This window comes from Amblyomma maculatum, chromosome 2 (genome assembly GCF_055883805.1).
Source record: "Amblyomma maculatum isolate TAMU_Amacu chromosome 2, ASM5588380v1, whole genome shotgun sequence".
Taxonomy (NCBI): Eukaryota; Metazoa; Arthropoda; class Arachnida; order Ixodida; family Ixodidae; genus Amblyomma; species Amblyomma maculatum.
The window spans coordinates 172,987,604-173,059,692 of NC_139345.1; the positions used below are offsets into that span (position 1 = coordinate 172,987,604).

At 45.1% G+C, this 72,089-nt stretch overlaps 1 long non-coding RNA gene across 1 annotated transcript; it reads right to left on the reverse strand.

Annotated features, from left to right (window-relative positions):
- Nucleotides 1-32,249: 32,249 nt before the first annotated feature.
- LOC146200450 (uncharacterized) lies at nucleotides 32,250-57,626 on the reverse strand. Its single transcript, XR_014704827.1, has 4 exons — nucleotides 57,511-57,626; nucleotides 45,350-45,450; nucleotides 39,738-39,798; nucleotides 32,250-32,440 (listed from the first exon to the last, which is right to left on the reverse strand). It is a non-coding gene; the product is annotated as an uncharacterized LOC146200450 (long non-coding RNA).
- Between the last annotated feature and the right edge of the window lie 14,463 nt (nucleotides 57,627-72,089).

A 72,089-nucleotide genomic window follows, 5' to 3' on the forward strand; every position in this document is an offset into this window, starting at 1 on the left:
CAAAATAATATGCAGAAACACACACAAATCTAGAGCTTCAAATTTTTTCATAAATAAAGAATGGAACCTAGATAATGTAGAGAAATAGTTTCCGTGCCAAGATATTATTGGATCTTGCAAGAATGAAGGCTGAATTTGGCCATTATCAGCACAAGCACTCGGTTTAATATTTAGTGTTATATTTTTAAACAGTATAACGCAACACTTTTCAGTCCGCGATATTTTTGAGGTACTGAAGATTTTTGAGAGGGATTTGAATGAAAATCGAAGATGATCTTTTTTTAATTGCAGCAAATTTGCCCTTTACTGCTGTTTTCGAATTCTGAGCAATTTTGATCCGTTGTGGAGAACACACCTAGTGGTCTGGAGCTCCAGATACTGCCTGGAATTAAGAACATGCGTCAGGAAGTGAAAGCATATTTAGTGCAACCAACCTAATGCATCATATGCCAGTACATAAGGTTAAAAATGAATAATATTTTTGCAGCATAACGCTCCTGAAGCAAAGTTTGCGATTTTTTAATAAGTCAACTGCAAAAACAAAACAGGTTTCTAATAGTGTTTGTAAATGCAAAACCTGCATATATTTAGTGAGTAAAACATAGTAGATGACAAAATCATGGTATCCAAACTTGCAACATTTTGAAATGGAAAAAACAGCGTTTTCTACCTCTAGAGATATACCACACAATTTTTTTTCGAGGGAACTGCGCGTATCCTGAAAAACTAAAGTTAATTCTTTTGTGTCTAGATATTCGCCCACCACGTATAAAAATTTCATTGGAAACGAAAGATGGCCATGGGACCTGGATTATGTTTCTAAACTAAGGCACCCATAATACGCTGTGAGAAAGCCAATATCATGGGCTTTTTTTAATATTCCATATTTCGAACGGTTGTGTCATCTAAGAAAATTTGAAAGCTAGGCACACCTTAGCTGTCGCCGGCCCTCACTTTCTGTTACAGCTGCAATTGCTAAGCTTAATTAATACGTTGAGTACTTTATTTTAGCCACAAATATAGCGCTATTACGTGTCAAAGAAAGGCCGCAGTGACGCGATTCCCGTAGAATTTGTAAGTGAAATCTGTAGACCTTACAAATCTACCCATATATATAATCTCTTGCAGGTTTTCTTCAAGCTACATCACACCTGCTGCACCCCATATCTTGAGCCAAGGGTTATAAATAAACCATTAGAAACAGACGATGGAAACCGGTGGCGCATTGCTGGCAGCCACTTAGGACAGCGCAGAAAATTTTTATTGTGTACGTAGCGAAGTGAGGTTATTCGCTTCAAGTACTAAATATTCACTTTAGACAATAAGTAGGACTTAGAGTCGGTGAGCACGTTCGGAAACCCCTGTTTCAATATTTGCGGTTAGAAACCTCATGTGTACCTTTTTTTCCAGCTGCAGATAAATTCCGGGTTGTGTAGATATCGTTACCAGCCCATTCACGCACCTCGATTGTGCTGCTCACAACATGATTTTGAGCGGACAAAACAACCTGCCGCTATGATGGCTAGCCCCATGCATGAGTAAGGGTGATATGCTGGCGATGGTTGCTTCGCGTCGACCCTTTGGCGCACATGAAGGCTCGAGTTACAATGAGCGCGCCGAACTTTGCAATGCGGATTTATGACTACAAAGCGGTAAGGATACAAATGAGTGGAACAGTATTTTTTAGCTGTAAAATACGAATACAGTCTTGCTGGACGAATGTGCTGGCGCGGACGAAGAAACCATAGGCAACTTGTAGGTCTAACGCTACACAGGGCTGTCGAGCCAAGCCAAGTCCTCAATTGTATTGTCCAGGAATCTGATTTTTGTATTTTCGTGGTTTCCTACTGTATCTGGCGTTCAAAATGCAGACGTGAGGGTTCTTTATCGCAAATAATCAAACGTGGTTTGTGCCGGTACTCTTCAAAGTAGCAACACCATTTATTGTGTAAGTCAATAATCAGTAATTTAGGTAAATAATGTCAATTAAGGATTCCAAACAAAACCTTTTCTGTGGTGCTCAAGGTAGCTTCCAGCAATATGTATCTGGTTTCCTTTGCCTGCCTCCGAAATGTTTTTTTTTATCCCTTGGATCAAATTTGCTTGGACAAGCAGTATATGTGTAAAAATGATGCACCTGTGAGCTACCCGTTTAAGTGAGCTCCCGTTTAAGTGAACTACCCACAAAACCAGTCAAAAGCGTATATCAGCTAACCAGCGGCCAGTGCAGCAGTCGTGGGCTCAGATCGCTTGTGTATATTACATCTAGCCATTTAAAAAAAATGCAAATGGTCGCCGAACATTCTCTTGGTAACGATATTTAGTATAAACTGTTTGCACATCGCCGAAAGCGTAGGAGCGGCAAAAAACTAGCGCGCCAGTCATATGCGGAGACAGCCGACAATCAAGTACTAATTCCTAGTGTGGGATGAAACACTGGCTGTCTCAGCCGTATTGCTGTGGAGGCGATCAAAATGCAACAGGGCACATGCTATGCAATGTATGTGCGTCTTTCATCCTAATAAACCCAAGGCAGCTGAAACTAATCTGGAAATCATCAGTACAGTGTTTCTCATTGACCATGAATTTCGGTACATGAATCCTGGAATTTTCTACATCTTCCTAAAATAATGCGCGCGATTTTATATGCCTCGTAATAGTGTTGTAAATTTTGTTTCCTCATTGTTTTTGTGCAGGTGCCTTTTGCGAAAAAGTTGGGGTGGACGATTTGGAGGCACACGCATTTATTCGCAGGTGGCTGCCTGGTTCCTGTGACAGGGGGGGGGTGGAAGAAAAAGGCGTTTTGCTGAAACCTCCCCTGGCGAACCAGGCATGCCACCTGTGATGCAATTGCAGGGTCAGCCCCCTCACTACGCCTATGAGTGTGCCCTCCAGCTCCCTGGCCCCTTCCACTTCCCGAGAGCCCGCCCTGCCCTGACCGACCCTGCCACTGCCCTGCTAACTGCGGCTGTGTGTGCCCTCAGCGCTGGCTAGTAACAACTGCCGTCTATAGTAACAATTGCAATAAATATTATCTCTTTGTGAACCATGCCCTTGTTTTGTGAATATCTACTGGTTGCTCAAGAGCGACAATTTGAATTATTGTGGCCATTCCTATTTGAAAGGCCATTATTGTCCCAGCAAGTTCGATGTGCTGTCACGAATATGGCTAGAATGAAAAAGGCTGCATTTTATGGCCTGCACAGGCAGTGCCACAAAATGTGTAATCTTGACATCATCAATGGTACATGAATGGAGTAGCCGGTGTACCCATAAACCATTCGATTAATATTGGTATCGACAATATGCGGCATGAATGGAGTAGCCAGTGCACCTGCAATGGCTAACCATTGGTATGATATTGGCATTGACAATGGGCCATCAATGGAATAGCTGGTATTAAACAAATATTGGTAATACAATGATGGTATAATGCTGGACAGTATTGGCAAGAATCATGGTGCATGAATGGAAAGTCTAATATTGTGCCTACATTGGTGGCTCCAGCTTGGTTGAACACTGGACCAATCTTGGAACGAAAGATGGGCCAAGAATGGAGAATGTAGTAAAATGCCCAAATGCCAATATCAGTCCAATATTGATGCCATTCTTTTCCAGTGATGAACCATTGTTGGACCAATGCTGGTGTGCTGCTTGGGTCTTCAGTTAGATGACCCCGAACCACTTGAACCGTACGAGCTAGCCACAAAGCAGAGGAAAAATAAAAATGACCCCAGCTAGCACCGTTGCTACCGCACACCTGTACCTGCCGACACCTTGACTAAAATAGGCTTTTAAACCGCTCCCCCCCCACTTCCTACCCCTTTAAACCAACTTCCCCTTTCCTGCATTCGTCCCTCCTTGCCTCTTCTCAACAAGCCCTTCGTCACCGGTGCAGAAGTCGACCCGTCTCCCAAACATCGCGTTTCTGGGAATTAAAAAAATAAATAAATAAACCACTACCACCACCAGAAGTTTCAAGTTTAGAGAGCATCGGATGCGAGCGAGGGGAGAGCGGTGGGGAGGGCTTTAACATTTAAGCAGCTGCAGCATGGGTACCAACCTCGAACGAAAAAAATAAATAGGCAAAACGAAGGAAGCAGCGTGGTATGCAGGGGATGAAGGCGATGGGAGAGGGACAAGCTGGCGGTCATGACAACACGAAAAAATTTGGGAGGGGGGAGAGGGGAGGCTGATCTTTCTGTTTTCTGCTTTTAATGATTACGTGTCGTTGTGGAAGCCGAATATTTATCTTGATCTAAGAAAGGAATTGGATTATTGAAATTTTGTTATGTATATGTTTGTGATAATGGCACATAAAGTGCAATGACATACTTTATTACATCAAATAAGCAGCTTCCTTCAAGTCATTTAATTGTTCCATGCACATAAGCAGAATGTAACTACTTTTGGCCATTGTCAAGCATCCAAAAGCACCCTCTATTCAAGAATGCATTTTAGTATTGTACGATTAAGCAATCACGCCTGTAACTATATACTTCATTATTAATTGCTTCACTTTTTCTTTATGTAGCAGCGCCCTGGTGGGGAGTGATAAATTGTACCATCACTGTGTAGTATATATGTTCGAAGAAGAAGAATGCATCACAGAAAACGTATGGTTACAATAAGAAGTAAAGAAAAGATTCCGAAAAAATGCGAAGGAATTCAGAAAGAAAAACTTAAAAGAAAATAAAACGAAAATAAGGACAAATTGCATCTAACTTCTTGTCACATTGTCCGAACGGAGCCGTATCAACTCCTTGCTGTCGAGCGAACTTTTTAAATTTACAAAATGTTTTTGTTGTGTGTTGAATTTTGTGGCACATAAGCTAAAGCCATCAAAAGGGGTGAAATTTTATTTGCTTACCTTGAAATGTATCCGGTTGGCATAAACTCCTCGCGAGGAACACATCTCATCAATGCTTTCCTGTAAGCTTCCGTTCTTGGGAAAACCAAACACTAATTTGATAAGTTTGAGTGATTTCGACACCTTGGCATAGTTAAAGGTACTGTGTTGTTTACATATGGATGCCCAGGTGATGTACATTTTCAACATAATACGAAAAATGAGCCATTGACAATCCAAGTTTGGTTGATATATGGGCACCCATATGAACTCTGCACCCATATGCCCAGTGCCCATATGATCTATATGTCCTGCAATGCATATGGATATGGGCACAATATGGGGCACATATGGCCTCATATCACTTGCCCATATAAACTGCGCCTAGTCCTATATGCCCCATATGGTGTGAATTTGACCCCATATGAATCGATATGTGGCCTATATGAATTCATATGTGGCCTATAAGAATTCATATGTGGCCTATATAAAAATCATATGGGTCTTTTTCAGTAGGGTGTGTCTGTATATATATTTCATATGCCTTCTCCCATATCGTCACTCATCATGACCTTCTTTCTTCTCTCCTTCCCCTTCCCCAGTGCAGAGTAGCAGGCCAGATTTGAATTATTCGGGCCAACCTCTCTGCCTTTTCCTTTCAATAAATCCATCTAATCTAATCTAGATCTAAAGAAGAATTGTCCACAGCGACATGCGTATTCAGCAGAAGCTTTATAGTGTCTTGAAACGTCTCTGTATAGGTACCGTCTGGGTATCTCAGCATAGGAATTATTGAGGGGGTCCTGAGCTTTCCAAAAGCATACTTGTATGGCTTGCCAAAAAGGAATTTCCTTGTAGCATTTGAGCAAAGTTCCTTTACATAATTGTCATGTGTGCGCCTTATGTTCGCTCTATAGACAGCAAGAGCTCTATAATAAATTGAGCGGTTGTAAATTCTCTGTGTAGGGTCGGAAATATGTTGAAAATGACGTCGAAGGGCCCGAACACTTGAGCGCTCCATGCGCAAATCAACCGATCACCAAACAGATCCCTCAGGAAATGTAGATTTAACAGAACGTAGGTTTTCGTTGTAGAGTTTGATAAAGATCTGATTAGATTTTGAAAGGACGCTATCAAGGGCAGGCGCTGATTAGATCTGATGATTGTAAAAATGCTGAAACAAATTCAGAAACTCTAACTGGGAAATTAAGCGACATGAACTGGTTCTAGTAAGCCTCTTAGACTGTGAGGAAGGTTGAGAAATGACAGAAAAAGAAATAAATATGTGCTCTGAAAGGGATGAATCTGGCATAACTAACCAAAAATAAGCCTCCTTAATTAAGTTTGGGGAAGCCAATGTGATGTCAATCCAACTTTAAGCTTACGGAGTTTCATATGTTGGCAAGGAATTTGGATTATTAATTGTCAGACACGCATCGTAAGGGCGATGGTAAAGGGAATGCGCCATTTTATTTCGATGAAGTGCAATATATACAGAAGCACTAGTCACATGACTTTTGTGATAAGTGCTGGATGTCTGAGCTAAAGAAGTGTGCTCGTTTTTTATATGCAGGCTGACGTCACAGCTTTCCCTTTTTGCAAGCTAAGTACATTCACAATAACTCAACAACACATTTCATAGTTAATTATTAACTTCAAATCGTTTTGGCGTCTTGATCATGCGACCGCAGCGGGTGGTTCTACAATGTCCGGTGGCTTCGCTCGCTTGTTGACCACCCGACGGCTGCTGCACACCGGCATACTTCCCTGGCGTCGTAGGCGGCGATTTGGCGGGCGACTCGGAAACTTTCGGCTTCGGTGTTGCGTCGATCCCTTCTTGATGCTGATCTCGTTGAACCGCCGATGGAGCACTATCGTCGTCTCCCGTCTCTGGCGTCTTTTCCGGCGAACGGCGCCGTTGTCGGTCCCAACCCAGTAGGACCGTGGTGTTTGGGACGGCCGCAGCACACTTCCGGGAGCACCCTTGTCTTTCAACCAAACTCGATTTCCTGCAAAACGTCTGGGCAGAAACCTGGCAGCATGACGTTTGTCAAAGTATCTTTTCTGCCTATATGTGCATTCCTCATCCATTTTCTGCATCGAAGGACTAACGACACAGGGTTTTGACAGAGATTGAACACAAGGTACTCTTGAGCGTAATCGACGGTTCATCAAAAGTTGTGCTGGACTGTAACCTGTAGGACCCGGCGAGTTCCGGTAGTTCAGCAAAAAAATGTAGGGGTCCTCTGCTTTCTGAGTCATGAGTCTTTTGTTTGAGCACGAAATAGAATCGGCTAGATACGCCGATCTCCAGTCACAGTCTGCGCACGAGGTGGCTGGATTGTTTGGGAGGGGGAGGGGGAATACGTCAAGTATAATCGCACACATCACACCATTAAATGGTACCTGCTGCGATTTTCATTATGTGTAAGGAACAAAGCATTGCAATTTTTGTTTCAAGTTTCGCTGATTTTTTTGTAATAACTATCACCGATACTAACCCTATCCTTCTTTGAAGTCAATTCTTCTTTGCTCTTAAGATAGAGCGCGTGGGTTTAGACTAAGACATAAGGTATGGCGACTCTCCCGCGCGCTCTCACCATTGTAGGGCACCAAAAATTTCCACCCAGCCTTTATTACACCAACAATTGTGGACACTGAACTATTTACAGTCCTAGCAGTGTAACCATTTCAGATCTGTCCTTCGCATCGGATCTCGATGTTATTCGCTTCAAAGAATGAACAAAATATACTTCAACCCTTCAATTGCTAGTCGTTCGCTGTTGATAACATGCAAGTGTCGAAACGCTACTGTAGGCCTTTGTTTCTCTATAGATCCGTTCAACAGCATCACCTTAAATAACGGGGCATTATATTTCACGACACAGGGGCACTTTGGTCGACAAATGTTTCTCATCATGAAGCTGTTGAATTATTACTGTTCCTCAAAAGGGCAGTAGGTAAGTACTGCACGCGTTCTATGCGCTTAACGCGCGCATAATCCAAAATCCCAAAGAATGTTAATATAGCAGGGAAGTCGTTCATTTTGCTGTCATATATTTACCCTCCACTAGCGATGTTTCAACGCAGGTGAATCTTATTTGCTAGACGGCTCACATACTTCGCGTATTTTTGTACGCACTCGGGTTGATGTCTATTTGCTAGAAAGTGCGCACGTAATTCATGGTGCATCGACACGCCCCATAGCAAGAAAAAAGAAAGAAAGACTGAACTCACAAGAGCTGTTTCAAAACCTGAACATAGCGACGTTATAGTTTCGATAATGCTGTGGTGGCCTCGCACATTGCTAAGTTGGCAGGCAGCTGAGGAGGTCAGGTTGTGCCTTGAAGTCAATCAAAAAGAAAATGTCTTCAGAACATTAAACGTGCGATAAAAGGATTATGCACAAAATAGAAAGCTCTCAATCCGCCTAAGGGCGCAGCCATGGCTTGACAAGCGGCGTACTCCGTCCTACTATACACTTGCGTATTTTGAAACTAGGCGGCGCTGAGTCTGATTTTAAGCACGCCCCCTGGACAGCGCAGTTCCCCATAGCAACGAATTAGTACTGAATGGCCAAATTGCCGGCAGCTTTTCGATTACGGGGGAAGTGCATCAGGGATGCCCACTCCAGCCGGTACTCTTCATACTTTCACTCGGCCCGCTGCTGCGTAATGTCCCCGCGGACAGGCGTATTCGAGGTTTTCCATCAAGAGTCAGTTGCATCTGCATACACGGACGACATTTCATTCTTTGTGTGTGAAATTGACACTTTTATTGTTTTTTTTAACATCTTTTCAGAATACGATGCTGCATCTGGAGCGCAGCTTTACACGACGAAAAGCAACGCACTCCGCTTCGGTCAGTTCAAGGGTCCTTTAGCTGCCCCCGTACCGTTCATGAACGCCATTCGTGTACTAGGCGTGCTGTTTGAGCCAAGGGGGATCTCTCTTGGCACCTGGGACGTAGTTCTCTTGCGAGCAACGCACGCTCTTTCTGACGCAGCGCGTTTTAGCCGCACGCTCAATGCTTAAGTCAGTGCCGTCAAGAAACAAGCGAGTGCTTTCACCATTTTTGTGGCGCGCATCGCCACAGCCCCATGCTGTGTGGTGAACCGATTCGTGTCCCTTATAGGGACGTTCGTTTAGGAGGGCAGGACAGCGCTAGTCGCCCGCCATATCATACACCTTTCAACGAGCAGGGGAGGCCATCACCTGCCGTGCATCGCGACAGTGGTTCGAGTACTCGCGTTAAAGCTGGTGGAAAGGCTATTAACTGAAGAGTCTTACCCTGGTCGCTCTCTTAAGGCCCCAATATAGTCCGATGTTTTCGACGCGACTGGCAGAGGCGGCGACGTCGGCCACGGTACGTCAACTACGACGGGCGCGTCAAAGAAGCTGCCGCTTCTACAGTCCGGCGCGGCTGGCGAGCAGGGCACCGCGGCGCGCATGCGCACAAGACGCCCTCGAGGTCTGGTACGTTTTTGGTGTGCATTTTCGAGCAGACGACAGGCACCTGCAGGGAGGAACTGGCTACCTATCGAGGCACTAATCACTGTTGTGATCATGGCAGTGATGCGATATGTTTACTGCGAGTGTTCAAATGGCACAATACATTTACAGCCAGCCGTGGAGACGTCCAGCCCAGCAACGGCCTGCCCGCGTCGACGGCGGCTAGGGACGTAACGATGATTTTGTACGTGCGTGTTTCACTGAAAACTAATCATAAATTAAGTACATGTACAATTACACAAGAGTTAGAGATTAAGCAGTAATGAGGATCCCTTTCTCGGTCGGTCGCAGTTCCTGTAGAATTCCATCCAATTCGCGAAATCCCTGTTTGTTGAGCCCCTGACGTTTGGTGTGGCCAAATTGAGTACTGCCTTCGATTCCGGCGTGTACCGGTCACAACTCTATGCGAAGCGACTTCTGCAGTTTCTGGTATTCTTCCACTGAATGTACTGCAGCTAAGTGAAACACCACCATCGTTACACCTTCTAGAGCACTGCATTAAAACGGTGTATGGCACACGCACTGTGGCGAAGAACTCACAGCTGTGCCCGACCATATTGCTGACAGATTGCATCCCAGACATCGTTGTTCCCTCTGAACGTCTCTATAGTCACTCCGCTTGGTATCATAGACGCAGGGCTTCCCTCGAATGCCTCATAGCAGCTTTTCCGCAACAGTGTCTGAAACGCGCGCGGAATCGCTGCCTACATAGCAAGCCGCCATCTTCACTGCGCATGAGGAACGCTGGGATGCGTGGCCGGCGCGGCTGGCGCGGTCGGCGAGAAATAGACGAGATTCTATTTACCCGTCGGCGACGTTGGGCCGCGTCAGCTCGCGTTCGCTACGTCCATCACGCCGTGGCGTTTGACTATATACTTCGGTTTTTCGCCGACGTACCATCGCGGAGGCCGGCGTGCGCGCGCGCGTGCGTTACGTCGGACTATATAGGGGCCTTTATCCGGTACTGGATGAGCACAGCGCGTCGTGCGTTCACACCCGGACGTTACCTCGGTTCACAGGCGGACAGACGTCTGCCTTTTTACTACGAGGTGGCCGAGATAAACTCTACTCTCGATGTCAACCTGTCAGATGCTTATGTATACGTGACCTACCTGCCATACGCATCAGCGAACTAGTTGCCATTTGCAGGATTTTAGCTGCTGATCAATGAAAGACCGCTTTCCCCAAATGGCGAGCGCGAGAAGCTTGTCGGCTGCCAATTGAAGTGCGAGATTTTGACTTGCTTAGGCGCTGGGGCGTCTTTCCCACGAGACAGCGCCTTGCGAGATGGGTTATCACACCCAGTGACCAGTGTGGCTACTGCGGTGCTCGCGAGAGACTCTCGCATGTTTTTTTTTTGAGTGTGTAATTGCGAGGACAATGTGGCGGCTCGCATATAGTATATTTAACGTCTGTATGAACCCCGGCGTCAAGCGCCGGCGCAATACTTTCGAACATCTTGTGTTCACTGTAGTTCTATTTGAGTTGTGGCGTCGCAGGTGGCTCGCTGAGGGGCGCCGCACTCGCGCCCGCAAAATGTACCCAGCCTTGCAACGCGTGCGCCTTGTCATTCGGAAATATCTGTGAGATAACTTTTGAGCTTGGGTTCGGCATTAGATAAAAGGGAAGAGACAACTACGATTTTGAGGAAAACAATACAGATGACTATATTACACACGAATACATGGCACATCCGAAAGGACGGGGTACAAAAAGCTTCTGGCTTGTGTCTTCGACTTGAAACGCTTGGCCGCCGTCTTCCTCCTTTCCCTGTTACTGCCGGCGCTCGCCTCTTCAGCTCCGACAGCCCTGCGCCCTCGCCGCGGCCTTACAATTTATGAGCGCGGCTGTTTACTAAGCGGCGTTGGTGAGTAGCCTTTGTGTAAAGCACTCCCGTTGCTCCCTACGAACGCGAATGCCCTTTTCGTGTTCGAGGCTCCCTGTCGGCATCGCTTCTTCTGACAAGGTCGCTGCTGGCTGGAAAGACGGAGGCCTGCAGCCGTTACATGTGTCTGTTTCGCAACACACTCACCCCCGAAATGAGTATACTCATTTTAAATTCGTCTCCAGAGAGTAAAGGACTTGCACAGGTAGCCGTAGCTGCTTTCCCGATGGCATCTTTATGGCGCAAGAACGCACGTCGCCATCTCGACCTTTGAAAAGTTCCACGACGCGAATGGTGTGCCATATGTGCTTTGGTGCATTATCGTCGTGGACAATGACGATGTCATCTACTTGTAGGGTGTTGGCCGGACTTGCTGCTGCCGTGTGAGCCGACCGTAGTTGCAAGAGGTACTCATTTCGCCATCGCTTCCAAAATGAGTTGACGATAGATTGTCGGTACATGAAGCGACGAGTAATGTCCGAAGCAGTGGCCGACGGAACACAGGCTAAGCGTGTTTCAGGGAGGGAAGTCAGCCTCCTGCCAGTCAACAAATGGGACGGCGTCAGAATATATGGCTCACCCGGATCATTTGTCGTGCATTTAAGCGGTCGTGGGTTTATGGTGGCTTCTACATCGGTCAGTACGGAAGCAAGCTTTTCAAAGGAGAGGCTCTGACGACCGAGGATTTTCCGTAGGGCGATTTTTACGGATTTAACCATCCGTTCCCACCAGCCTCCCCACCAGTTTGCTTTTTCAATTATGAACTTCCAGCTGATTTGACGTGAACTGCAGTAGTCCTGCATTTCTCTACTGCGAGCAATGTTCCACAGTGTATTGACGTCGTTTGATGCCTTCTTAAATGTGAATGCGTTGTCGCTATAAGTGACCAATGGCATTCCTCTCCGAGCACCAAACCGTCTCAAGTCTAGCAGAAAACACCCTGCAGTTAAATTGGAGACAAGCTCTAAATGAATGGTCCTCGTTGTAGCGCAGGTAAAATGGGCATTGTATCTTTTATAGCTAACTTTCTTGGTCATTGTGTATAACGGTCCTGCAAATTCAATGCCAATGACATCGAAAGCTTGGCCACCACTCACTCTATCACTTGGGAGAGGCGCTATTGGAGCGGTCGCCTGCTTTATTCGGTCTCGGAGGCAAACAGGACACCTGACAATCATCATCTATGCTACTTGTCAGCAGCTTTGGATACAAAACTTCTCGCGAAGTTCTGTAGCCCACTGTGGAGGGTCCGCACGTGAGCTCCTTGTATGACAAGTTATGTGATCGCATGGTTTCTTGGAAGGAGCACTGGATGTTTGATATATTCAGGAAATGGTGAAAACTGAAGTCTGTCAGTTACACGTATCAAACCGTCTGCGTCAAAGAAGGGCTTGAATTTTATTATCCGCGATGATGTCGGTAGGTTCTCCAGAAGAGACAGAGCATTCATCTCTAACTTGAAACACTCCAGCTGAGCCAGCCTTATCCAGTATTTTTCAGCGTCACGTATCTCCGCTGTTGTGAGGTATGCATGAGGGGTTTTGTTTTCAGTACGGCAGTTTTTCACAAATCTCATGACCCATGCACTGACTCTCAGCAAGCGAGTGTAATTGCTGAAAGTGTCTGCCTGTAACAAAGGTGGCAGATGCGATGCCTCAATCAGGAGCTGGCTCGACTGCTTCTTTCTCTCGTCATTTGAGTACGTTGTCGCACTCGAGCAATATCTACTTGTCAAGAGTGTCTCTGCTTTCATTCCTCGAGTGAGGCAGTCGGCTGGATTGTCCGCACCCGGGCAGTGGATCCATTGCTCTGGGTGGCTGGCACTTTGTATTTCTTCAACTTGATTCCGCACGAAAGGCTTCCAGTTTTTGGCTGAGCTCTTGATCCAACGCAGACAAATTGTTGAATCAGACCAAAAATACGCTTCCACTTTCTGAGGGACTATATCTTGTAAATATGTTGCCATTCTTGTTCCAATCAGGGCTGCCATTATTATGAGTCGAGGTAAAGACAGAGCTTTCAGAGGTGCCACTTTTGACTTTCGAAAAAGAAGGCTGACGCTCACTTTCCCATTGTCGTCCTGAATCCTCAAGTAGACGCAGGTGCAGTAAGCCTGTCGGCTTGCATCGCAGAAAGTGTGCAACTGCCAAGAAATTCCATTATTGGGCACGTTGCAGCGTGGGAAATGTAGTTGCTTGAGCTTCACGAGATTTGAACACCGATGTGCCCACTCAGCTTCCAAATCAAGGGGCGAAGGCTCGTCCCAACTTAACTCCTTTTCTGACAACCTCTGAAATAACATCTTTGTCCGGACGACAAATGGAGACACAAGAGCCAATGGGTCAAACATTCTTGATGACGCCTGCAATACCGCACGTTTAGTTTTGTTGCCTGTGCTCACGTTAGTTAGCACGCTTGTGAGCGATATTGTCATGTTGTCATTCGCGGGCACTCAGTGAAGGCCAACTACCTTTTGTGTCTCGTCAGAGGCAGTGCAGTCCTCACTGCTCAGGGCACTTCGTACTGCGGCCGAATTTGAGGTCCACTTTCGCAGGCGCATTCCGGCATTCTTCCTTATGTCTGCTGCTTCCGTTGCTATCTTTAGCGCCTCGCCGTCTGATTTCGTTCCCGTTACCGAGTCATCTACATAGAATGATTCCTTCAGTATGATTGCTGTTTCTTTCAGAGCACCCGTTTCCTTCTCGAAGTGATGGAGAGGTGTGGCTGTGAGAAGGTAGGGGCTTGCTGTAGTGCCAAACGTCACTCTATACATTCTCCATTCTTCTACCTTGGGCAATGGTTATCCGGCAATAGGTAGGCTGCTGTACCAAAGGCATCTCAAGGCATCTCGGTGTTCAGGTGGGACACTGATTTGCAGAAATGCCTTCTCTATATCGGCAACAAGTGCTACCTAATGCAGGCGGAATCGCACTAATATGCGCACTAAGTCACTGATCAGCTTCGGCCCCTTTTTCTAGAGGGTCGTTCAGTGACTCTTTGCCGGGAACGTGCGATCAGGCATCAAATACTACGAGCAGTTTGGTAGTGGTCGATTCATTTCTGAAAACTGATTGGTGTGGCATATAATACACATGGCCGGTCTTCTTTCCCTGAGGAACCCTCTCCGCGTGTCCTGCTTCCACGTAGCTTCTAATTGCTGAGCTATACTTTTCCATCATTTCCTTGCTGCGACTAATGTGCTTTGTCAAACTGCTTAGTCGATGCACCGCCATAGTTTTGTTACCCGCCAGCTCGGCACAGTCTTCTTTCCATGGCAGCGCAACCTCGTGGCGGTCGCTTGTGCGTGAAATATCTAGAACTGAAGGTTCACACGTTTGATTCTCGGGCTTGTCACTAATGCCGATTGCATCCAACTCCCAAAATTTCTTTAGTGTAATTTGGTCTGCGGACTCGATTCCAATTTTCAGCACGCACACTTTGGTTACCAAAGTGAATGCGTTGGTGACGTTTTAAGGACCTTGGAAACTACACCCTAAGGTGGTGTTCACGGCAGTTAATCCTTCGTCCTCTTTGAAACGGCGAAGGTCTCCTGTTACGAATCTCCACAGGTGGTCTGACCCGATTAGTATTCCAATGCCAGGTACTGCTGAGATGCTGGTGCATAGAAATTTATCGGCTATCAATGCCTCATTCTTCTCCATCTCTCATACAAAGTTGTGCTCCCCTGGGACCTGCATAACATCGCTGCATATAAATGGTACCTCGACAGCGTCCACCGTCGTTTCTTTTTGGTCGTATTGTCCCCGTAGGCGAAGCTCGACACCTCTGCATTTTCGGACATCTGTGTTAGCACCGCCGAATGTGTTTAGTTGGAAGTCCTTCTCTCCCAAGACTCTCAGTTTCAGCGTTTGTGAGACGTTTTCTCGGATAAAGGGGCGCTGACTTCCTCCATCCAACACTCCGCGTATGTATCCATGCATACTGTCCCCAACAGCCCATGCGCGGAACGTCTGCAGAGCCACTTCTTTATTTCTTTTTTATAATAGCAGCGTGTGCGCTGGCTGTGATATGAGCAGGTGCTATATTTGTCTCTCCTGCTTTCGTTATGCTGCTCCCCGATATCCAATTGGGATTGCAAACTAACGACGCGTGCCGCTTTTTGCCGTGCATGCAACTAATCTGCCTTCTGCCGTCTTTCGCTTGGTGGCCCCACTTTGTGCAGCGAAAGCATCGTCTTGCCTTGGCTAGTTTGTTCCTTTTTTCACCGATGGAGAGGGCTGATGGGCAGCCTTCTATATTGTGCTGTTGAGATGCACAAAATAAACAGTTTTCGACCATGGAATAATTAGCATGCAGCACCGTGGCACTTGCAGTCGGGAAGAAATTTCGTACGCAGGTTTGGCGGTCTTCTTGGGCACTGCGCTTGAGTTTGTGACTTTCTTGCACAACATTGGCATTTCCCATGCATCTCTCTCTGCTTTCTGTTTCCAATACGAGAAATTCTAACCCTTCTTTAAGTCTTCCTCGCTTTTTTCGCTTGTCGTAGCTGAGGAATCAGTAGCCAATTCGAGCTCAACATTTTTCCTTGTCGCTCGGCTAGCCTGCCGATGAAATTCGACACTAGTTCTCTCAGCAGAACCGACAAAATGATTTCAGTCAACATTGCCTGGTATGTTTACAGGCTGACTCCTTGTCCTTTGAGTCCGCTAACGTGAGCTTGCACGTGATCATGCAGACGGCGGAGCCCCGTACATCGCTTGACGACAAAACCGCTGGCAATGCTCTGCCAAGGCGGGTGTGGAGAGCAACGTTCTCAAATAATGCATTTTCTCAGCTTTGGAGAGGCCCTCATTGTCATGCACAGCGCTCCTGTAGCATTCCCAAAATGGTTGCACAGCTCACCGTTAAATGTATGTAGGTGCAGCTTTGGAAGCTTGATCCCGGTTGTGGCGGCGCTGATGGTATCGCTTGCGTCGTGGCCACGTCGCACGATGAAGCTGTAGTCGTCTCCACTGCAGCTATTCTTCCTTTCAGCTGTCCGATGGCGTGAATCGCTCTGTCGTCGTATTGGATGGTCTCGATGCATTCTGACTCGAATGTCTCTTCTGGGATAGAAGCCTCTAACTCCTCGTTGATTATTCGCAGTTCGTTACTATTGCATTCCAGTCGGTACAACAGAGTTTTCAGGCTCTCGACGCTGGCATCCCGGCTCTGTACTGCTTTTGCGACCTCGTTCATCAGGACTGTATTCTGTCCCCGCCGCGCTCTCCTCTTCATTTTAAGTTTCTCCATGGGTCTCGGTCACTTCACCGTTGTCTTCGTTGAGGCTTTTCCAAAGGGGCAGCCGGTACGATGTCGTCCGCTCACACACAATGATTAAAGGCTCACAAGAGATGTTGATCTAATTCACGGGTTTCAGCACCAATATGCGAGATAACTTTTGAACTTGGGTTTGACATTAGATAAAAGTGAAGAGACAACTACGTTTTTCGAGGAAAACAAAAAGGAAGACTATAATACGCACGAATACATGGCACGTCCGAAAAGGACGGGGTACAAAAAGCTTCTGGCTTGTGTCGCCAACTTGAAACGCTTAGCCGCCGTCTTCCTCCTTTCCCTGTTACTGCCGGCGCTCGCCTCTTCAGCTCCGACAGCCCTGTGCCGGCGCCGCGGCTGTATGAGCGCGGCTGTTTACACAGCGGCGTTGGTGAGTAGCCTTCATGGAAAGCGCTCCCGTTGCTCCCTACGAACGGGAACGCCCTTTTCGTGTTCGAGGCTCCCTGCCGGCTTCGCTTCTTCTGAGAAGGTCGCTACTGGCTGGAAAGACGGAGGCTTGCAGCCGTTACATGTGTCTGTTTCACAACAGTATCTGTCTAGCCAGTTAGAAACGGATGGCGAGGCGCGGTTTCTGCGGAGCTCGCACACGAGCTTCTATGTTGTTTGGAGGAGCAGACTTGAGATGCTAGTCGGGCTTTATTACATCCCCCCTTCTATTGTTTTCCCCTGTCTGAAGAATCATGTATTTGAGCTTATTTTGTTTAAGGGCCTTAGGATGTTTTTATAGTGCTATTTGTCTGGGGGTAATGTGTGTTTTTTGTATGTATGTACGCAATAAATTCTTTTAGTGTAACATAAAGATAATGTTCAAGGGATATATGTAGAAATTAGAGAGTTACTAAACATGCGAGCAGCTACGTTCATGTACAGTCGCAATCACTATGAAGATGATCACAGGAGCCTCGACCGGTGGGCCTTTCAAGCTGCATAGCGGCCGATTTTGGAACTGTGAAGATAATGATTGCGCTGCCTTTTTGCCCTCCTACACACTTCCGGGCTACAAGCATCACACCCCTGACTACCTCGCTGGCATTTTTTTTTCTGTGTTTTCTTACCTATCATAACAATCTTGTGTGTCTGTGGTTGCTTCATATATTGGCTAACAATGACGCTTCTGTGCGCAAGCTGATGAGGTGAACGTAATGCATTTCGACGTTCTTTAGCGAAAGCTGACTAATATTTAGGACAGCACTTTTTTATCGCATATTTTTATCACGTAAATGCATAACTGTGACAACTTCCCTCTTCCTTTGACTGTTCGATGAACTGCCACTGTCGTTTCCCGTTTCCCGACAGATTTCCTGGGCTTGGCTTTATCTTTATCGCATATTTCTTCTTTTTCATTGGTATTGAAATAACCCATCTGTAAGGTCCGGCGCGTTGCCGTTTGTATTTTTGAGCATCCTTGACTGGGAAGGAATGTCTCGGCGGGGTGCCGTGGTGCGAACTGCGCGTCTGGTCTGTTTTCAAACACTTCCTAGAAGGAGACCATTAGTTCAAGAACCAAGAGCGCAGGCTCCTCGTTCGGACCCCGCCACACGTGTCCCTTTGTTACGGGAGACGGGAGAGACCCTCCGCTTCCCTCGAGCCGGACCTCATTAACGCGGCCCCCCGTGGTCCCGTCGCCCGAGTGAGAACGGCCGGGGGCCATAAATCCCGCGAGAGGGGTCTGGCTTTCGTCCCGCTGCATAACGTGTAGCTTGCTAGTACACGACTGTCAGTAAGCGAAACGGTCGGACAGGCTGCGACGAGTGGCCCACAAACGCGGGGAAGAGCTACAGTTACTGTGTGTTTATATTTTTACGTGTGGAAAGGGGCGCGCTCTCGGCTCACCTCTGGAGCGCGGGACGGGCCCCGAGTGTCTTTTGCTGGAGCTACTCCTTGCGTTAGGACGCTCGCGCTGGCGAGCGCCTGGAGTAGCTAGTGGTTGCTTTGGAGCTGGGGCAAGAGGCGCCAGCTCGACTGCGGGGACGCGGAGTCCCTTGTCGCTCTGTTTAGCGGTCGGCGCGGCCGACCACGGCTAGTTTTCCTTTGTGAATATAACTCTTGTACCTCTTATTCTTTTGTATAAAGTTCTCCGGTTGTTTATCAAGTTGCTCCACCAACTTACTGGCTTGCTCCACCATCCAGTCACCCATCACATCCGAACCAAAAACTTTACTGGCGCAGTCGCGACAGGATTGGTGTGCTGCAGCTCAACCGAGAGACAAGGTGCGTGAAGCATCGGGCGTCGATACGCCTAAGACATCGATCAGGTACAAGAGGGTGCGTCAAGCACCGGGCGTCAAGGCGCCGAAGACGAGGACGAGGACGTCAACGAGCAGCGATACGAGCGACACAGAAGCTTGCAAGCGCAAGCGCAAGAATAAGAGCCAATCGTGACGGCTTCCCAACATTGCGTATATCTGCCAATAAAATTGTTGATGATAGCATACAATGGTAAATATTGTCATGCTAGTATAGCTGGCTTGTCGACAATAATAATTTCTTGACATATATTGGTTAATGTTATCCCACCGGTCTTAGTGATTTCCCAAAAATGTATACTTGTTGGTTCCAGAGGGAAATATTGCCCAATAAGGTGTGGCGACTGGCCAGAATTGCACCTATCATGGCATTCATTGGTAAAGATTGCAATGCCAATATTGATTGCTTGTCAACATCGAATGTATCTTGGCATACATTGGTCAATATCCTCCCGGCCGTCGTCTTGGCTTCCCAGCATTGTATATAGGCAGTTACAGAGGTCGATGTTGCCTGATGAAGTCTAATGGCTTGCCAAAATACCATACATATTTATATAGGTTAATCAATATTCTCTTGCCACCATTGATGGCCTGTCAACTTGAAATATTTACTGCCATACGATGGTCAATATTTTACTACTAGTTGAGATGGTTTTACAGTATTGTATCCATCATAGGTTATAGTGGTCGATATTTTATGGGCAGCTGCGATGGCTTGCCAACATTGCACACATCATTGTATGGATGGATTGATATGATACTGTTAGTATAGCATGGTTGTCTACATTCAATACATGTTGGAACACAGTGGTCCATATGGCCCCGCCAGTTTTTGGGACTTTACAACAATGAATATGACTTGGTTATAGGGGTCGATATTGTGCACTGAGTTCTGTCGGCTGGAAAAACATTGCACACAACATGACGTGTTGGCCGGAATTGGCTTGCAGATACTAACGGTCAATTCTCAACCTGCCCTGATATATTTTTAACGTCTCGAACAATACTGTCGTGGCCTTTGCGATGGCTTTCAAGTATGTTTTATACAATGTCAATGATATAGTAAAGTAGTAGAGAACATTTATTTAACAAAAATGGCTTAGGCGGTAAGGGGACGGTTGGTATAGGGTCCTCCCCGATTGCTGCGGTGGCTTAACCCCTGCCGGCGTAAGGCTTCATTTTCATGACAAACCCATGCCACGAGGTAAAGGCAGAGATTCTTTAGCCAAAACATTTAGAAAGCCCCGCAATGAATGATTGCGGGGCACTGCGTATGCAAGCAGGGCATGCTTCGTGCAACGTTGCCGTCGAGTAGGACGCGTGGCGTACGCTGTCTACGAAGCGCTGTGAAATACCCGACTGCTGCGCTGTTCTCAACTGTGAAGAAGTTTAGTACAGAGGTGGAACGCGCAGCAGTTACAGGCCCTGGCATTCCTTCTATACGTCTTCAGCGTGATGCATGAGAACACTAATACATCAAAATTTTTATGAATACTTCGCCGCCTCCCGCGATAAAATCGCAACAAAACAGACACATAATTCTTTTAGGCTGACAACGGTCGCTGCCTATGTATAGAAACATAATACGGCGCAGTATACAAGCATATACACTTCTGCAATCAGCACTAGGCCAGTAAGACGTACCACCTTCAAAACCATATATACTATAGGCTGTTATCTCGGCTTAAATTATTGCGATGAGGTTTTACATCAGCATCCTGAAAACTTCTGTCCATGGCTAGAAATAGACACATAAATGCTTTATTTATGCACTAATTTATTTGCGTGGTTAAAGAAAAGATCATATGCTAGAAAACAGAGGCCGAAGTAATTGTGCTAGTGGAGGCAAATGCTGCTTGGTTTCGTCATGTACGCTAGCGGACTCCTCAACGAGGCGCCAGCACCGGCTGATTGCGCCGTAGTTGGCCTTGTAAGCACAGAAGACGGGATAGCTGAAGCATATTTTCTGTTGTAATTTACATCAGCCATAAACTTGCACTTGATTCCTATATGCCGGCGTGCTCTGCTTTGAGCACTTCAGCAAGGGGCGAATGATGAACAAACCCTTTATGCTGTTGATGCATAGTCAAAAGGTAGATCCCCCATCATAAAAAAATAAAAGCATTATTTTCTATACCTTTTCTACCTTCGCCTAGCAGAGAAAAAGTCTACCTTTCTCAGATGTTCTGGAATGAAGTCTATTTATTTTAAACAGCATTGCATGCTGCCAACCTTTTACTACAGGTTGTGTACTTGTTGTAATAGCTGTTAACTAGCTCGAACTTAACATTTCCTGGCAAACACTTAAAAGAGAAAATATTGAAGAAGCTTGAAGCATAGCAACTCCACAATTGGAGACTGGAATTAAGTGTCAATGAATTTTTTTGTTTCATGAAACAAAAAAATATGAATGCGTGCTCACCACTAAAAGTATCTGTCATAAAACTATTGTTGCTTGGTTATGCTGCTATTCAAGGAAATTATTTTTGTCTGAAAGCTGTATAAGCGCGTGCGTGTATAACTCTCATGACCTGCCTTCGAAGATTTTTGCTAAGTCGGCTTAACATCACGCGTTTAAATGCTTGTTCCTATGCAGTATTCTGGGAAGATTCCCAATGCTTTTTAGGAATATTATCAAAACACATTGCATCCAGAGCGAGTTTATTTCAATCCATAAATTACGTTAGTTCGCTCTAACAGTTTAGAAAAAACGTACCGTCTTTGCCAAAAGTTACCAGGCTCCAGGGTTTCCTTCTCAACCGTGTTTGGAGCCCTTGATCCATTTCAAAAGGCAAGAAATGGTCTTTACAGATGAAAGTAATGGGCTTTGTTTCCACACAGGTGATTACTAATTTGGTATGTCTTTTAAAGAGCTTAACTTGCTTGAACGAGCTGGGTCCCGGCGCATTTCTTGGACGGCTGGATCAACTGGTCTACGCCCCCCTCGGAGGCACAGCGGCTTCCACAGCGCCGTCGACATCACGGGCCTATAAAGGGCGCGATGCGACCGACAGCGGCATTGGGCATGGTGGCACCGCAGTGAACATGTCGAGTAATCCATTCATCTTCTTGCTCCAGGTGAGAAAACGGTTTGGCAAATGTTACAGAAGTAGCGACATTTTTCTTGTGGTGCTGCCTTGCCCGGGCGTAGTGTATACAATTATTTGTGATAGCATTGTCTCTTTGAGGTACTTGCTGCTGCTTGCTGGGGATGTGGAAAGTAACCCCGGACTTAACATGCAGGAAGTCCTGACTGAAATCCGCAAATTGGCTGGTGAGATAGCTGAAATAAAAAACGACAACAAGGCTATAAACGAATCTCTGGAAGGCATTCATGCGAAACTGGACACGTTGGCTCATCTCGAAGGCAGAATCGCAGGTGTTGAGGAGAAAATGGAGACATTTGAAAACATCATTAGTAGGCTAGCTCTTCAGGTTGATGACCTTGAGAACAGAAGTAGAAGATCAAACTTAATTTTTTACGGAATTACGGAAGAAGAGGACTAGAAAACAGATGACCTGAATTCAAAAATCACAGAAAAAATTAACGGTACCCTTGGTGTCACAATCTCAGGAATCGAGAGAATGCACCGCCTAGGCACCAAAGCTAAAGACAAAACCCGACCAGTTATTCTGAAGTTGCAAAGCTTCAGAGACAAGGCAAACATAATGAAGAATTGTTACAAACTAAAGGATTCCGGTGTTTCGGTTGGCGAAGATTTTTCTTTACGTGTACGTGGCATTCGAAAAAAACTTTGGGATAGCAGCAAAGACAACCGAGATAGGGGTGAAAAAGTATCCCTTATGTACGACAAGATTAAAATCAATGAGCAGGTTTATGTGTGGGACGACGATAAAGAAGCCAGAGTACCCGTGGCAAAAAACCAGCCATTCAAAGGGGGAAAAAACCGACCAAGCACGTAATACCATCCGCCTTAATCATAGTGAACATAAACGCCAGAAGTGTCGTCAACAAAACTACAGAACTTGAAGCATTCATTCTCGAACACTCTCCTGATATTGTCGCAATCACAGAAACATGGCTTTCTCCTGATATTTTAAGTAGTGATGTCTTCCCTCCTGGTTACACTGTCATGCGCAAAGATAGGTGTTCTCGCGGCGGTGGTGTGGCAATCTTGATCAGGGAATACATTTACGTCACACCCATGCCAGAAATCATAGGCGCTGAAGCACTTTGGTGCAAAATCATAGTAGACACATCCGTCTTTTTTTTAGGCACTATGTATCGGCCCCCTAATGCTACCCTAGATATCTTACACGTGCTAGCAAATTATATGGAAAGTCATTTCACCCACAATACTAAGATAATCCTTACGGGAGATTTTAATCTGGCTGGCATAACGTGGGACACGCTTGATAAAAAAATGCCGATACAGCTCATACAGATGCACTGCTTGATGTAAACTTTAACTTCGGCCTTAGACAGCTTATCCAGGAACCTACACGTGTTACCGCAGTAAGCAGAAATGTACTCGACTTGATTTTTGTGAGTGATAGCATTGCAAATGACAGAGTTTCATGGGAAGTTGTGGATGGCGTATCAGACCATAGAGCAGCTAAATGCTTCTTGCTGCTGGGCGTGCCATCACCTACGGTAAAGACGAGTGCCCGAATTTTCGACTGGACAAACGCCGACGACGTTAGTGTACTGGATTATCTAGATGAATCGTATTCCACCTTTAGTTCTCTCGCCATGAATAGTTCAGCTTCAGTAGACACATTATGGTCAGCGTTTGAAAGAATTATTCAGCACTGCTTATCAGCATATATTCCCACAAAAGTCAAGCCGGTGCATAAGAAAAACCCTTGGATAACAAGAAAAATTATACAATTAAAGCGCCAGACTGCAAGACATAGGAAACTGAGGAATAAACTGCTGCTACCCGTCTACACTGATAAATTACGCGAAAAGTCACATGCACTAAAGGCAGCTATAAAAAAGGCTAAAGATGAGTACATGAACGTCACCCTAAGTAATTTTATCAAAGTATCTCCTTCCAAGTTTTGGCGGTACCTCAAATCGAATTCACGTCAGGACAGTAATCCACCACCCGCCGAGGCTATCGCGAAGGCTACAGACTTCAATGATTACTTTATATCAGTATTTACGCACGACAATGGGAAAAAACCTGGCCTAGAATATCCTCCGAGTAACACAGCAAAAATAGATGATCTGATCATAAATGAATCGGACATTCTTTCCCTCTTACTTGAATTAGACCCTAAAAAATCCGGTGGTCCCGACAACATACCAAATGCATTTCTTAAGCGTTACGCGGAATGGATGTCAAAGTTCTTGCTGATTATTTTTGAAAAATCACTGCGAACAGGCGAAATCCCGGAGAAAGGGAAAATTGCCAAGGTCATTCCTATACATAAATCGGGCAACATTACCAACGCATCCAATTATCGACCAATCTCGCTTACTTGTACAACATGCAAAATCCTCGAACATTTAATTCTTAAACATATCCTATCATTTCTAGAAAAAATAACATAATTGTGCCTAACCAGCATGGCTTTAGAAAAGGTTTATCTACGACTACTCAACTAATAGAGACAATTCACGACCTAGCATTCACAATAGACAGATGTGGCCAAACAGACATGATATTCTTAGACTTTTCGAAAGCGTTCGATCGGGTCTCCCACCCTAAGCTCCTCCAAAAGCTTTTCCATTATCTCGGTGACAATAATATTACCAAATGGCTGAAAGGCTGCCTTACAGGCCGGCGCCAATAGGTACACTTCAAAGGGATTGCTGCGATGTGATGTCTGGCGTGCCACAAGGCTCCGTTCTGGCCCCTGTCCTCTTTCTTCTTTTTATCAACGACCTGCATAATAGTACTAACATAACAGTAAGAATGTTTGCAGACGACTGCATCATTTACAAAGAAATAACCTGCCATGCAGACCAAGCAATTCTAAATAGTGCCCTTGAAAGCATAGCACAATGGTGTGAAACATGGCAGATGACGAATAATGTAGAAAAAACGGTTTGCATGACAGTAACAAATAAGAGAGCGACAATAAATCTCCCTTATTATCTACAAGGACAGATGTTAAGGAAAGTAGAAGAATATAAATATTTAGGAGTAATAATTTCCTCGGATCTTAAATGGAACAAGCAGGTAGCCTATATTACTAACAAAGCTCTGGCAGCTCTCTACTCGATTAAACGATCGCTTAAATCCGCATCAGTCGACACTAAGCTCTTAGCATACACTTCACTTGTTCGCTCCATAATGGACTATGGAATAATATGTTGGCTCCCCTTCCGCAAACAATACATAGAAAGATTAGAGGGCGTACAACGAAAAGCGGACAGATTTATTTTTAACAAATATCGCCGTCATGATTCCCCTATACAGCTCTTAAGACAAGCCGACCTTCCCACTATACATAACCGAGCCAGACTACTGCGCCTCAAGTTTCTTTTCCTTCTGCTTAATGGCGACATGAAAATCGATACGAGTAAGTACTTAATAAAGTCAAACACGCGCACTACCAGAACAAAACACCAACAGCACTTAACCGAGTACAGATTTCACAACGATATATTCAGGCACTCTTTCTTCCCACAAGCAATCCGTGAGTGGAATAGTCTGCCTTGCGATGCTGTCAACTGCGCATCACTAAAAGATTTCATCGCCTACATATCACGCTTTATTTTGCAATAACGACTACGATGCTGGTACGCTAACTCTTGCACTCTTTTTTCCTTGCTGACGATGACATCCCGACTTTCTTATCTGACTCTCGCTTATTATATTTTTTTAACCATGTTGCTCAATATGCTGCTTTTTGTTTTACCTTTTGTATAATGCATATTGCCTTGTTGGACTACGATCGCCTTTGTGTTGGCACTTACTTGACCTGTGCTATTCTAGTGTATGTGATGTCCCACTCCTGCGACGGCCTCAAAGGTGAGGCCAGCAGTATGTTCAAATAAATAAATAAATAAATAACTACAGGGTTAAGAAGCAAACCGGGCAGCCTGGTTGCTTTTGGCAAAGACTGTACGTTCTTTCTAGCAGTGACAGGCTGCTGTTTGCGATGCAGTGGCGCCAGCCTTCGTCGTGGCAGCGTACGCAATCTGCGCTCTCACGCCTGAGCAGCGTCCATTGAACCCAGGCGGAATTCCAACTTGCGGTGTCATATGAAACCATGCGGACAGCGCTGCCTGCCCCGCTCGCACGACTGGCGCCGGCGCGGTCTCTCTCTTCGCTCTTCCCTCCTCTCCAGCAGCGCAGGTGCGTGCCTCGCGGCTTGTCTGCTGCAGCTCCACTCGCACTCGGAGAATAAACAGTAGAACCACGATATGCCTCGTCCCGTCTCGCGGAACAGCCTGCACCTCAGTGGGAGTACCGCTGACCCTTTATTTTAAGATATATGTTCGTACCAGAGTAGGTTTTTTGGGAGCTTTTGTTGCTTTATTTGCCTCCCATGTTGCTACACTTCCCTGCAGGAGGAAAGACTCGGGATTACTAGGACGGACCTTTGCGTGCCAATTTCCTCTTGGGCGGCTTCGGTTGACGCTGCATGCAAGGCTGTACTGGACAACCGGTAAGATATCAATTTTGTATACAATGCGCCGTATTAACTGGAAATTAATCATTTTGTCAGCCATTCGCACCTGATAATTAAGGTTAACAGAATGTGCGTATTTGCTGTTTATGTAAGAGTAAGAAAAGCTTTCGCTTTACCTCTATTGCGCCAAACAGAAAATATGCATTTTTCATGAATTCCGATTTCAGCACACTGCCTTGGACAAACTAATTTTGTAGTAGTGGCATATTTTACTGCTCATGAATAGTTTACCCAAGTTGTACTAAAAAAACAAATCTGCATAATATTGTCTCCTATTTTTGTTTTCGCTTGCAGATGTTTGTACGAAAGGAAGATGGTGACATGCAAGCTGCTTGAGCATACATAGACAAGGGCTGCTGAAAGCTGCTGTCCTTATAACTGAGAGCAAGAGGCGCATGTTAGAGATGCTGGCTTGGCAGACACCTGAAGCTGCCTTTAATGCGGCGTCTTCATACAACCTGGAATCTGCCAACACCTTGTCAATGAACCTAACCAAAGGTAAGTGCCGGAAGTCTGAAAGAATTCTGCCTATAGTTTTGATTTTCACTCTGTACCACATGCGCACGTAATAAATATCCATGAAACCAACAATTCTGGCTTTTTTCTGTAAAGGCATGTATACTTTCAGGATGCTGTATGTATATTATTAGTTGCATGTAAAATACCTGCACTTAAACAAACTCAACCCTGTGTTTGGCGCATGATGGCCTTAGCTGCCTCTGCGCCGTAACACCCATAAAATCAAAAAATACTAAAAAAAGCAACATTAAGCATTAATCTGATTGCCTGGATGCCAATTATGCAAAGCCAGTAGACAAGTTCGGGTGGGCTATGTTGGGCAGCCGATGAGCCTAGCTGGATAGCAGTTATTAAAAGCCAGTGAGTAAGCTTGGTTGTAAGTATTGGATGGCCAGTTAGAGTGGCTGGATGTACGTTATATAGGAGCAAGTAGGTATGCTTGGGTGGAAGTTATTGGGTAGCCGTTGAGTGAGTCTACATGTCAATAAGTAACCTAGCCTGCCATTGGTGGCCATTGTTGAAAAGCCAGTCTAGTAGATTGGATTAAATCTTGGCACGGGTAGCGCCCCAATGAAACACCATTATTGGTCCCAATATTTAGGCCGGTTTCCCCAATATTGAGCTGATGGCGGTCCAATGACGGCGTGCTACTTGGGAAATGGAAGCCATTACCCACTCGCGTCATAACATTAAAGGTGGAATGCAAGTGTCCCTCAAAATTTTACTCTGCCTACCGTAGATCAAGAAAAAGAGAGCCATCGCGGAAGCGGAAGGTCTATCTAATGATACCTTTGAATTTTTGAGGCACACATTAACGCTTTGGCCTCCTGTACGCAAAGGCCGAGCTTAACTCTGCCGCCATAACGGGGCCATCGGGGGAAATTTCAGCGCGGTGCAAGTTTCCCAGTATTGAGTATTGCAATCGTAATTCTACCCTTTATTTCCCTGAAACAGCTGTCATACACTAGTCTGCAGAAATGAAAGTTTAGTTTTAGGTTTATTGAGGACGGACTATTAGAGCTATGAAACAGGAAATGGCGACTGTAATGTTAAGAGATATAAACGTGAAGGCTGAGTCAGAGACATATCTCAAATTAATGACATTCTAGTCGAAATCAAGAAGAAATGACCATGGACAAGACATGTAGTGCGAATATAGGACAATCGATGATCGTTAAGCTTAATAAAATGGATTCCAAGGGAAAGCAAGACAGCCGGGGGGGGGGCAGGAAATTAGGTTGGCGAGTGATGCTAATAAGCTCGCAGGAGTCACATGGATGCGGACAGTCAAACACATTGTTAATTGGAGGAATAAAGTACAGGCCTTCACTTTGCAGTTCGGTATATTCAGTTGACGATGATAATTTCATCCTTTTAAGGAGGAGGATAAACATTTATTTGACGAGGAAGAAGTCAGGCAGCAGGGGCTACCGCTCTAGGTGGCCAGGAGTCCTTGGCTCGATGGCCCGGAGTTGGATTTGCGGGTCAGAGCTGAGCATAGCGGCCTCCCACTGCTCGCATGTGGAGAGCTGCAGATCCCGCGGAGTGCTATCTCGCGGACAGGCCCACAGTATGTGGTCTAGGTTGGCCCTCTGTTGGTGTCACCCGTTAATAATTAAGGGGGTATTATTAACGATGCGCCCTTAACGGTGCGCACACTCCCAGACACCCTTAGAGTGAGTGGGGGTAGTTGTTCCGGTCGCAAAGGAGATGCCCTCGACTTGCGTGGCAAGCTCAGCCGGAATTCAACTACCTTGTAGTGACAGAAGGGGGGTGGTCGTTTGGTGCCCAGCGGTCGCCGGTTCAAACCAGAGTAAGGATCGGAGTCAGAGGTAACAAACAAAACAACAATTTATGCACAGCAAGAGACGATACAAAGGAATACACAATATCACTTGAAGTACAACAGACGAGAGGTTCACAGAATACAAACGCTAAGCATGCAATTACACAGGTATCCAATAACATAGAGGCTTTACAATAGATCAAACACGAGAGAGTACATAAACAAACACCAAATTGTTCACCGGGCACTGTTGCAGTCCGACGCCTCAAGAGTCACGATGTGGCCGCCATACGAGACGAGCGCCGCTCCCTTGAAAGTCCGTGGGCTTGCCAGCAGCGGGTGATCCCCGGGAGTCCAGTCGAAACACAGGCGAGCACGTCGCAAAACACTTGACGAACTGACTGACTGACTGACTCATCAAGCGGCGCGGTCTCTTTAAATAGGGCGCGCCGCGTCTGTTTGTTAGCACGCGTCAAAGCTAGCGCGCACACACACATAGCTTCGCTGGTTATAGCTCCCTCTTCTCCTCCCGTTGAGCCGCGCGTCGTCATTGGCCAGGTCCCATAGAAAGTTCTCGAAGGGCCTGGCACATTCCAGGCCGATGAACCACCGTCCTCCCCGGGCAATGGGAAAGAGGGTCACGGCAACGCGTACAAAGCTACGCGCTCTCCCGCGCGGGGAAGGGGCTTTTCTCTCCATGCTCTCCACGCGACGCCGCGCGCGCCTAGCGCTGTACCGGCTTGATGAAAATGGGCGCCGATTTCGTGACACTGCCCCTCCCTTAAAGAATATTGTCCTACAATATTCACAACAACCACGAACATCGCGCGCACATGCATGCGCTCACAAATATATGGGGCAAATTACCATCTCACACACATTGCACAAATTTCACAAACTGTAATAACACATTACAAAATTCATACATCAATGCCATGAAATTCACAAACATGACAACACACTGCCGTCGAATACACCTAGGAATCAACAACACAGAAACGCACAAAGTTACTCAAATATGTAGCGCACAACGTAAGGCATGCTTTCGCCTATATTTCCAAAAACGGCTTGTGGCCCTTCCTTCGAACAGGTGAGCTCCTGTCAAACTACCTAGCGCGCCAGTTCTTTCTTTTACGAAGCACTGGTGCTTCTTTCTTACGCGTGTCCTGGCTCTTTTTCTGGTTCTAATCCGGGATTTTATCTCGCTCCTCCTTTTACTCTTGAGTTCTGCTTTCCGATCGGAAGCTTGGCCAGAACTAACTCCACCTTGCCTAGCGGTGCTTCGAGCAGGCCGTCTCATTCTTTCTCGGTCTGGGCGGCTCTCCATGCGCTTGCGCATCCAGTCGTTCAGCCGCTTCTTCCTTCTATTTCTATGAGACATTTCCCTGTCGACTTTGCCTGACTTGGCAGGTTTGGATTCGTTTCTTTTTGTTTCCACTTTTATTCGCACCTTTGGCCGAGGAACGTTTGCTCCAGTTTTACCCGCATAATCAGAACATTGTTGTCTGAAAGGAGCGTCCTTTTGAGAACTCGGTTCTCTCTCAATCCTTTTCACTTTCTTTCTTCTCTTTACGACCTTCAGTCGTATTTTCTTGAAGCAGGACTCATTTTCAATTAGAGACTCATTCTCCTCACTTTTAATTAATTCTTCTTTCTTAAATGTTTCCATGAATTCCTTCATTGCCGTGCAGTCTTCACTTTCTTCCATTTCTGAATCCTCAAGGTTAGGATCTGCACTGCCACCTTCATTCAAGCTTTCGTGCTCACTGCTATTTGAAAGCTCCTCATCCCGGTCACTCATGTACTCAGCCATGGTGTCATTTAATAAGGAGCTACAATCCTGCCCTTCATATTTAGGCGTAGAGTACATGAACGAGCATTCTGGCTCGACATCTGCCGTTGCAGCTTCTCTGCAACCTGTCGTCTCGGAGGGCACAATCTCATTTTTCTGAGAATTCTGAACTCCAGTTAGGTCATCTGAAGTTTCTGTTGCAGGAACACGCTGATCCACAACCTCATTCTGGCTGCTGGAGCCAGTTTCTACAGTACCTGTGGCTGTCAATGTATCGCTTGGTTCGCTGTACTTTCTAATATAAGGAAAGGTAACCTCCGGAGGCTCGGTAATACCTTTCAAACGCCGAACCTCAGCCAGCTTTTTGAGAAGGATATCTCTCTCTTTCAAGAATTCCTTTTCTTTTTCTGCCTGCCTCCTGAGCCATTCTTTCTCTCTTTCTTTCTCAGCCTCTTCTCTTTCCTTCTTAGCCTGTTCTAGAACCTCTCTTTCTTTTCGGTCCACCCATTCTCGCAGTTCAGCTCCTTTAAGGCCCTTCTCTAGGCCTAAGGCAACAATCTCCTTGATATTCATCTTCAATCTGAACTGCCTAATGCTAACAAATAGCACTCTCAATGGACCTTACACAACCGCTTCAGCGCGGTACCTCTCGTTATCGCTCTGCTGTTACACTGTTTACGACCTCTTCGTAAACTCTTCCAACTCTTTCTCCGTCCTCTGAGCTTGAGTGCACCAAACGTCCTGTCGCGGACGCCAGAATAATTGTCACCCGTTAATAATTAAGGGGGTATTATTAACGATGCGCCCTTAACGGTGCGCACACTCCCAGACACCCTTAGAGTGAGTGGGGGTAGTTGTTCCGGTCGCAAAGGAGATGCCCTCGACTTGCGTGGCAAGCTCAGCCGGAATTCAACTACCTTGTAGTGACAGAAGGGGGGTGGTCGTTTGGTGCCCAGCGGTCGCCGGTTCAAACCAGAGTAAGGATCGGAGTCAGAGGTAACAAACAAAACAACAATTTATGCACAGCAAGAGACGATACAAAGGAATACACAATATCACTTGAAGTACAACAGACGAGAGGTTCACAGAATACAAACGCTAAGCATGCAATTACACAGGTATCCAATAACATAGAGGCTTTACAATAGATCAAACACGAGAGAGTACATAAACAAACACCAAATTGTTCACCGGGCACTGTTGCAGTCCGACGCCTCAAGAGTCACGATGTGGCCGCCATACGAGACGAGCGCCGCTCCCTTGAAAGTCCGTGGGCTTGCCAGCAGCGGGTGATCCCCGGGAGTCCAGTCGAAACACAGGCGAGCACGTCGCAAAACACTTGACGAACTGACTGACTGACTGACTCATCAAGCGGCGCGGTCTCTTTAAATAGGGCGCGCCGCGTCTGTTTGTTAGCACGCGTCAAAGCTAGCGCGCACACACACATAGCTTCGCTGGTTATAGCTCCCTCTTCTCCTCCCGTTGAGCCGCGCGTCGTCATTGGCCAGGTCCCATAGAAAGTTCTCGAAGGGCCTGGCACATTCCAGGCCGATGAACCACCGTCCTCCCCGGGCAATGGGAAAGAGGGTCACGGCAACGCGTACAAAGCTACGCGCTCTCCCGCGCGGGGAAGGGGCTTTTCTCTCCATGCTCTCCACGCGACGCCGCGCGCGCCTAGCGCTGTACCGGCTTGATGAAAATGGGCGCCGATTTCGTGACAGTTGGCATCTTTTTAAGATACACTCATGGATGCCAAGACAGAAAATGAACATTTTTTTATTCGCACCGATGACCACAGTTACCCCGCAAGAGAATACTGAGATTGATGGCGCAGCCAGCTCAAAGCTCAGTCTTTATTTAGTCCTTCTGCAGTAACTGTTGCACCAGTGAGCTCCGCTGTCGCAGTAACAGCCTTCCGGGCAGGTATTTCGAACGCCGCAGGGCTGCAAAAGCAGTGTTGTAACAGTAAATGCGGGTCAAGAAGTGTTCGCATAAAAATTGATAGCGTCACGTTGAGGGAATCGGTAGTTCTATCCTCTGCTGGTAGTTCTATCCTCTCATCAAAGTGTGAGGCACCGAAATGTGTACACCAAATACCATCAACAGAGAAAGCATTCATTTTAGCATCTCTACAATATGCCCTAACACAAATTGCAGTGCCTAAAAAGCTCCTAAAATAATGGGTAAACTATGCCTCTTAGGTAATTTCGCTAATGATGAAAATGATATAATTTTTAAGTTATCGTCATCGAAAGAATAAATTCAGTCACTGCAGAACAAACAGAAAATGTAGAACTTAAGCCTCCCTACGCACTGTAAATGCGCCAGCATTGTTCGCACTCATCTTGCCGTTTTTAAAAGCGAAAGCTTTCACTACTCTCCTCCGTAGCTTCGCAGTGTGGACGTATTTCACCTTGAACCGAGGAGAAACCACGTGGAAGCGATGACGTCACTCAGTCGCCGCCGCCGAAATCGAGGTAACCGCACGGTCGCTTCTTCCTAGTCATGTGAAAACCAAGATCTCACTTAACTGCAGCTACGCCGGAGCTGTGGCGCTTGCTCAGTATGATATCCTTTGCGTCCTGTTAGTCATTGCCAAGGGATCGCAATAGCTCTCGACAATATAACTGCAGCAGTTGTCATGGATGGTCCAGGCGAGACGCCTCCGGAACTGTCTGCATCTCAGCGGTTGTTAAAACGACAAGCTGAATCCGATTACCAGTGCACGTATGTCGCTGAGAGGTGGCCGCCCAGAGACGAAGAGAGGAGGGACGAGCAAAACATGCGTCGAGATCTCGGAAGAAACCGAAGTTCGTCTCACCAGATGTCGCAATTACAATGGCGAACGCCGCCGAAGACGAGCCGTATCACCTAAGCCATTATCACCAATCACAACCAAGTCTAGCCAAGCTTTATCGGGTTTCATTTTCAAGCTTACGATTTGGCGGTTTAGGTTTAGCGAGGTTAAGCCTTTGCCCTAATTCTCACGCATTGCTCCTACATTTCACTTTGTAATTGTATTGGGCAACACCGGGATTCTCGTCTTCCCGTTTCTCGCAGTACTTCCGGTTTTAAAGCACAATCGTTAGTATGCCCTTGCGTAGCTTGGTCTGCGTGTTTCAGATGACCGAGCATAGCGCTGTAAGTTAGTACCTGGCAGGTGACATGGCTAAGCACTGACTGGATGTCAGAATCAGCCTCCCATAACATTTGAATCCACGTCACAGCTACGCTGCGCAGGCGTGTTCACACTGCTTGTTTACACATACGGGATGGTAGCCTACGCGATCACATCATATCCTTACAGGCGGCATTCGCTTCTAGTGTTGCTTCGCTTCTCCTACATTGCACACCTGTTTTATGTCTGGCTGCGGTGTTTCTTATACGTGAGCTGTGTTCGGTGATACCAGAATTCATATTGTTACCTCATGGTGTTGTCCCTATAGTTTTGTGATGCACCGCTAGTCGCTGGCTTTGGCGGTTCCTTTTTAAGTGCTTTTAATTGCCCGTCCTTCGACGACGGCGTCTAGCTGTGCGCAAGCGGACGCTTTATCGCCCGGCGCAGATTGATGTTTTACACAATATATATATTTGCCCACTCCCTATTCATATTTCAATGGCGATCCATCGTCTGTTCCGATCTCTACACATTCCTTTCTCGGTGCAACTGTTAGACGGCCATCATCATTTCCTTCGTATTTTGCGGCCACACACCGCTCACTTCACAGAATGGTCTAGCAATGCTTACGCATTGAAATTTGGAGGAGACTTCAGCTCCACTTTTGAGGCTCTGACTCGACAGCTCGAATGACTGCAATTTGCCGCTGCTCTTCTGGTTCTTCGTATTCATGCACTTTGCTATTCCCGTCATCCATAGCCCCTTAATTTGCGTCTTTGTTATCTCGCACAAATTTATTAGTCTAGAGATGTCATCTACCCTGTTACGTGAGACACTACCTGGCACAGATATAAATCTCGGCTTTCACCTAATTATACGAATGTGCCTACAAAGCCTAAATGAAGCCTGTCAGAGCCAGGACCCAGCAGACCTGATTTCAATTTTCATCTTGACAGAATTGCCCGTGTTGGCAGGTTCTGACAGTTCACCCATTTCGGGTGGTGTCGTGATGGCACACAGGTGAACCACCAATCAGTCGGCGCATCGAAAGCATCACTTAGCTTGCTCAGGATTTTTCGCTCGCAACGCCGACAACGCTGAACCTAGATTACGTGGAAAAGGCTGTCTTCTTTAAGGCTCTCAATATAAGCAGCTTCTACTGTGTCCCTTAATTTATCTTCTACCTGTGGCAGCTGCACTCCCTTTAGCTTCTGCCGCCGCGAATGATGTTTTCCTTCTCGTGAAGCCTTCTTTACACTTAATGACTGTTCATTACCGTGCCATCCTTTCATCATTATAATAATAATAATAATAACAATATTAATAATAATATTAATAATAATAATAATAACATTTGCTTATGCGCGAAAGCAGATTAGACTCGCTGGCCTGAAGAGCTGTCACCATTGCCTTAGACCAAAATTGAGATATCGAGTAAAAAACGTGTCGGAAAAGTTCTGGAACTCGGTTGACACCTGGTACGTTATTCCCACAACAGTGGTAGCCCGCTTGATATAATTTTGAAAGAGGCCTTCTCAGTGCACACTGCACGTCTAGGGAAATTTTTCAATGCGAAAGCGCCCATGAGGGCAACAGAGTGGTATCGCGTCACACTGTTAAGGCTAAGCTTAAATGATCCCTTGAATTTCCTGACTTCGTCTAGCAATTTGATGAGTTTGCGAATTTCCTCTGAACTACCATGATCTTTCACGGTCTCCTAACGTAACCGATGTCATTTTAATTTCCATTGCTGCCTGCGTCTACCAAAACTTAAGATCGGTTTTCTTCTTCAGCCTCGATGTTTTTGCACCATATAAAAGTACTGCTAATAGACAGCAACTAACACTTAAGCCTAGAAGAATAATGGTAAACGGCTTTTCATCACCAAGGACTGCTTCTTAATTCAACTTCACCCTAATTGTCATTTGGTTAATGTTTTAACTTTCATCGCACAGATCTGCGAGTGCTACTTGTCCTATACAACGCATTTCTTTACTCTCGCAACGTTTAGCTGCCTATATCCTCTTACCTCTAAAGATCTGAAAAACAACACTGCCATTACCTACTAAGAGTTTTACACTGATCACTCTTATCTCCTCTTGAAGTTACACTCTCACTGCAATTTCTTCAGTGCGGTAATGAAAAGGTGAGTTAATTAGGTAAATAAAGATTATAGAGGTATCATTCATTAATGTTTACGTACAGTGTCTAAAATATTATTATCAGCCTCCTGTAACCACGCGGTAAACAGCTCCAGGGAAATCCTGTCCCCTTGCCTAATGTGCTTCATTATTGGAATGCAAAACATTAAAGGTTTGAGACATCCCACCGCTGGAGAATATTTCGACTAAAGGAGCGTATGAAGGTATTGCTTCAGTTCTTGGCCAGTTTATTTTGGGTTCTGTTAGACTCCACATGTAGCCGCCATTTGTGTACTATGAAATCTTCACAATAATTATACTATCCCCTTTATTAGGACACTTTTGATCCGCTGTTTACGTATTTACCGTATTTGGTTAGGCAATGGCTGCTTGATTGCAGACGCCTGCTCAAAGTAAGTACATTCATTCTTAATAGGGGGCATACATATACCGGGTGTTTTAGTAAATCTTTCACAATTTCCAGATAAGTGTGAGTTCAGGACAGAAAAAGTAATCAGAGGAACAAACTATCAGCCAGGGTGGGAACAAATGAAATCAAACTCTTCAATTTATCCTGCTGATTAACAAGAACCTATTACATTTTTATATGTCAGAGGTGGTCGGTTTATTTAAATAAGGACTTCCAGCCGGTCAGAGTGACGATCTTATGTAAGTGTTCGAGACGAATAAAAACTCATTTTATAGCACCCTGCTTCGCGATAAACTCGATAATTTTTTCGTACAACATACAAACCAAGCGCAAGAGACTCCCTCAAACCTCGACGCAGACGTGACATCCACTGATGACTTGTGCTAGCCCTAGGCTGCCAATTCTGAACTGCCTGCTGTACTATGACGTGCGACGCTAATTTATTCGCACCCTGCTGTCCCTAACAGCGGCCATGTTGTGCGCATGACTGTCCCTTTCCGTGCACCGAGCTGCAAAGGAAAACGTACTTGATGTACCGGTTGCAGCACGGGCTGAGCGCCATGGCCATTTTATACGCCGTCACCGGACGTCGCGCCTGTCCTGACCTTCCTGTGCTTCTCTTGCGCACATTTTCCGCTTAGTATGGAAAAAGCGTCGGATATTATCGCGCGAGAAGACTTCAAACAATTAGTTTTTCTTCATTTCGAAAATTGATATGGCATCGCCCTGCCTAGGGCTTCAAACTAGCCGTTATGACTACCCCCAAACTATAATAATTAAAAAGTGAGTCGGGGAGTTTTGTTAATTAGCTTGGTAATTAGCAGAAGAGTGTAGCGTACAGGGTCCGTCGCAGCTTAGGGTTTGTTTCTGCAAATCATTTCTTCCAAATTACATTTCCTTCTTCAAGAATTTTTGAAAGCATTTACTTAAGCCCTCGGTGTATATAGTTGTACGGCGTATTTCAGAGAACACTATCATCAATCATTGCCTTGCCAATAGAGGATGAAACGTGATGTATATATTAATGTACACATCTGGCGCTCAACACGTGTTAATCGTAGGTCGAGATAAACCAGGTGATGCATCATATAACTTTGTATTTCGGCGCCTCAGTTAAGAGCTAAACTGCACGAGTTAATTGCTAGGAGTTATCAACTAATTGGCTTGAAATCTGTTTCTACGGGCGACAACTGTAGGGACAATCAAAGAACTTGGTAATGTTTGATGACGTCCGTGAAATGGAGGCCAAATTCCTGGCCTCTCTTTCATTCGGGTACACAACTAGTGACTGTAAATTGCTGCTTTGTCGAGGTGGCGTTTAGCTGTGAGAGCCACGGCGTGCTTGCAACCATTATGCGCTGCACACGCCTGATGAATCTTAAGGGCTAGGAATGAGCATTAGTCAAAGGTGTTTCGAGGTAGTGTGGGACTGTAAGCGACTGTATATATTTATAACTTACTCTAACCGGAGACTTAAATAGGACACTGAAGCAAGGGTCTACACCGTTTGACCTCTGGTCGACGTTGCGCAGAATTATTTTTATTTCCTACGCATGGCATGAGTAAGTCATTACCAAATTTTTAGCTAAAATTCATTCTACTGTTAAACATTGCGTCAGCAAAATTGCCACTTCCGCTACTATACTGTGGACCTCATCACTGTTTAAGAATTTTGTAAATTTGTGTTTATTTGTATTCCATATAGGAGGGAGAACACAGCATTCGGTTCGGGTAAGCGCGTGTACTATATGTTTTTAAACGCAGATTACTCCTAACCACTTCCCATTCCTTTACAGTAGAACTCCTTGCAATCATAACCGTTTTATATCTGAGGGCCAGCAGCAGACGTGCATACTTTCGTGGTGTTTGTTCCTAATTTCGTATGCAATGCTTTGAACGCAAGTAGTTTCATTGGATTAAATATATTCAGCTTCACTAAACTTTGTTGCACGTGCCAGCATCTGGGCGAGCGCGCCTGGGAGTAACACTAACAAACTATTAATGCTTCAGAAAAAAATATATAAGAACCACTGCTGTTTTCAACTCTATGGCTGACGCTACAGAAAGTTTTCGTCAGTATTAAATTGTCGGATTAATGTATTTCTAGAATAAAGATTACGACACATTCTTAGATTCTCTACTTGTCACAATGCTGGGTTCATTATTAATGTTGCCAAATGGAAAACCTAGGACGAATTGCTTTTTTACCTATTCCAGTTCTAAAGTGAATATACAACATACATGAACTAACTATGGGAAACAATCGCGTGACTATTTGATTCCATATGTATGTATTGAATAAAGCAGTGATGAAATGAACTGTTTTGCTCATCTCCTAAAGCTCTAAAATAGTTTAATGACTGTAGTTTCAGGATGATGGTATGCTCACGATGGCTCTGTGTGCTCCATGTAACTTATTATGCATTTTTGGTTGCTTTCACTTATGTGTCTGCTGCCTTGCAAATCTTACTTGTGAGGCAAATCGTGCTCTTTGTTCTCTTTCAAAGTGGTAAATAAAGGCTTATGCATTCATTATTCTTTCTGTATTTTATGCCTAAGTGTGTGACGTATAGCAATAAATATGCCAACAATTTGCTAATAATGTACAATTTTTTTTCTAACGCAACAATATATTTATTGTGATAAGTAAGCATTTAGGAAATTATTTATGTATGCCAGTTGTAAGAAGTCTCCATTCATTCCGCACTCTTGTCAGCTAAATATTTCTAGGAAAGTTCAAGAATAGTGCTAGTACGTTTCTACATGAAGTTTGTCTCACCAATTTCACCGAGGTGAAACGCATTTCGAGATTGTGCATATATTTTTCTTCTACTGCACACCCTTTGTTTTCATTCCGTGCTACACTGCTTCATGGCGCAACAATACCTCATGCAATGAACATTTTGTCATGAAAAAAGTAAAGTTAGCAACTTATATGCGTAATTTTGGCAACGGGTTTCGCATTCCTTTATATGCTGTGGCTTCATGCAGTTATAATTGTGATTAATCGTAATTTTCCTGCAAACCACTTATGGCTTTCTTCCTAAACTCAGACGCTTAACACACACTCCCTGTTAACGCGGTAATCCCTGAGGTCGCAGTGGTTATGTTGTGACGCAAATCATATAACACCACATGTGCTCCTCAACTCATGTATAGTGCGGTGCCCGCAATGTTGTCTGGGGTTTTTATACTTCGCCAGCGCCGATATCCCCCATTCATTGCCTTCAAACAATGAATTGGAAGCCGCCAGAATAAAAAAAAGATAGCGAATGCTGTCTCATCACGTGAGCCTAAAATGTGCAGACGCCTTACTTTCCCAGGAATGCATATTTTAGGGCATGCAAGAAAGCAGGTGATCTTGCTGAATTTTTAGGCAGCTTTTCTTGAATATAATATGGATGATTGTGATTCTCACGTGTCACCTCATTGTTCGCCTGGGTTCGCTTATTTATTGCTCGAAAGATGTACCTGATACTGAAAAGATTAAACACCTGTGATTATAAAATTCAATTTGCATCTATAGGACAAATTAAAATAAAGACACATACTTGTCCGTCACACTCATTTATGTTGCGAGGCTCTTCGGGACAGTGGGTGCTGGCTGTCGCACTGAAAAGGAGCAGAAACAGTTGAAGCGAAATTCGAGGATTTACCAAACATTCATGAATGTGAAGAATGTGGCTGAAGCCGCTAGTATTTGTAATTTTATTATCATGAATTTGTTTGATATATGGGTTTTCTTATCTATCACTTGGTAGCGGGCACCAATGCAATTTTATTCCTCCTAATAAACCCAGCGGAGAGGTTTCAGTGCTTAGAACCGTGACGAACACGCGAGGGGCCAGAGTATCCCGAAGAGGAAGAGGGTTGCGTTGAGTGTAAGAGCATAGTATGCGACGTGCGTAAATTCTGACAGGTATATATTATGGGACTGTGAAATCATGGAAGAGGTTGACAGAATGAAGGTAACAATAAGTCGAGCTATCAATGGAATATTCGGTTGGGTTGCAATGGAGAAAAACGTCATCTAAGGCATCTGATGCTACAACACATAACCTAACGTTATTATTCGAATTTAGTCCACGAACTGTAATTTAATATACAGGGGTAGCTTATGAGTCTGACGCATTCTTCAATATCTTGTTGAAACTGTTCCAATTTAGCGGCCGGGCAGTTTTACCACATCTTGCAATCGCTATACCAAAGTGTTTATTTGGAAAAGTTTCGATCATTGCTTATCTGACCTCTTGTCTTATTAGCCTCGTTTGCTGTGTTGCGCATAACTGGGTAATGGATATTTTACATAGATCTTCTAAAATGTTTGGTGTTTATTATTAAATTTCAAAACAATTCACCAAGGGGTAGAATCTATAGCTGCTCCAAAACATACAAAGGAAAACGCCCTGAACTGCGTATCAGGCGTCCAGTAACAGAGTACATGCAATTTTTATACAGTATATTGACGAATGTAGCATAGCGGATGAGTATCCATATTCTAAGACTACAATCTATACCCTTCTTTTCTACAAAGAGGGTCTAGCCTCCACAATATGCGTGCTTAACTTTAGTTCAGCCAACTGTACATGCAATGGAGTAGATGCAATTTTGCTACAGTATAGTGACGAATGCAGCATAGCAGATGAGGGTGCAGATTCTAAGGCTAAAATGTATACCCTTGCCTTCTACAAAGAGGGGCTAGTCTCCAAAGTATGTGCGCATACCTTTCGTTCGCCCAACTGTGCATTTCGTTAGGTCTAGGCGAACAGGGAGCAGAGGAGAACCCAAACTCATGGCCATGAAAATATGGCGACCACTCAGCAAAAACAAAAAATAAAAAATGCCGGAAATGATGCATTTGGGCGACCACGATATATATCGCTATCACAAGAAGCGTAAAATCACCATCCTGTGCCTGTTGCCACTAAAAACAAATTAAGCTTAGATCCCAATGTTTCTGCTTTGCAGAACAGAAGCCAACAACATATTAAACCTGCAAAGGACACAGAAACACAAGGAAAGAAGTACACAGGAGAAAAGAAGAACAGAAGTACTACTTTTCTTCTATTTATGTGTCTTTCTCTTGTTCAGTATGTTACATTTGAACCAACTAGCCCAAATGGTCATCATGTTGAAAAACCCAAAACGACCGCAATAAAAAGAACTACCATAAAACATAAGCAGCACCAAGTATATTGATGATGTGCGCCTCAAAAGAGCTACACATGTAACAGCACCGCAACCGGCTCAGCAGATATGACACCTCAACTGTTAACGCCATAGCGCTAAAAGCTGTTAGGAACCATTCCGGGAAGTAATTTTTGTTTCAAAAATGGTCCCTTTGTTATGAGAGAATCCGGCAAAAATCCAGTGCCGGAATTCCTTGCTGCATTTGTGACACAGAGTCACAGGACGAAGCGACCTTCCTCAATAGCAAGTAGTGCAAGGGCTCCCTGCGACTAGTTTATTACCTCTAAAAGCGCATTCAAATATAGAAATAGATGAGAAAGCACGTTCAGAAAATGTACCTATTTTATAGTGGCAGACAAGCACGCCGGAAGCAAAGCAGCGACAAAAGCAAAACAAAAACTTTACTGCACTCCAAATGAACACTCCACCGACGAAGTCAGAATGTGAACTGACTTTCAGAAGCTACCGTTACTCAGCTACATGGATGTGAAGACGTCTACCTTAGCACGGAACAATAACGCTTATTTGGTAATGGAATTATTTCTAAGCCTTGAGGTTTCGCCATTTTCAGCTCTTCTCTTATGGTTTTCACGTCCAGCGTACCTGCGCAAAGTGGCACCCCGCAATCCGACACTTGAAGTTTCCGAAATAAACCTCTGAGGTCATGGAGTACATATATTGAACAGAACGAGGTAGTCAACGTACCAAAAGCAGCAACTATCTTCGGCCCTTCTCCTGCTATCTCCGCTTATGTCGCGATCAACAAGAAAAAAGCTGCTTAGCATTGGTTCAACACACCGGCCGATGCAGATTTTGTTTTATTAGCACATGGTGTGTTCCCGTTTTGGAAACATTGACATTTACTACGTTGCGAGCAGTTTCAAAAAGCCTTCTGAGGTTAAACGACAGCTCGCTTGAGGATAATATTGCTCCGTTGCTATCTTATAATGTCAGCGCTTGTACTCATGTCATTATCGGGATGGATGATACTAACTCTTTTATGGCAATTGTCAAGGCGGAAAACTGGGTGTCGGGTCTGCTTTTTGTAAGGTTATTCACCTTAATCTTTTCCGCCTTAATAGGCCGAGGTGGCATAAAAAACCTTTTCAACTCTCGTTTGAAACTCTCTGCCTCGAAATGTTTAGGATGTGCCTGGCAAGAGGTAGGTAGTAATTGGCAGGTAACATGACGGGCACTGATTGTACAACGGTGCAATTGTGCGCTTGCACTCATTTCAGATTCACTCGCGAAACTAAAAGGTCATGCTTTGCCAATTTCTTTGTCGTCACGAGGCCAGACGGCATGACCAAGAAGGAAGTAGCTGCCAATTTTGGCGACCTCGTTCAAATGGAAGGATGAGATCGGATTCGAACATACGAACGAATAAATTAAAGATGGAAAGAATGGCGTGTTCTGACTGGCGGTGATAGTAAAGGGCATCGGTCGGAGAGCGCTAAGCTCTTTCTGTGGCTCGTACGGCGACACGTTGCTTTGAAAACAGGCGCTCTATATGGCGTTTATCGATGAAAGGACTAAGTACTGTGCAAGTCAGAAAGAAGGCAGACAAGACGCAGCAGAATATCGCCGCTCTGCTCTCTATTTCGCGGTAAAATATCCCCTTAAATACCTTTGTGCACGATTCTCGGTTACCTTTAAAGCATCAATCAGAATCAAGCTTCTTATGCACAATCAGGGCGTTTAAGCGTAGGTTCAGTGGGCCAATGGCACTCTGGCGCAATCAAAATTGGTTTGCTTTGCATCAGGAGGAGGAGGAAACAACTTTATTTAACGCATTACATTAAGCGTTAAGAATGTCCTGAGCCAGGGTCACCAAGGCCAACTGATCTTGCAGCTGGTCAGAGGCTAACCAAGCCCGCCACGTTGGGGGAGGAGGGTGTGGAAAGTGAGGAGTATGCAGTCCCCAAAGCCGTTAAGGGTTTCCTTTTAAGACTACAGCCTCACGAGCAGACCCTAAAAAGTGCTTTTCTAAACAATACAGCACGCAGCAAGGATGGTACGGGCAGCAGCAGTCGCTGTCTTCATTCTCTATTTGTTTCTGGGGCATCTGTTTTTCCCTGCGCGGCGATTCTGCGAATGCCTATAGACCAGAACCCTTGTCAGAACACAGAAGGCTCGTGCTGCTGACTAACCGTGTGGCCTAACTCGCACGCATCAAAACACACAAAAAAAAGCTCAAGCGATGAAATTTCGATCGCCGGGGGTGTCTCGCTGGACGCGCATGACAACAGTGAACAAAACGGGAAAACAGGAGCCCCTGTCTGAAGTCTTGATGCCTTTAAAATATCGCGAATATATCTCTCGAAGGCGGCACGAGAGTGGCCACTTCTGCGACCACAATGCTATGATTAAATGCTTAAGCTCGAAACCTTGATATGAAAAGTTCGACTGCTATAGCAGATCCGATGTGGCTTAGGGCTCCGAAAAAGAAATCTCCTGCGCACAAAATATTTCAGAATCGAAGAATAAAACCTCCATCATTTCTTTATTGAGCAAGGACACAGTGATATACAATGCTGGAAAAGGAACGTTCTCGCGTATATGACACATAATTATCATTTGGTCTGTGAAATGTGTTCTCTGAGTTTGTCCCTGCAATACTGACTTGAGACCCATGCGGGTTCTAAGCGGCGATGGTCACTCTGCCTTGTCCAGATCGATCCCACAGGAGGACGAGCTGAGTACTTTAGGGTCACCCCCCCCCCCCCCCCCCGTTGTAGCCTTTGAAATACATGCCATGAACTGAAATGTACTAGTACTTTAGCGTGTTCGTGCATATTTGGGAGCACCGAATTTGTGCAGAAACGGGCCATTAGCACTTTCGACCTATTAGGTGGACGGCTGGACAGCAAGAAAGCTGTAAGCGAAAATACAGCAGCTAGACGAGAATGGGCGGTTGAGGAGGAACAGGCAAGTATTCTCCAGGCAAAGAGGATAATGAGAATACAGCTAAAAAGCGTTTTAAACAAAATAAAATAAGGGGTCGAATATCTCAGAAAAAGGCTGGCCTTGAGAGATCATGTTAAACTAGCAGTAACACGCAGTTACCAGATATAAGGTGTATGACTTTCTTAGTTTAGGTTTGTTGCGTGCTTTCCCTATTTAACTACTGGCTTGTTTTACACAAGGGTTTCCGGCATTTAAATCATGAGATGCGTATGTAACTTATTTTGCAAATTACCTATTAAAATTAGTGCCAAGCGATTCCATAGCGAAGTTGGACTTTGCATCCCAAATTACTGGGAGTAAGAAGAGTGGAGTATTACAATGATGGTGCAGTGTAGGCCTTATTACCACGATTGTGTTGTGTGAAGGGCGTGACATCCAAAAAATCCGCATCGCCGGTTTCGGCGTCAGCGACGTGGGCGAAAATCACGGAAATTGCTCTGGCAGGTCTTAGTTTGTGCCTGGTATGGCAGAAAATTCGATAGTCATACAGTTCCTGGACACAAGGCGACTACATGCAATGGCCGACACGGGTCTGTCCTTACAGATGGAAAGATGAAATAGAATATGTTTTTCAGGGCATTAAAGTCTCAGTTAGACACTCCCGCCCAGGCCACGCAGACGCGTACGTACGGCCTAGTTATGCGGGGTGTTATACCTGTGTCATGTGGCCGTTCATATATTACCGTATGACACAGAGTTCGTGTGACACAGAGGAACAAATAAAGGCATTTTTGCTTAGGTGAGTAAGAAAGTTTATGTACGCAAACAAGAATCCGAAAGAAGAGTTGGCAAAAGAAACCCAATTAATCTGTCGCAACATGTCCTTAAAAACTGCTTATTTTTCTACCAACTATTTAGTATTAGAACAGGCAGATATTTCTACAACCCGGGACAAGTCGGACAAGAACTAGTTATAACAAAAAGTTATGATGCTTGTCACTTTTGGCCTAGAATAAAGCTGGTGGCGTCGGATAAACATTTTGTATAGCACAATAAGTGTACTCACCTTGGCACAAAAATGTGAAGGCCAAGTAAACAGAAAATTAAAACTTTTCCGTGAATCATTGTATTCATTTTTGACGCCTTCACAATTACTTGCTTCTGTTACTGCAACAAAACGCAGTGCAACGTAATTCATAAATTCGCTTAACCCAAACGAATACATAATCGCCTACGGTTGTTTTAAACTGTATTACAATAGCAGCAGCGAAGACTATTGAACAGCAATGAAAGTGATTACTGTGATGTCATCTTGTAATTCAGAATAATAAGGCACTCATAAGCAGTAATCATAGCTAAAGTGATACAATATCTAGCATGCCCAAGCAGCACACCAGCATTGGTCCAACAATGGTTCATCACTGGAAAAGAATGGCATCAATATTGGACTGATATTGGCATTTGGGCATTTTACTACATTCTCCATTCTTGGCCCATCTTTCGTTCCAAGATTGGTCCAGTGTTCAACCAAGCTGGAGCCACCAATGTAGGCACAATATTAGACTTTCCATTCATGCACCATGATTCCTGCCAATACTGTCCAGCATTATACCATCATTGTATTACCAATATTTGTTTAATACCAGCTATTCCATTGATGGCCCATTGTCAATGCCAATATCATACCAATGGTTAGCCATTGCAGGTGCACTGGCTACTCCATTCATGCCGCATATTGTCGATACCAATATTAATCCAATGGTTTATGGGTACACCGGCTACTCCATTCATGTGCCATTGATGATGTCAAGATTACACATTTTGTGGCACTGCCTGTGCAGGCCATAAAATGCAGCCTTCTTCATTCTAGCCATATTCGTGACAGCACATCAAACTTGCTTGGACAATAATGGCCTTTCAAATAGGAGTGGCCATATAAATTCAAATTGTCGCTCATGAGCAACCAGTAGATATTCACAAAACAAGGGCATGGTTCACAAAAAGATAATATTTATTGCAATTGTTACTATAGACGGCAGTTGTTACTAGCCAGCGCTGAGGGCACACACAGCAGCAGTTAGCGGGGCAGTGGCAGGGTTGGTCAGGGCAAGGCGGGCTCTCGGGAAGTGGAAGGGGCCAGGGAGCTGGAGGGCACACTCATAGGCGTAGTGAGGGGGCTGACCCTGCAATTGCATTCACAGGTGGCATGCCTGGTTCGCCAGGGGAGGTTTCAGCATAACACCTTTTTCTTCCACCCCCCCTGTCACAGGAACCAGGCAGCCACCTGCGAATAAATGCGTGTGCCTCCAAATCGTCCACCCCAACTTCTTCGCAAATGGCACCTGCACAAAAACAATGAGGAAACAAAATTTACAACACTATTACGAGACATATAAAATCGCGTGTATTATTTTAGGAAGATGTAGAAAATTCCAGGATTCATGTACCGAAATTTATGGTCAATGAGAAACACTATACTGATGAGTTCCAGATTAGTTTCAGCTGCCTTGGGTTTATTAGGATGAAAGACGCACATACATTGCATAGCATGTGTCCTGTTGCATTTTGATCGCCTCCACAGCAATACGGCTGAGACAGCCAGTGTTTCATCCCACACTAGGAATTAGTGCTTGATTGTCGGCTGTCTCCGCATATGACTGGCGCACTAGTTTTTTGCCGCTCCTACGCTTTCTGCGATGTGCAAACAGTTTATACTAAATATCGTTACCAAGAGAATGTTCGGCGACCATTTGCATTTTTTTTTAAATGGCTAGATATAATATACACAAGCGATCTAAGCCCACGACTGCTGCACTGGCCGCTGGTTAGCTGATATACGCTTTTGACTGGTTTTGTGGGTAGTTCACTTAAACGGGTAGCTCACAGGTGCATCATTTTTACACATATACTGCTTGTCCAAGCAAATTTGATCCAAGGGATAAAAAAAAAACATTTCGGAGGCAGGCAAAGGAAACCAGATATATATTGCTGGAAGCTACCTTGAGCGCCACAGAAAAGGTTTTGTTTGGAATCCTTATTGACATTATTTACCTAAATTACTGATTAATGACTTACACAATAAATGGTGTTGCTACTTTGAAGAGTACCGGCACAATCCACGTTTGATTATTTGTGATAAAGAACCCTCACGTCTGCATTTTGAACGCCAGATACAATAGGAAACCACGAAAATACAGAAATCTGATTCCCGGACAATACAATTGAGGACTTGGCTTGGCTCGACAGCCCTGTGTAGCGTTAGACCTACAAGTTGCCTATGGTTTCTTCGTCCGCGCCAGCACATCGTCCAACAAGACTGTATTTGTATTTTACAGCTGAAAAATACTGTTAAACTCATTTATATCCTTACCGCTTTGTAGTCATTATCCGCATTGCAAAGTTCGGCGCGCTCATTCTAACTCGAGCCTTCATGTGCGCCAAAGGGCCGACGCGAAGCAACCATCGCCAGCATATCACCCTTACTCATGATGGGGCTAGCAATCATAGCGGCAGGTTGTTTTGTCCGCTCAAAATCATGTTGTGAGCAGCACAGTTGAGGTGCGCGAATGGGCTGGTAACGGTTTCGGTATCTACATAACCCGGAATTTATCTGCAGCTGGAAAAAAAGGTACACATGAGGTTTCTAACCTCAGATATTGAAACAGGGGTTTCCGAACGTGCTCACCGACTCTGTAAGTCCTATTTATTGTCTAAAGTGAATATTTAGTACTTGAAGCGAATAACCTCACTTCCCCACGTACAAAATAAAAATTTTCTGCGCTGTCCTAAGTGGCTGCCAGCAATGCACCACCGGTTTCTATCGTCTGTTTCTAATGGTTTATTTATAACCCTTGGCTCAAGCTATGGGGCGCAGCAGGTGTAATGTAGCTTGAATAAAACCTGCAAGAGACCATATATATGGGTAGATTTGTAAGGTTTACAGATTTCACTTACAAATTCTACAGGAATCGCGTCACTGCGGCCTTCCTTTAAAATTGACACGTAATAGCGCTATATTCGTGGCTAAAATAAAGTACTCAACGCATTAATTCAGCTTAGCAAATGCAGCTGTAACAGAAAGTGAGGGCTGGCGACACCTAAGGTGTGCCTAGCTTTCAAATTTTCTTAGATGGCACAACCGTTCGAAATATGGAATATTAAAAAAAGCCCTTGATATTGGCTTTCTCACAGCGTATTATGGGTGCCTTAGATAAGAAACATAATCGAGGTCCCATGGCCATCTTTCGTTTCCAATGAAATTCTTATATGTGGTGCGCAAATATCTAGACACAAAAGAATTAACCTTAGTTTTTCAAGATACGCGTAGTTTCCTCGAAAAAAAACAATTGTATGGTGTATCTCTAGAGGTAGAAAACGCTGTTTTTGCCATTTCAAAATGTTGCAAGTTTGGATACCATGATTTTGTCATCTGCTCTTTTTTACTCACTAAATATATGCAGGTTTTATATTTACAAACACTATTAGAAACCTATTTTGTTTTTGCAGTTGTGTTATTAAAAAATCGCAAAATTTTCTTCAGGAGCGATACGCTGCAAAAATATTCATTTTTAACCTTATGTACTGGCATATGATGCATTAGGTTGGTTGCACTAAATATGTTTTCACTTCCTGACGCATGTTCTTAATTCCAGGCAGTATCTGGAGCTCCAGACCACTAGGTGTGTTCTCCACAACGCATCAAAATTGCTCAGAATTCGAAAACAGCAGTAAAGGGCAAATTTGCTGCAATTAAAAAAAGACCATCTTCGATTTTCATTCAAATCCCTCTCAAAACTCTTCAGTACCTCAAAAATATCACGGACTAAAAAGTGTTGCGTTATACTGTTTAAAAATATAACATTAAATATTAAACCGAGTGCTTGTGCTGATAATGGCCAAACTCAGCCTGCATTCTTGCAAGATCCAATAATATCTTGGCAGAGAAACTATTTCTCTACATTATCTAGGTTTCATTCTTTATTTCTGAAAAAATTTGAAGCTCTAGATTTGTGCGTATCTGCATATTATTTTGAAATTGGACAAAAGTAAAAAAATGGTAAAATAAGGAAAACTGATTAGAATTGAAGAAACGGCCGCAACATCAATTTTTATCAAAATCTGTGGAAACAATGCAAAGTACTTTGTTAATTTGAGTCAGTAAATATATTGAATTCTGCAAAATGTAATATTAGAAATATAAAAATGCTTGTTTTTGTTCTATAGATGTGCTTATATGGCTCCCCCTTATGGAATAGGCATCAAAACTTCAATTTAGTATTTGCTGAATTTAGTTACATTTTACCTTAAGTAAAATTTTAAACATTGTCAGCGCTTATACACCGTTTTTCTGCTTCTGGGACAAATACTTAATATAGCTTAAAATGGTATTAATTCACTATTTCTGTCAATTTCATGGCAGAACGCAAGTGGAGGCTGAACTTTTTCTCTGTCCTGCATTCTTTTTTATTGCTAGGTGCAATAGTATTCAATCTAGGTTATTAATATATTATTCCATTTCTCAGCTTTGACCACCACTAACAATACTATATTTTTGAAGATGATTTTTCAATGTGTAATTTTTATAATTACAATCATAAGCAAATCGCTTTCCAGCATAATACTTTTGGTGGCGTTACACAGAACACACATAGCAGCTTAGAGCTCCAAATTCTGCCTTAAATTAACATAATGACCTGCGTAATAACACAGAATATTTTAGTGCAAACAACGCAACGCGTCACGCCAGTATGTAAGGTTGAACATTAACATGTTTGTAGCGCGTTGTTCTTGAAGCAAAGTTTGCGATATTTTACTAAATCAACTGCATCAATGAAACACACTTTTAATACTTCTTACACAGTAAACGTTACCCAAATGCGGTGAGTAAAAAACAGTGGATGACAAAATTTTACGCAACCAGCCGGCCTCCAAACGTGCAACTTTTTGAAACGACAAAAACGGCGTTTTCCAGCTTTAGTGATAGGCGTTTTTTTTTTTTCGAGAATACTACGTCGCATCTGGCAAACCTAAGGGTCATTCCTTTGTGTCGAGACATTAGCCCACGACATATGAAAATTTAATTAAAAAAATGGTCATTGCACCACGATTACTATTCCTGTCCGAAGACATCCATATTTGTTTTCATTTCGTCTCTTCAACAGGCTGGTTTAGCCAATGCGGTGAATAAAAATATCATCGCATATATTAAAGATTTTCGCGCTATATGTTATACCTAAAGCTACCTATATTGTCACAACTGTCATACAGTATTTGTAGCTGAAACATCACAAAAGGGATTCGATTGCAAATTGTTCGCTAGTTAAATAGACGTACGAGATGACACGTATACTTTGTAGAATACAATTTAGGAAAGAGCAGATACAAACTACAGGCGAATAATGCTATGATATGAAGCATATGTATTACTCCGGCTAACAGTAAAAAAATCAACTTTTAACATATTAATATATTCGACAAACTATTGCATGCTCACATAGGAACACAATTAATGAGCTCATCCACGCATCTAATATGGGCATTAGATGTGTGGATGACTTCGTTTTATTCCAATTCGTGCGTCACTCAAAATAATTGAACGAGAAAAAAGTTAATGTCTACACAATTTTCAGTGAGTATACCACAAATTATACTAAGGTGCTTCATATATGTCACATCACCTAGCAAGTGAAATGGGATAACAGAAGTAATCAGACTCTAACCCTGATCAGCATTTCGCTTTGGCGCCATCTTTGTAAGTTTTTAGGCAGGCTTTTCCACTGATTATCCTCTTCTTTATACCCCTGCCACCCACAGGACACAAATCTTCTGGGGGTACCGAACTGCTGGTTTTCGCACCAGTGATACAACTTAATCGATCCATTTATACGTAGAAAACAATCTCGATGCGCACCTAAAAAAAATGAAAGCATGTATGTGTAGGCGAAATCATTCACCGGCGATTTAATAATATGATTTGAACAATAAAATCAAAGGATCACACTCGAAGTAACAAAAAAGTGGTGGAGAGATAGGAATTGAAGCAATGAAAGGCGGTTGCTTTCTGCAAAAAGCCAATAGCAAGAGGTCCACCGTCTATAAGAACAGGCAATAAAAATAAGGCATATTTAAAGGTGCATGCAGCAGTTACAGTGATGCAGTGATACCTTTTTTTAGGCAGGCTTTTCCGCTGATTTTCTTCTTCTTTATTGCCCTTCCAACCACAGGACACATATCTTCTGGGGGTTGTCGGTTTTCGCACCAGTGATACAACTCAATCGATCCAGTTCTACGTAGAAAACGCTCCCGATGCGCATCTAAAAAAAATGAAAGCATGTATGTGCAGGCTAAATCATTCACACATGATAAAACAATATGATTTGAACAATGAAATCAAATGATCACGCCCAGAGCAACAAGAAAGTGGTGTAGAGATAGAAATTGAAGCAATGAAAGACGGTTGCTTACTGAACAAAGCCTATAGTAAGAGGTCCTAAGTCTATAAGAATAGGCAATAAATTAAGGCACGTTTATAGGTGCATGCAGCAGTTAAAGTGATGCAGTGTTACCTTTCTGTTTCACTGCAGTGATTGGTATAAATATTACAGCAATTGCTAGGCATCTCAGGTAACCCCATTGAAAACTTCATCCAAGGTACCGAGGAGCAGTGGCGTGTTATTTGCAGCTGTTAACGGAAAGACAGGCTATCCTATGAGTGCATGCGCATTTCCTCCTTTTTGTATACTTGAATAAAAGCGACTGAACAGTGAGTGTTGTAAGAGGTGCAGCGTCCCTAGGAATGGGGAACAAAATCAAGTTTTAGTAAACAGAGGTACAAAAAGAAGCAAATATGCCTGCAATAATAGCATGATGGCCTACCTTTTGATCAACAGCTGTAAACAACCTGTCACTGCCAGTCGGTTCTTTAGATAGGCTTATCAATGCCAGAGCTTAAAGCTAAGAGAAATATGAGTAACGTTTATTGCGGTCACGGCCGTAAACAATTCTAGCGGAACACTCCATTACTGTAACTATTCAACCGTCCATTTATACATATCGTTCATTAAAGAACCATGCACATCATATTAAGTTGCTCTTTTCTACTCTCAAATGATTTCCTATAGAATTAGAATACGTGGATCGCTGCTTCGGTTTCAACATTCTTGCACGATGGCTATGGCGTGCACTTCATGCATACGGTACGGTACGTGAGGTACAAAGAGCTGTAATTGCCGAACAGGCGGACCTGACGGCCTGTCCCATTTCGCCTGAAAGTGCGCGCCGTGATCGAGCGCTTCGCGAGCAATATATTTCGGACGATATGGTTGCCTCATACCGGCCGTTAATGTTTTGTACAATGTGTCCCGCGTGCACGTTGTTTACTTTGCAGTGACAGGGACGCAGTGCACACACGGCTGATGTGCCTTTTTGCTTGTATTGTTATTTTCCCCCGCCTTCGAAGCGCGTCTGCGAAATCGCTCTCCTATTGTCGCCGCTTTCTGATAACGCCCTCACCTGAAGGCGCGGGCTCAGAAGGGGGGCGTCGATTAAGAAAACTTTGAAAAGGGGCTCACTTGCACTGTTCACGGCTTTCAATTCCTGAATATGATATTAACCATTATAAAAGTGGAGGTTCATTATGACTTAATTATAGCCTAATCATCAAGCGGCATGACGCACATGTCTGCCCCACTGTAAAATTCGCTTGCACAGACGGCACGAACAGTTTTCAAAACTTCGTCTGTACATCTGAAAACAAAAAACTGCCCTTAACTCTTAACAAAAACCAAAAACTGTGTGAACATGGCTTCCTGCGCGCAGAAGAGAGGCTGTCCAAAATATATGTACAAAGCCGGGCGCATAGTATCTGGTTACTAATTTATTGCGGCGCGCTGCACAGTCAAAAAACTGCGCAAATGGCTGCCTGCAGTGTTCTGTCACGTGTTGGTGGCATACACACCTGTTACGCACGGCTCCTCTATTTTCGGCGCAAATGCTATTCATATCGCAGCCAGCAAATAAGTCCACGCACTTGCTTGCATGTAACCCGGACGAAAATTCGCTTAGTTCTTGAAGTCATGCTTCGCGCAGTTGTTTCGAGGAGAATAAGGAAAGAGAACATTTGGGACTGGTAGGAGATTATATAGAACCAATTATGAAGCAATGACATGCTGCAAAGATATATACTCACGGTCTAAGATGACGGCGTTCACTGAGTCCGATAATGCCGATGGTATCCCGCCGTTGCTGTAATCCGTACTCCGGCGACATTTCACAGCTCAGCTATTCACTGATATGTAGCAAGCACCAACCGGAGCACATGGACATGTATAGGCGCAAGAGAAAATTATGCACAGCACAATGAAAAAGAAAATTAATGAGGGAAGAAATTAAAGAAAGGTTTAAGAAGCTGTCACAAGTCTTGTAGCGTCTCCAACAAGCTCTGAAATGAACGCTTCGGGAGGAGGCCGCACAGCAGCGCAGCTGGGGATGCTGTCTGTTGTGTCTTGCACGTAGACGCGTAGGCGAGGGGGAACAACGACCCGCCCAACCAGCGCGTGATTCCCGCCGCGGTGTTGTGTTCGCAAGGGCTGCGCGTGGGAACGAAGGACCAACGACCCTCTCAACATTCCATTCCTCCTTTACCCAGCCCTCTTCTGCTTGCACCGGCCAGCCGTGACTTCGGACCGTACCGATGAGCGGCCGCCAGCGCGCACCGCTCGAGTCGAGTTCTAATAAATAGTTTTGTTTTGTGTGTTCGCAAACGCATTGTTTCTTCAAGCCAACCACGGACAAACATTTTCTAAAAAAATAGAAAGCCTCCCCATCTACCATCCACATTCTTGCGTAAATCCATACAGCTGGTGCATCGACAAATGCGCGCGTCCCCTCTCTTTCGCCACCTATGATCGAACAAAGGATGTTCGTTCGACCTTTTATATTTACTTCAAAATAATTATATTCTGTTGCGTGATGACTGATTAATAATGTCAAAGAGGCGGAGTTCCGAGCTTCTTTTCTATTCTGGCCAAGTTTGGTTATAGATTATACAAATTATGCTCAAGTTAGCTAGCTAAAATTATCCGACTAAATATATACATGCTTTTATTTGTATTCAGTTAATGTTCGCTTTTCGGGTATGAGTAGATGTTTTTATAAAAATTCTCAACATCGGCCCAGGAAACGAAACTTTTCCTAATTTGCAGGCCTTTATTTCAGAAAAGGTTCATGGTAGAGCAGCAATAATTCCACAATATGTTCTCAGCATAATTATCCGCAAACAGCTAAAGCTCATATTTTTATGACATTTGGATACAGAGATACGATCGCGCTAATTTACAGAAAACAGCGAACATTGAAAATTTTTAGGAAAACAAAAACAGTTTTCACATTGTTTAAACTTTTTCCACCTATCTACACTACCTCAGCTTTCAAAACCATTAAAACACCTAGCATAATTTTGTTGCGCAAGTAATTATGGCCTCATCGATAAAGCCATTGTCCAATTATAGCGCACCGCGCTGTTCTGAACGTTCTACGGAATTTGTGAATTGTTCAAGGTTTTTAAATTTTGGCATATAATTTTGTAACAGGGAGAAATATATTTACAAAAGAGGATTAAAGATATGTACATTGAGGAACAGCCAAGGAGCCAGGCCACGAGGGCCCCCCGTTCGACGCACTTCTTTTTCTTAATCTTCCACAAACGAGCGCGCCACTTCGTCCTCATCATTCTCCAGCTGTAACAATATTTCTTCGCTCATGTTTTGTCTCGACTTCGCAAATCGACGGCGACAGACACAGCAATGAATGATTCAGAATCAATTTTGTGCGCGTCGAGGTCCTGATGCGCTGTGGCATCAGGCAATACACAGACGTTTTTCGCAATCACCTTCACCTTAACGCGGATTGCACAAAAAGACAATAACGTTCAATGAGCAAGCAACGTATTCCAAATCATTTTAGTAGAATGAAAGAATTGGAAAGGGCATGGAAAACTGCCTCATTAAAACAGTGTTTGTAGGCTGCATTCGTTTTTTCGAATGACTCGACAGCGGCCATTATTTTCATTCCTGTACAGTTTTTTTTTTATTCCTTTGCCACCGCCTAGCGCGGTTGGAATGGTCAAACTCTAAACTAATAGGCGGAAAAAACTATTTTTTTTTGTTTATTGGCGATATATATGTTGTGCGCCATATAAATGTACCGGGGCCTTCATGCTCGCAGTCTGCACGAAAAACTGTCATTTTTTTTTTTACCACCGTGTGAATGCCCAAAACTAAAATGGTAATCCTCGCGAGTCTTCCGGCTTTTCATTTTCCAGTGATTGCGTCTAGAAAGTACACACATCGTATTCGGTCCTTTCTCCAGGTAAACAGACGATGCTGCGCGCAGAATTCCTTATGGATAATACAAAAGCACTAGAACAAAAACATCGCTGAGAAAATGGTCATTTGTTCCTTCAACTTGAGGCAACGTTTTCCTTCTCGGCAATGAAAAAGCTACCTTCTAATCACTAATTTAATGTCACATGAACATGCTCGACACGATTTCGTTTTTATGCGCGTTCTCACTGACAACTGTATTTGTACTATAGGTTATGTATAGATGCAGGGATGTAATCGGCGTCCAATAAAGGCATATTGGGTCGTGAGTGCCAGCCGGTCTGGGGTATACATATGTGGTCGCACGGTCGTGCTATCATTAGATATAATTGTGCGACAAACGTATGCGCCTGCGACGAAATCTGCATGCATGCCAATAGGCTAAAACCATAAACACATATAGCTGACCCCCAAAGGTGCACCGCATATGAGCGCACCGAAAAGACGAATCCAGACAGTTGCAGCCGTACGTGCTTGAATGCGTTATAGTAATTGTCGTCCCGTACGTGGTACTTGGTGAGGTCCGAACGATCGGCTGAAATGTTGTCGGAATTAAATGCCGCGGTTTGGCGTCCAGCGCACGTGTATTCAACCATAAAAATGGAGAATTTGTTTTGATCGAATGGTCAACGGAAAATATTCACTTCGGCAGCCCATTAAAGCTGCGTTTTTAGGATGGCAATGACAATTGCGAGATCAGGGGACAAAGTGGTCCATCGTGGGCAGTTTTCATTCAGGGATAGCTAATACTGGTAAAACACAAGACAAATTGCAATGGTCCATTACAGCCAGTTTAAAACAACGGAACGGTCAACGTCGGAAGAACACAGGACACCTTGGTCCATTGTAGCCAGTTTTAAAAACTGGACGGGCAACGCCGGAAGAACACTGGACAACATGGTCCATTGTAGCCAGTTTTAAAAAAGGAACGGCCAACGACGGCGGAACACAGGACAACTTGGTCCATTGTAGCCATCTTTAAAAAACTGAACACCCAATACTGGAAGAACAGAGGATAACATTGTCCATTGTAGCCACGTTTAAAAACCGGACATCCAATGCCGGAAGAACACAGGACAACTTGGTCCATTGTAGCCAGTTTTAGAAAACGGAAAACCCAATGACGGAGGAAGGCAGGACAGCTTGGCCCATTATAGCCAGTTCTAAAACCCGGTGCGACCATTATTGGAGGAACGACGGCAATCTCGGTCCAACACAGACATTCTGTATGTACGGCAGAGCCAATATCGGGAACTCACTGTACATCTTGGCCCATGCTAGCCAGTGTTGGCTACTGGCAGCGCCAACACTGGGAGAGCACTGGCTAGACTGGGCCATTGTTGGACATTGTGTTGACTGGCATGTCCTATGTTGGGAGCATGCTGGTTAGGCCGGCCCAATGTAGGGCCACTGCTTGCCGTCGTACTTACAACATTGGCCCAATGCTTTGTGCTGCCTGGGTGATTCCACATGTTTCTCTATCTCCGAAAGGCCCTTACCCCTTTATCATTGAATTGGTAAGTGTTCTACACTGGACAAGCAAGCACTGACACGGGTGCTACCAGCTGGTATTAGAATTAGTGAGCATATTATCAAAAGGGAAAAACTGGTAGCTCTCTTGTCTAAATCCCAAAACCCAGAGCGACCTACTGGTACGGCTAAACGTGGGAGGAAGTTTGCCCCATGTGCTGAAACACCAGCTACAATTTCTAACAGGTGTATGTATATTGTTACAATCGTAATGGTTCATGAATGCTATCGCGCTTTTCCAATTCGCCAGCCAGCGTGAATAAGTTTTCAAGTTAGTTGTATAAACATATATACATTACCTCTCTAATTTCATTACCTCTCGCAATCTTCTAACGCCGAAGCAACGGGCAGCCAAAATTATCGTAAGTCGAAATCCTACAGATAAACATGCGACAGTGCCTGTGCATGCGAGTAGATCGTCGACATAAATACTGACTGTCTTGCACTCTCACGTTTATTACATGGCACATGTTTTTCGTCTTTCCGCTAAGGCAGCACCAAATGAATTTAAAATACAACATTTCGCTTTTGTATACCCGGCGTACAATTGCTAATTAATCATGGTAGCTGGCTGATGTGAGCAGTGCTGAAATAGGAAAAGCAAAATGTTCGCTACAGACAGCGTTAAATTAATAATATATGTAATAAATTGGTAGGTTTCGTTGCATATCTAATGGGTGACATGTACGATGTACTGTCAGGAGCAAAAATGATGCATGACGCTCAATCTTCGTGTAGACTTCATTATGCAGACCCGAAGCTTTTATGGGTATCTATACCCGGGAGGGATGCGAGAAAAAAAGAGGGGAGAAAAAAGGAGACGGTTTGATATCCACGTATATCAATGAGCAAGGATGGAAAAAATGAAATTACCTTCCAAAGAAAATATGAGGGCTTTAGGAACAGTTGCAATGAGAAGTGCTTTACGGTCCATAGCGACAACGCCAAGTGGCAATAAGAGCTAGCGGTAATTTGGGTTCAAATCGACCATTCCATATAAATCTGCCTTAATTCGAGATTTCCAGGATAGGTTATTGAAAGAACAAACGTGTTAACTATATTCACTTGAGGTATGTAAACGAACCTGTTTTAGTTCATGTTATAGTTTATGTAGGTATAGTATTTATCTTTACAAAGGCACATAGGCCATGCGTCGTGACGAAGTAGGGGGCTCCAGTGGCTTTCCAACCCTAGATTATCTTTACAGCGCACCTTTTCAGGGAGAAGTCTACTTCATTGGGTTTAATGATAAACGCCATGGAGAGCAAATTTGAGAAACCGAGATCGATTAAATAATGAGTGCTCGATACTCACTTATATTTCGCTTCATACTATGCCTGGCCCCACTGACGATACCTAATAGTGTGAATAGCCAAAACTCGTATGCTAGCGGTCATAGGCGGCAATAGCCGCGGTTAAAACCAAAAATGCTCGGAAAAACAAATATTGCCATTCAATCTCTTGTGCCTCGCATGGAGCCTATTTTAAGTAGATGCAGCCATATATTGTTCGGTCAGGGGTGCCTGCTACGATATATTGCTTGCTTTTTGAAATTGTATTCCCTCAGTGCACATTAAGTCGAAATGAGTGATTTGGCGAAATTTCCTTGGAGGCAGGTTCTGTGAGACAGGCTAGTTTGTGGAGTAAAAGCCACAGTTTCTATCGCTGTAACGTCACTTCGGCGGAATGCATAACAATGCTGCTTTCTGCAAACTTTTCAAACTATCCGCTCACCTCTAATGTCAAATTTTGACATTTGCATTGGTAAAGTTATTATCAACATCAAAACTAAGGCGCTCGTGAATGATTATATCCTGTCCTTACTTCAGGGATGCTTCTCCCTCATTAAGCCAGACTCAACTCAGAAGGAGGTGTTTAGTTGTTTTACTTACATAAACAGCAGTGTTAGCCAAGGTGTTAAAACATGTCTAGTTAATTGCTTCACTATCACTATGTGAAGAATGAATTTGTTCTTTGTGTGTAAAGAGATAGGCTTGAGCCATTCCTGCAATGAAGCTTTATTTCTGAGTATGAATGTTTAAGCTGTGTCTAAGATGTTTAAAATGCACATCTAGGATAGCCCAACCGCATGATTCTGGCAGCTCTGAGCTACGTACGTAATATCTAGTAATAAATCCCGGTTCCAGATGGGACATTCATTGGCATCATAAACGTAGGGCTCCAAGCCTGCATCAGGCAAGGCGAAATTTGGGATGCTGCCCTTGGTCGGCCACAAGAGCGACTATATACGACGAAAATCAAATGATTGTAGTAGTAGCCACTCATGACCAATTCTTCAGTGCTCGGATGCTAACCTTGATTGCATCTATTGATTAGGTGTGGAACAGGCTGCATGCAGCAGGTATAAACAGAACTGCTTCGCAGAAAACACAAATGTCCCGGGTGACATGCACATGCGTCTTGAATTCGTATCACTTGTGGAGGACTCGACACCAAACAACAAGAAGGGCTGCTGGCTTTCCTGATGAAACCACTTTCTGCAGATGCTGCATGGGACCAGCAGAAAGGGCTATATCGCATCCAATGAACCCTAATAACATTTACCGGAGTTGCACGTAAGCCTGTAAGTGGCAGAATATTATGGACTACGTATAATTAGACAAATGGCTTCGTGAAACCTGTATAGGCTTCGAGGTTGCGAATTGTTTAAACTGAAAGCTTTGTTAGGCTAGGTAACTGAAGAGTATGCGAAACTGAATTTTCTCAGCTATTGCAATTTATCATTTTTCGTAAGTCGATATCTAAAGTTAAGCTATGTAAAGCTAATATCGCCTGCGTGTAGAAAGCACAACAACGCTTTACTGCTCCATTTTCCCACTGAAATCACATTGATTTCACGGGCGGAGCCATCACTTCCCTACAAACATATCTCTCCTTTTAGTGGCTAACTTGAAAAGAGATTTTAATCCATAATTCATTTAGCAACACGGCAGAATAATACTGGACTTGTTTTTAGTAGTTATCAAGCATTCATTGAAAGAAGCGAAGAAAAAAGGACTCTGGGAAAAAACTTTATTGGACCATGTAGATTGTGTGGAACAGTGTACACTGATCTATGACATTTCTATCGCCAGCTTGCTCTAGCGAAACCTGTAATCCTTTGCTGAGCAAAGTTCAGGATTCAGAAAGTGCGCCTAGCGTTTCAGAGATGGTATATGCAAATATAAAAGCAAATCACCAGACAGAGAAACAAAGTTTATTATTTACACAGCGAAACTGAGGAATCAGAAAGTTGGTAGCGTGCATGTAAACACAGAAAATGATTCCGGCAATGCATGAATTATGCATCAGGCAAATATACTTGTTGTATTTCAACATATTTATTGCAAAACAAAGAAGTCTTAAAGGGCCACTGTCCAGGGAAGGACTTTTTAAGCAAAGGAGCCCAATGTTTCGATCAGGTACCGGAGATAGTCTGTGCAAAATGCTACAGTGACAAATGCGCCGCAAAGCAACGAAAATACAAATTAAAGCTCTCTCATGCTCTCCTTCAGAAAGCCAGCTTTCCCGTTCCCTGCACTGGCCCGTCGAGCCGTAGCTTTGACGTATTTGTCGGGAACACCGTCCATTGGTCCGACTCGCGGTCTGAGGGTGAAGGATGGGTGCCTACAGCTCGCTGCACGCTTTTTCCTCGCCAGGGCCAGATTGAATCCACCGGCGCGCGCTCCCTCGCCCGTTTCTTTTTTTTTTTTTCGCGCACACGGAGTGCCACGCCCCACCTGCCGCCAAACGTGGAGGAGGAAGGGGAATTTGTCTTGCGGAGGCTAGACGACCTCGGGCAGGAGAGTGAAAAACCTTTGCGAGGGAACGGAAGGAGAGAAGCACGACAGAATCGGGTGATTGCGGTGGCTGTAACTGCGGTATTAGTTACTCTTTTTAAAAACACATTATGGCCTTGCGTTCTGGGGGCGAAGTCTCAGTCACCGGGGAAGAAAATATTTTCGACCGGAGCCTTTTAACAAACAGCTCTGTTCACTAATTTTCATGACGTCGCAGTGGAACGGTATACAGACCACTGGCATATGCTAGACAGCGGACTGCAACACCTTGGCAACAGTTGAACACGAATAGTTCTAGGGCCTTTGTTCTGAATGAAAGGCAGCTACTTTTTTTTTACTAAATTGTACCTAAATACGAAGTTTCAGGTAAGTAACTACAAACTAATTGGATCACCGGCATATTACTATCGCTTATGGAAAATTATGATATAGGAGGGTGAGAAATGAGACAGAAGATCAAGCTGAAAGTTACCCTAAAATTTTAAATCAGCACATTTTGATATTATGGCATTGTTAAAGCTTCAGCGATTGTTAAAAAAACACAAGAAAGTGCGTGTTGCCTTGTACCTAACGACTCTGATTATGGTCACGATATAATTTGGCAAGTTTCAAGTGCAAACGGGTACTCGCGATTTCCGCCACCGTTTCGGAAGAATTAGTTACGAGCTGTTGCTGCCACTAAACCGGGAAAAGCAACGACATTTGAGTGAATTACAAATGTTTCACTTACCACATCAACGCCTCTTTACAAAGAATTCGCTAATTCATTTGCATGTAAAATTGCCCTGAGATGTCTTCACTTGTAGAACAGCAAGCACTCCGGATTTCTCTCCTCAATGAACGACTAATGAGCAAATAGTTTACGAACGTACGGCACATATGAGGCGACAGAACAGTTACTTGGCTTTAGATGGAATGAGAAAAAATAAATTCCTACTTTTCGGCTGGAATTGCTACGTGCACGAAGCAAGGCTTGAAATTTCGCCATTCAGTTTGTGACAAGAATGGTGCTTTGTCCCTCGCTATCGTCCTGCTGCAACAATTAAAGCAGAATGTAGTCCATAGCCACTTCAGGAAGTATCACATGTTAAAATAACAGTGGCATTAAAAAGAAGCACTCGTGCTAGCCAGACTGAAGCCCTCTTCCCGTATATAATCGAGATTTCCACCTCCAAAGACTGCGAACGGAAAGAAATCCGGCGTGCAAACGTTTTCTTTCAGGTGGTTGTGTTGTTCGCTGACAGCATCTCCGCCACTGAGGGAATGCCATGAGGACGGCAAGAGCTTTGTCGAAGGGGGGAAGGTATTTAAGAATGGCAGAGTGAGCCTGACAGCAGGTAGAGAGTAATGGGGGGAGGAGGTGTAGTTTAAATGCATGAAAAGCTTTCGGCAGGAAGAATGGGAGGTGAGATGCACTGTCAGAAGTGCCCTATGAACACTACGTGCCTCATATCCTCCTTCCTGCGCTCCGCTCGCTGGGAAGCGTCTTTCCCTCGATGGGAATAAAATCATCCGAGGAACGCTCCGCCCCCCCCCCCCCCCCCCCGAACTTGACTCGTTACTGCACGTGCGGATGCTGTGCGAACAATTGCTGCACAATCGGAGTGACGACCGTTTTGTGTTAAGACAATCGCGAGCGGTTGCGGTGGTCTAGTACACGCTTTGCCATCACGGTTTTATGTCTCTATCGTGTCTACTCTCCCTATTGTTCCTCTCTTTATTGATTTTCCTTTCCACTCGCTTTCCCTTTTATTACCGCAGCCACAGCTAAAGAGCTTTATACTCTTGTCACTTGTGCAGTCTATCCATGGCTAGGCTTCACTGCGGTTAATGCTAACCGCACTTACGGACATCCACACGATATACCAAACCGTAGTTAGTTTGCAAACCACGGTTACCGCGAAAAGGGGTTGGCCACCTCAGTCAGGCTCACTAACTCAGAACATGGCGGCCCACATGTCCGGCGCCTATGTCTCACCGACGTGCGAAACGTCCTCCCAAAAGCGTATTAACTAGTCTCTAGCTGGCACAGAGGCAATTCAATGAATTTACGAAACAATTTTCGCGCACTGATCTCAAATACATGAATTGCACGCGTACACCACGTTATGGTGGAAGCGCTCAATTCGCCTGTCCGCGGCTGAAGACCCGCATATGCCGAAACAAGTTGAGCTGAATCTAGATTACGCCCTAAACACGAACTCATCCAAACCGGAACAAATTGGCTGTCCTATATATTCCTCGATAAATAAGGATCCCTTTAGAACAAAAAATGTGCGGTGGAATTTTACCCCCAAAAAACGGAGAATATGCGGGTGGCAGCGGGAGTTCCTTTCGGGTAGCATTTCGTTCTCCAAAAAACAGAGTAGTGACGGCTGGCAGCGGATGCTGATATTGGGCAGATTTTTGCCTCAAAATAAATGTAGTACTTGCAGTCGGTAAAAAGAGCCGATGCTGACTGAAAAAAAAAAAACTGTTCCATTTGCGCTCATTATGAGACGATGTTTAACGCGGCATTTACCAATCCTACTAGGCTCGTTTAATTTCTCAATTACTGAGCGCAGACAGCCACTACGTATCCCAGTTTGTTTCGGCCGAATAAGGCGATACGCCGAGCATTGTAATATAGCGGCACCGTGTTTTCGGAGGCTCCATGATCTCGCCTGACCGACGACCAGAACCAGGAAAACACAGCGGTCCGATGCACTGTACTTTTGGAGTTATCACTGTGTTCGTAAAATATAGGCAGAACTGTGCAATTAGTGGCATTGTGTTTCATTGAAAAGCACGGTATTCATCATTTTCGCTCATGACAGTAAGGTGTAATTCAGAAAAACAATTTACCACAGTCAGGCAGGTCCCTTGCTCGCCCCTCTGGCATTCTCCGACGAAGCTCGACCACACTTGGCATTTCCTAATTATTATGAATTTATTACAAATTGCGCGCATTTTGTACGTACCACGTATCACTCGAAGCGCGACCTCTCCGCACGATACTCCAGTTCAGTCTCTATTATCGTCTTCTCTCGTCCCTGCGTCCACTGTGCTCCCTCCGATCCCTCTCTCCGTCCGAGAGTCCTCCTCGCCAGGTCCATGGCTGTCTTCACATCCCAAGCATCCAATCCAACTACTCGGAGGTTCAAACGTTTCCTAGAAGCCGGCGACCGTTGAAGACACCCTCTCCAAGCCGCGGGCAGCGGCCAGCTCAGATGACACGGGCAGTGCGCCCTGCGGGAGCCCATAAATTTCTCCTCCTAGCCGTCCTCCCGGCGCTGGTTCTCGTTTCCGCACCGCCGCTTCAGAAGAAAGGCTGCTCTGGTTTCGGGAATGTGTTAAGTCCGCCAACGCTTCACGGGACGCACGGCACACACAAACACGCAAAACCTTACCGTTCGTTCTCCCGGTGCTTGGGGCAACACACAGCGCGCACGACAGCCCCATCGCCAAAGTGATGCATGACTTCTTGGAATGGAGCACACTTCTAGAGCTCAATATCACTCGCGCTAAACTGAAACAAGCAGATGCCCCACAACTTCATATTCAGTATACCATGGCAAACCAAAATACAACATATGCACAAAGTTAAGGACCCCTACCGCCCGTGCCATACAGCCGAGGTTATGGAGCTGATGCCACAAACCGCGACAATGCGTCAGAATTGGCATTGAGTGATCCCGCTTTGTGAACAATCACCAAATTAAATCTCTGCCGTGCCAGTGCCCAATGCATTAGGCGGGCGCTCTGAGAGGAAGTCAGAGTGAGAAACTTTAATGGATTGTGATCAGTGTTTACAGTAATTTTGGCTCCCAACAACCATGTCTCCATACGCTGGAGAGCCCAGATGATCGCATAGGCCTCGCGCTCAATTGTGGCCCAGCGACGCTGAGTCGGTCTCAGCTTTTTGCTCAGAAAGGCCACTTGACTTTCTCGACCCTCTGCGTCGATCTGCGACAGGCAGGTGCCTACGGCGAAGTCCTAAGCGACTGTAGCGAGCACATATTCCTTGTCTGAATCAGGGCTAAATAGTACAGGTGCATCCGCAAGACATTGTCTGACCTGCTCAAACGCTCGATTAGCCTCTTCTGTCCAGGGTATTACGCTAGGCACTCTACGGTTTGGGGCAAGGGCAAGGGCACCGTGGAATAACCCGGTACATAATCCTGGTTGTAATTGGCCAACCCCATGAAACTTCGCAACTCTCTTTTAGTGGTCGGTTTGGCATACTCTCGTAGGGCAACCACTCGTTCAGGATCAAGAGCGTGTTTACCAGAGCCTACAATGTGTTCCAAGTATTTCACCTCATGCTGCGCAAACTTCCATTTTGTCGCGTTTGCCTTGAACCCTGCCGCGGAAATGGCCGACAGCACCTCCGACAGGTGCTCTAAGTGATCCTCCCATGTCTTTGAATGTACCGCCCCATCATCGATGTACGCGGACGCGTATTCCTGATGTGGCGTGAGGATATCGTTCATGATTCATTGGAAAGTCGCAGCCGAATTCTTGAGGCCGTACGGCATCACTCTCCACGCATATTGTCCCCGGTGAGACACGAACGTCGTGTACTCTTAGGCAACCAGATCGAGCGGTATTTGCCAGAAACCTCGCAGCATGTCAGTCACTGAATGTAGTATTACCCGGCCACTTGATACAACAACTCAGTCGCTCTTCCCATAGGAAACGCATTCTGCTCTGTCACTGAGTTTAATCGGCGATAATGAACGCACTGTCGCAAACCACCGTCCCTTTTCGCAACGCACACGATGTGCAAACCCGCTCTCAGTTGGATAGCTCAGACCCCATTCCGTTAACTCCCTCACCTGTCTCTCAACCTCATCTCGAAGCGTCAAAGGGACGCGGTATACATGAGCCGGCTACGTCTCATCACCGTCTTTCAGACGAATCCTGTGCATTCCCACTGTGCATCTCCCAGGCGTCTCAGATAACGTGTCGCTATGCTGCTCCACGAACGTCGGGAGCTCACTCTTCTGCTCCTCACTGAGGTGATCGACAGCCAGCGTAACCCGCGAGCGGGCAAAGTGGGGCAAAGCTGGCAATGATGGGATTTCACCGAATACCTCGTCCTCGTCGAAGATGCCGCCCACGGTGTTCACCCGCGTTACAAACAGTCGGAGTCTTCTTGCATGGATACTCCTCCTAGACACATCCTCGGTTTGCACGAGATAACTGTGAGGTCTCTCTTTACGTACGACGCTTGCGGGCCCTACCAATTCGCTGCGAATTTGCCAGCGTTGTCTGATCCCTGAATGAGATCTGTTTCGCCCTCCTGGAAATGCTTTTGCTTGGCCCTTCTGCTGTAATTTTTTGCGTGCCTTGTCTGCCTCAGGTGGGCTGTTACGGAGTTTCGTTCGTTTGCCGCCGCCAATTTATCCCTTAACCCGCGAAGATACTGCTCCCCTGTAGTTTTGAGGCCATCTGGTACTGCCAACTCTCCTGACCAGGTCTTCTGAAGGAGAGTTAGCGGTCCGATAGGTACACGTCCATACATCATTTCAAACGGACTCTCTCCCGTTGTAGCGTTCGGGACTTCCCGATATGCCCAAAGCAGGAAAGGCACGTGCCGATCCCAGTTACTACCATGGTTCTGAATTACATCAAACAACATGCTCTTGAACGTGCCGTTAAACCTTTCCACAATGCCATTACTTTGTGGGTGTTCCGGCGTCGAGAATCGCGGTGTCGCCCCCATTCTCGCTAGGAACTCCTGCGTAAGGCGTGACGTGAAATTGGTATCCTTGATCGGAACACACTGTTTCCGGCACCCCCATTCGTGAAATGATATCGAGCAGGGCGTCGCAGGTCGTCTTTGCAGTGACCGCACGCAAACACACCACCTCAGGCCATCGGGTGCAGAGATCGATTACGCATAGTGCATACCGATGGTCCCTTGCAAAATGCGGTTCGATTGGCCCAATACAGTCAATATTAATGACCTGGAATGGCGTGTCAGGCCGAGCAATTGGCACAATCGGTACTCTGTCACTTTTTCTCACACGGGATTTCATCTGACATCCTTTGCAGCTTTTGCAGTAACGTTGTATGTCCGCAGTAATTCTGGGCCAGTAAAAGGCACCCTTAACCCTCTGAAGAACCTTCCTCTCGCCTAGGTGACCAGCCCACTGAGAGTCGGGCAAGCCTCATCACCTCCGCATGGCCAGACTTTGGCAGTACAAGCTGCAAACAAGGCCGACCCGTGATCTTACCCTTGTGATAAAGTAAACCGTCCTTCTCCACCATGCATCGTTGAGCATAGAATCGTCCATTTGCGTGCGGCGAAATGCCTCATGTTCGGTAGCCCCGGCGCGCTCACCGTCTCCCACCTCGTCGCCGTCACTGTGCGGTCCACTGGTCGTAGTGATAGCCGCGGTCACCGTCGTATCTCCGCGCACTTCAGTCTCGCTTCCACTCTCTAACGCTGCATCAGCCGCTGTCACCGCAGGTGTCTCTTCCAGCAACTGTACGTGCATGTCTGGTGTGATAAGTGCGTTTATCCCTGGGCCCACTTTATCTGTCACGGCACAAAGAATTTCGGTGCCAGCCGTAGTTGCACCGACGTACTTAGGCGTACCCAATAGCTTCAAGGGCACATACACCAACTCTGCCAGCACTTGCTCCCCAAATGCGCCAGTTAATTTTATTTTGACCCTGTAAGTGGCTCATGGTCGCCCAGAATGGATCGTCTGATTACACTAATATGTGCTCCCAAATCCAAGGGCCCCACAAATGCGGCCTTCTCGCTACCTAACATGACCGTACTGAGGGCGCGGAACGGGTGTTCCCCACCGTTTACGTTTCCTATTCCGAAGTTAGCCCCCGCAACACGAGCCACCAAGCCTCCTTCATCTGTGGTCGTTTGCACGAGGTTCGCCTGTGCTGACCGCCGTTTAGGACAATCGCGGGCTAGATGATCAGGGAGACCACATTCGTAGCATTGCCTACGTGCCCTGGAATATGGAGCCGATCGTCCGGCATCGTCATAGCGCGTCTTAGCCGAGTCAGTTGTTTTTCTGTCTCTCTTTACCGGGCTTGCTGTACCACCCACCGATTCTCCTGTGCTCCTATTAGGGTGTTTAGTGATCTGGCTTTCATCAAATTATTCCGCAAGGTTGGCCACCTCATCCGGGCGCATTGCCTTCTCTGTAGCCTTATTTCGAACAACAAAGGCCCGGGCATCGGGACTTAACATCTCCTTCAATTTGTCTACCACTACGAGCGCTCGCAGCTCTTCCAGAGAAGTAACGTTATAACTGTTGCAATAATAGGCAAAATAATTTTGCAGTCGCGTTGCGAACTGGTCCCATGAGTCATTTGAAACCATTTTTGAGTGGTTAAAAAGTCGCCTGTATTCAGCTGACGACAGTCTGAGCCCTTTAAGAATCGCTTCTTAGCGCAGCGTAATCCCTGCGCTTCTCCACCGATAGCCGACCGAGCAGTCCCCGAACCTTTGCATTCAGTCTGGGCAATAATAAGCCCGCTCTCCATTAGTTTGCGACACTGTATGCATCCAGCATTGCTTCAATATAATCAAACCAGCCTGGGACAAGCGCCTCTTCCGCTGGAATATCTAACAGCACTCCATTCAGCATGTTTGTGTATTTCAGCCTCCTGTCTTCCTTTGCACTCAGAGGAGCCATCAGCGCGGCACCGGCACTGCCGTTGTTACACAGTCTTGCATTCTCTAATTCTGTTTCCGCAATTTTTAATTTCATTTGCAACATTGCCATCTGGTCAGTGACGGAAACTACTGAACCTTCGCTGACGCTTCTCACCTCGGCAGTCGACACCAGCTCCATCTGCCTCTCCCCTTCTTCGCTTCGGGCCCCTACTACGGCCTCGCGACGCCGCAAGTTATTTTCCGTGGTTGCCATAGTGTCCTTAAAACAGGAGCCAACAAGACACCCACCTGTCCAGACTTGCGCTGCAGGGGAAGACTGCAAATTCGTCGACGCTCCCGGTTAACGCTCAGCTGTGAGCCCACATCCTCCGTCCAGTTCCCGGTCGGCTCAGCTTGACGTCGGAGATCCTGTCAGCTGTGTCAGTCAGGCAGGTCCCTTGCTCCGCCCCTCTGGCATTTTCCGACGAAGCTCGAACGCACTTGGCATTTCCTGATTATTAGGCATTTGTTTACAAATTACCGCATTTCGTACGTATCACTCGGAGCGCGACCTCTCCGTAGGACACTCCAGTTCAGTCTCTCCTGTCGTCTTCTCTCGCCCCGTGTCCACCGTGCTCCCTCCGATCCCTCTCTCCCTCTGAGAGTCCTCCTCGCCAGGTCCACGGCTGTCTTCGCATCCCAAGCATCCAACTGCTCGGAGGTTTAAACATTTCCCAGAAGCCGGCGACCGTTGAAGACACCCGCTCCCAGCCACGGGCAGCGGCCAGCTCGGATGACACGGGCAGTGCGCCCTGCGGGAGCCCATAAATTTATCCTCCCTGCCGTCCTCCCGGCGCCGGTTCTCGGATCCCCACCGCCGCTTCAGAAGGAAGGCTGGTCTGGTTTCGCGATTGTGTTAAGTCCGCCAATGCTTCGCGGGACGCACGGCACACACAAACACGCAAAACCCGTTTTACCGGTGCTTGGGGCAACACACAGCGCGCACGACAACCACCGAAAACAGTAAATCAAGATTTATGATTGATGAAAAGCTAAATGTATTTCTTACCATCGGCGTGCGTAACAGTCTTTACTTGAAAGACACAAGAACACGCTTTAGAAACGACTGGCACAAGAATAGTCATTTGGGGTAACGGGCATGTTAGCTACTTTTTGCAACCGGAACTGTGGCTTTTAAACAAAGTTATGAGTTATATACAATAAGGTCTAGTAAGTGTGTGCACCCAGTTGTAAGACAAAATGAATGCTTGTGGTTGCAGATACTACATCCATGCATCGAAACAAAATTAGAATGACTTTTGAAAGCACCTAATTGACTAAAATGCCAATAAGCTATTTCCACTATAAACAGAAAACATCAGTGCACACATACAAGAAGACTAGGCAGAGCATGCGAGCTATGCTCGGTGAAATGTATCGCGGGTATTTCACTGACAATGCACTAACAATGTGTGGTTCGAGCGCAGATGTATAATCATACAAAATCCAAAATCAAATGTTAAAACAGAATACCTGCTCTAATACGGCATACTAAGAGGCAAGACGCAAAAGTACTTATGGTGACACTTTCCGCTCAGACATAAGACTAGGTTTTATGCATATTCTTGAGGGCCGGCGTATCTAGGTAGAAATATTCCTCAGGTAAAGGTCACTCAAAGCATGCATAATAACTTGTATCGATGTGCTAACAACGCCGTCCTGTCACAGCGAAGTAAAATGCAACACACTATTCAAAACGTCGACTTTGGTGAACAATTCGCGCAGGCGCCTTCTCATTCGCACTTGGAAACCGTAAGGGGCAGACGCGAAGTTTCACTGACATCCATTTGAAACTAGACCGAAGGAAACCGTTGCAAACTGTGCAATTTGGTGGCACTTTGAATGTTCACATGGACATAGAAGGTGCGATATATCAAATTGGAATATTCTGCCTTCCCCATCAAGACGTAGTGGCGCAAGGAATGGGACGAAAACGTAAAACAACGTATCAGATCGCTGCATTTACATCTTTCTGGATGTCAGTTTTGCGACATATTGGTACCACATGTACACAAGACACCGCTGGCATGCACAGCGTATCGCTGAATCCAGCGGGAACGTAAGGAGACCCACGACGGCAGTGTACTCCATGAAATTACGAAAATCAGTCGAACTTAACAACAGTAACAGTGGCAGTCGTCAAAAAATAACACATATTAATAATTGACTCCTCTCTGCGGTGTCTACTGCACGGCTGTAAAAATTAGAAAACTATAATAGGAATCAGAAAGACGCTTTATAAGCCATGTAATAAGTGCTTTTATTATAACATGCCTTCACAATGAAATGTATTGAAACAAATATCCCCGCAGAGAATAATCACAAGTCCAGGCTCCGAAAAATTTTTCATGACACTGAAATACACATCTTCCGCCCATTATACGCGGTCCGTCTTTAATATAAAAGGCACCATTCGTAGCACAAGAATCAGACAGACAATACGAAAACCTAAGAAAAAGCAGACAGAAAACACACTTAAACAGAGACGTAGCAGCATTTTGGAAAGCATACCCCGGAATTCGAAACTTTTTCATACATTCCGTACAGAAAAGTTTGCTGTTTTTTTTTACTCTCATGCGCAAATACACGAGCGGCATAAAGTGACAAATGTATGAAGTGCTTCTTAGTTTACTTTTGGAAAGCCGCAATACCTTTTTGATCGCTACAGCGCGTTCCCGAAACTGTGGACATGGATTTCAGAGCTACTTTGCAATACCTGACGCCGAAACGTAAGAGTCGATACGGAAAACAGAAACGCTTGAAGAAGGGAGGGCCGTAAGCATGCTATTCTGTTTGGCAGAAAAGCAAGGCATTTATCATTTTCACCCTTGGCAGTAAAGTGTAGTTCACAAAAACATTTTACTACAGGAAACAATCAGCTTTAAATTATAATGAATGCAAAGCTAATTGAATTTCTGACCACCGGCGTGCGTAACAGGCTTCACGGGAAATATATATTGCGCGTCCGTTCACGCCTTTCGAAGCGGTCGACATCTATTAGTATGGACGCCTGCCATTGTTATCAGCGGGCAACCGCTGAGTCGTTAGTGCGGTCGACCATCTCACCCGATACGCTGAAACGGCAGTTTCGGCTCTGCTTCTGAAATCGCTCACACTTTTCTTCCCACCATACTCCTTCTCCACGCCACCCCACGTCTCCTACTCAGTGATCGTGAAAAGACGTTCCTCTCCTCCGTATTCGCAGTAGTGTTTCATGCTTCGGTCGTGGTGCACAAAACTACGTCCGCTTACTACGCACGGACAAATGGCCTCACAGAACGCTGTCATAGCATTCTTTCTTGCTTGCCGTCCACTTTCGTGCTGGGACTCTTTCCTGCCTTTTGTTACCTTTGCCTACAACGCTCCCTATTTTCTCGCTCGAAGCATCGTTTTTCTCAGCTACCACACATAATTCATTTCTCG